This window comes from Acomys russatus, chromosome 6 (assembly GCF_903995435.1).
Source record: "Acomys russatus chromosome 6, mAcoRus1.1, whole genome shotgun sequence".
NCBI lineage: Eukaryota > Metazoa > Chordata > Mammalia > Rodentia > Muridae > Acomys > Acomys russatus.
The window spans coordinates 30,041,084-30,111,534 of NC_067142.1; the positions used below are offsets into that span (position 1 = coordinate 30,041,084).

At 44.5% G+C, this 70,451-nt stretch overlaps 4 protein-coding genes across 14 annotated transcripts in view; 2 read left to right on the forward strand and 2 right to left on the reverse strand.

Annotated features, from left to right (window-relative positions):
- Nucleotides 1-7,953: 7,953 nt before the first annotated feature.
- Nucleotides 7,954-19,130, reverse strand: C4bpb (complement component 4 binding protein beta). The gene is made up of 6 exons (XM_051147324.1): nt 18,836-19,130; nt 18,145-18,315; nt 14,952-15,128; nt 14,276-14,369; nt 8,687-8,813; nt 7,954-8,155 (listed from the first exon to the last, which is right to left on the reverse strand). Exons 1-6 carry the CDS (start codon nt 18,894-18,896, stop codon nt 7,970-7,972), a joined length of 816 nt encoding a protein of 271 aa, XP_051003281.1. The 5' UTR covers nt 18,897-19,130; the 3' UTR covers nt 7,954-7,969.
- Nucleotides 19,131-22,130: 3,000 nt separating this feature from the next.
- Pfkfb2 (6-phosphofructo-2-kinase/fructose-2,6-biphosphatase 2) lies at nt 22,131-47,439 on the reverse strand. Of its 9 annotated transcripts, XR_007830772.1 has the most exons (18): nt 47,189-47,251; nt 46,013-46,135; nt 39,554-39,679; nt 39,058-39,154; nt 38,590-38,656; nt 38,381-38,455; nt 37,960-38,016; nt 36,879-37,003; nt 33,636-33,843; nt 33,107-33,253; nt 32,165-32,269; nt 31,361-31,490; nt 30,602-30,664; nt 30,127-30,191; nt 29,412-29,603; nt 28,436-28,803; nt 27,640-27,715; nt 22,131-23,018 (listed from the first exon to the last, which is right to left on the reverse strand). XR_007830772.1 is itself a non-coding variant. In XM_051147331.1 (17 exons), exons 2-17 carry the CDS (start codon nt 46,113-46,115, stop codon nt 22,953-22,955), a joined length of 1,683 nt encoding a protein of 560 aa, XP_051003288.1. In that variant the 5' UTR covers nt 46,116-46,135; nt 47,189-47,251; the 3' UTR covers nt 22,131-22,952. The 9 variants fall into 9 exon arrangements, 7 of the variants coding, with proteins under 7 accessions (XP_051003288.1, XP_051003284.1, XP_051003285.1 ...); XR_007830773.1 differs by lacking the exon at nt 27,640-27,715; XM_051147331.1 differs by lacking the exon at nt 27,640-27,715 and having other exon boundaries at nt 28,731-28,799; nt 29,424-29,603.
- A 617-nt stretch (nt 47,440-48,056) lies between these two features.
- Yod1 (YOD1 deubiquitinase) lies at nt 48,057-51,565 on the forward strand. Its single transcript, XM_051147332.1, has 2 exons — nt 48,057-49,246; nt 50,126-51,565. Exons 1-2 carry the CDS (start codon nt 48,919-48,921, stop codon nt 50,827-50,829), a joined length of 1,032 nt encoding a protein of 343 aa, XP_051003289.1. The 5' UTR covers nt 48,057-48,918; the 3' UTR covers nt 50,830-51,565.
- Nucleotides 51,566-62,806: 11,241 nt separating this feature from the next.
- The window catches only part of C6H1orf116 (chromosome 6 C1orf116 homolog), a 12,522-nt gene continuing 4,877 nt past the window's right edge, over nt 62,807-70,451 (forward strand). The window contains exons 1-2 of one of the 3 annotated variants that reach the window (XM_051147333.1): nt 62,807-63,065; nt 68,383-68,568. In XM_051147333.1, the coding sequence (XP_051003290.1) occupies nt 68,464-68,568 (105 nt within the window). In that variant the 5' untranslated portion in view covers nt 62,807-63,065; nt 68,383-68,463. Of the gene's footprint in view, nt 63,066-67,550; nt 67,618-68,382; nt 68,569-70,451 lie in introns of those variants that run through there. The other 2 variants (XM_051147334.1, XM_051147335.1) reach the window with 2 other exon arrangements.

Below are 70,451 nucleotides of genomic sequence, written 5' to 3' on the forward strand. Positions count from 1 at the left end.
GTCACAGTTATTAGCAGACAATCTACAACCACTAACTCACTAAACCAGCATAACCTCTAAGAACAATCTAGAAACTTTTCTCCTTATGCCCACAGGTAAGTATAGGCTTCACTCTCACCCCCCCCCCATCAAAAACATCTTGTCTTCTCAACACAGACCACCAAAGAAAACCCACCACCAATCAAAATGCAGAGTTGTGGGGCCCAGTTCCAATGGATATATCTGAGAAAAGAAAAATGCTCCTGGACCTACAGGGAACATTGCAGAAGAGGGAGCAGAAAGAGTGTAAGAGCCAGGGGATCAAGGAGTTTACTGTGAGACTGTGTCTCCTAGTGACATCAGAAACTGTATCAGTAAACTCTCACCAACATGGCCTCCCAAACATGAGCTGAGCCTGGAGAACACCAACAAACATACAAAACTAGATGTGGAAAATCCCATGAGGCTTTCATTCTACACAAAGGACAGAGGGAAGCTGGGAACGAGAGATGTGGTCCTCCCCACAGCAATTGGTTTCCCAATGCTAAACAATCAGCCATGAAGCATACATACAAGTTACATTACATAGATTGAACAGGTTATATTTAGGAATACATGCCTGCAATAACAACTAAGGAAAAAAGAAGCCAGGCAGTGGTGGCGCACACCTTTAATCCCAGCACTCAGGAGGCAGAGGCAGGCAGATCTCCATGAGTTCAAGACCAGCCTGGTCTATGAAGTGAGTTCCAGGACAGCCAGAGCTGTTAAACAGAGAAACCCTGTCTCAAAAAATAAATAAATAAAAATAAAGGCCATAAATTTGAAAGAGAGCAAGAAGAGAGCATTTGGGAGCATTTGAAGGGAAAGAGAATGGGGAGAATGTGATTAAATTATAATCTCAAAAAAAAAAAAAATAGACCAGGAAGGTGCATACCCTAAAAAGCCTGATCAGCAGCTGTACCTACACCTCCCGCCTCCACCGCCCAAGTGCTCAGGAGCCAACTGACCTGCAATAGGAGAGGAGAGCGTAGTGGTGCCTTGATCTCTACTATACTAGTTTCTCCCAAGATGACTGCTGATCATAATATCGTAAGGCTGGCCAGTAATTGCTCCATCAGAAAGTCCCTGGATTCTACCCACGCAGGTGGTCCTTGCATTCTACCCACGCAAGGCATCTGGACAGGGAGCTGAATAAGATAGACAGGGGAAAACTCTCCTCTGCCCCAGTGAATGATTAACGAAGCGGCAGTGTTTACGTAATCTTCTTCAGCAGCCTTCACTCTTGACTATGTGGTGCAATTATTTATTTGCTTCTCTGCCAACCATTTCCCCTAAGTTAAAGTTAGAAGAGTGATTAAAGTTTGACGCCAGCATTTCCCTTTTCTTTTCATAATCATAAGAGTTATGAAACACAAAACCCACACCAGCCTAGAAACCCTGAGATGGAGGTTGGACTCACGCCAACCAACATGACTCCCTTCCCAGGACACCAGTCCCAGAGGTACCCAGGGGCCTCAGGTCTGAGGGTCTTTTCATTTGTCTCCACGCATCACAAGAAGGTACAACAGATACAGACTGAGCTTTATTTACAGAGTTCCCATTGCGGGCTGAGCTTAGCGCTCAACAAATGTTAACAACTACCACCAACAGGCACCCAATGTTCTCCAGAAGCCAGGAACTACTCAGAAAACTGCAATGAAGGTTCTAGCTGTCTGATATCACATTAATCTATGAATAAAATCCAGCCCTGACATGGCCCATTTAATAATTTGTTAGTCCTAAAGTTTCAGATCTGTGTGTCCAAAGATTGCTACTGAAAAGCATCTCAGCACCAGTGAGCTGGCTCAGTGGGTAAATGTGCCTGCTACCAAACTTAATGGTCTGAGTTTCATCCCCAGAATGAACCGGCTTTTACAAGTTGTCACCTGCCTATCTCATGCATACTATGCCATGAATGCCCCCTATATAAATAAATGTAACTCTGAAAATAATAAAAATTGGTTCTTACCGGATGTAGTGGTACAAGCTTGTAATTGTAGCACTTGGGAGACTAGGGCAGAAGGATTGCAGGTTCAAGATCAGCCTGGGCTACATAATAAGATCCTATCTCTGCAATCAAGGGCTGGAGCTATTGCTCAGTGCTAGAGCACTTGTCTGACATGGACAAGGTTCCTGGGTTTTGTCAGCATGGATGAAAATTTCTTCGTGGCATCAGAATTAATTTTCTGTAAGAAACACTAATGGCCTCACAAGTTGAGCTCGTCAGGGAAGTTCGCCAGGGATGTGAGATTCAGGGCAGGCCTTCAATGATAAGCAGAAATTACTCAGATGAAAATAAGGGTATCAGGGGTAAAGGAAGGACAGCCACTCCACAAAATTAAGAGACTGGTTTAACTTGATAAAAATCTTTAAAAAGGCAACTCTACAAAGCCCTGCAAGCTGAGTTGGAGGTATAACATCTTTAAATTCAGTCTTCAAAATATCATGTTCCCACGTGTTCTTTTCCTGCTTTCTACTTACCTTACGCTCATCATTTTGCCTTCTGTTTTATTAAAACATTCTATATTGGTTTCATCCATGTCATTTTTTCCCTGTCCTGTTCAAGCCTGACTTAAAGAGCTGATTTTTCTTTTCTACATTTCCCTTTGTCTCTTACCCAAAGTGTTCCTTCCTACAACCTTGCCAAAACGTGAGAGTCTGTAGGCTCAATTTTCTTAACCAATATATTTTATTAACAACTTAGTGACTGAGCATATGTCACTTATAACCCAACTAACCAAAACAATAGGAAATGAGGATTAATGGACACAATAACAAAACCTTAAGGATATCTGTTCTGAGGAACGATTCTCCAGGCGTGAGCCACAGGATTTCTTTTGCTGAAACCTGGGATAACTAGAACCCAGAACCTCAGCAGGAGCCGGAGCCCCGAAGCCTTCCCTCGAGCGGTTCTCTCTAGGACCGTCTTGAAGTGCAGTGATGAACAGCTAAATCTATCCCAAGTCTCCAAAAAGCCCCGCCTCCAGTTCTGGGCTCATTTATATATCTCCTCCCAGAGTCTGCTCACAGGATCTTTTCAGCTGGCAACAATTAAGCTCCTGCACGAGGTGGTTGCTCTTCTAGTGAATTAACCTCACCTGTTCTCTCATGAGACCATTCCGATCCCACACTTGGGATCCTAAGAAACAGGTTTATCTCTCCTTCAAGAGTCCTTTAGTATGATGTTGAATTTCTCAAGATGGCAGTGTTCATCTCTGCAAGTTCAAATGTCTTTGGCTTATTTCTTGTAATTTCTCTGAAGCCTTTAACATTGCCAAAACACTTTTGCTCTAAACCACTCTTCCTTTTTGACTCCTGTGATAGTGCTGTCAACTTGGAAAATGTTAGAGTGACCTGGGAGATGGGCCTCTGGGTATGGCTGTGGGAGGCTATCCTGATTGTTAACTGGGGTGGCGAGACCTGCAAACTACAGGCGACACCATTCCCCTGGCAGGGGATCCTGGACAGTGTAAGACTGTGTAGAGAGCGTGCTAGCACATACTCCTTGCTTGATTGAGACCATACTATGATCAACTACTTCAAGTTCCTGATGCCTTTAATTCCCTGCTGTGCTGGACTGTAAAAACAGGCAAAACACACAAACAAAAACTTTCTCCCTTGTTTCTGTAAGGGTATTTTTATCATCGCAACAAGAAGAGAAACTAAGATAGCTCCCATAGCTACCCCTAAACTCTCCTGATTCTTTTAATTTTTCTTAAATTTTGATAACTCCTTTCCCTTCCTCTTACTCACACAAATATATTTAATTCCCTTCTTTTTTTAATGCTTAGAAAGAACCTCACTATGTTGCTCTGGCTGACCTGAAAATCACTACATAGACCTCTCTGGCATGCCTAGCTCATTTTCTTATTTAAAAATAACAAAAAGAGAAAAGAAAAAAAAAGAAAAAAACCCCACTTTTCACTTTAATGAATCTATTTATTCTCATACTTTAAATATCCCCAGTCAGAGAACCACTCCATAGTATCTCATTGGCTTTAATTACTGTACTAAGTTCTGTTCACATTATTGTCTCTGAATACCTCACACAGCTAGCTCATCTAAAGAGAACTCAAGAATGGAATTTCAGGGCTGCTTTTGAATACTTCTTCCCTAATACAAAAAGTTCTCACGTTATTTTGACGTAACAATCACAACACTTCTCATTTCCACTGTTTTGATTTCTGCTGTCATGAAAACAGTCCAGACCATCAGTATCTTTTGTGAGGATGCCTCAGTCTATTTTCTGTTTCTACCACAGCATGCCTAAGACTGAGTACTTTATAAAGAACAGGGATTTCTTGTACCTCTGGAGACTGTTAAGTCTAAAACTAGAGGGCTTGCTTCTGGCAAGGGCTTTGCTGCTGTATTATCCCCTGGCAGGAAGCAAAGGGCAAGAGGACAGACATGAAACAAAGAAGACATGAGGTTGAACTCAATCACTGTATCAGCACTCCTGTGATAACTAAGCCATTTGGTACCCATCCATTCTGAGGACACTAATCCATAAAACCTAATTGCCTCCTGTGCTGCACAGTTTTATGTCTGCTTGACACATGCTAAAGCAGTGTTCTCAACCTTCCTAATGCTGTGACCCTTTAATACAGTCCCTCATGTTGTGGGACCTCCCAACCATAAAACCGTAAAATTATTTTCATTGCTACTTCATAACTGTCATTTTGCCACTGCTATGAGTCATAATGAAAATATCTGATATGTGACCCCTGTGAAAGGGTCATTAGGCCCCCAAAGAAGTTGTGACCCATAGGTTGAGAAACACTGAGTTAAAGTCATCCTAGAAGGGGAGCCTCAACTAAGAAAATGCTTCCATATGATGGAGCTGTAGACAAGTCCTGTAGAGCAATTTTTAAATTAGTGATTGATGGGGGAGGCCCCAGTCCCTTGTGGGTGGTAACATCCTTGGGCTGGTGGCCTGGGTACTGCCCAAAAGCAGGCTGAGCAAGCCATGCAAAGCAGCACCCTTCCATGGCCTCTGCATCAGCTGCTGTCTCCCAGTTCCTGCCCTGCTTGAGTTCCTGTCCCAGCTTCCTTCAATAGTAAACTACAAAGTGGAAAGGTAAGCCAAACAAACCCTTTTCTTCCTGATTGGCTTTCGGTCACGGTGTTTCATCGCAGCAATAAAACCTCACCTGGAGTAGTCTCCAACATGAATTTTGGGCAACATACTTGAATCACTGCAGTAACCTTTTCATAGGTTTCTCCTTCTCTGTCACTTGCCAGGTCAGCCCGTGCTATGGATGGTTTTCCTCACTGCTGTGAGAAATCACCCTGTGTTGTCCTCATCTCACTGCTTGAAAGCCATGTGTATTCACGGCCTAACAAAACTCTGTTACTTGGATTTAACTAGCCTTCCTGTCCTCCACTGGTCAGGTTTCAACCAAGCCAACCCAAGTTACGTGCTGTTGTCTAAACATGGCCCATGTTTCTTGCATCTCAGTAACCCTTCCTGAAGAAAAAAAAGTAAATCAAAAATTCACTTTAAAACATTAAAGTGCTTTAAGAGAGCAAACATACATAGTTTTGGCATTTGAAGACAGAAGTTGTCATCTGGCTTATTAATTTCTAGTCCTTTCCCTCAAAAGAAAAGGTTTATTTAGATAGAATCGTAAGTACTTATTGTTATGTAATTTTTCCTTAACATTATATTTCAAGATTTTCTGTTTGTTCCTAGTTATCATTGGGAAAATACTGCAAAACATTTGGTGTTTCATAAACTCTAGAAACATTCCTAAAGTTGGCCTGTGGTGCATGTCTACATGCCGAGGACTTGGGAAACAGAGATAGGAGGTCATTCTCAACAAGAAAGGGAGTTCATATAGCCAGCCATACCCACATAAGACTCTTGTGTCAAAAACAACAAAAATGTAAATACAAGACTAAAATAACGATGGCATTTTCTTTAATCATCTTCTCTCATCCTCCTTCCAAACAGAAGTGACCCTCTCCATCCGGGCTACCGTAGTCAGCTGTTCTCTGATCTATTTCATTCTAACCACCCTCAAATGATATATGTATGCAGGTGATGTGTCTGCCAGAAGACTCTTAGCTACTTAAGAGTTCATTTCTTATGATCCTCTCAAATATTGCCCAGAGCTTTTCTGATGTGTTGGATGGTCTTGTCTGTTCTGGGTGTGTTTCTCACCACATTTCCTCTATCTGTAGGTGGGTATTAGGGTAAAAGAAACCCTCATGTCAGTTAGGTATGCCATGGTGATGGAAAGCCTTAGGGCTCCTGTATCTTCTACTGTCTAAATAATAAGAAAATGCCACTCACTGTGGCACACCATCTCAGAGCCACGGTGATGTGGGGCTCAGCGTCATCCAAAAAACAACACTATTACCATATAAGACTTAAGAACCTGCCTTCATAAATGGTATAGGAAAGACTTTGGGCCTAATTCTATTTCAGTTTCAACAGGTCATTTTATTTTATTGTAAACATGTTTTTATTTTTTAGAATTTCACATAGCATATTTTTATAATATTTTCCCCTCCCCCAACTCCTCCTAAATCCCCCTAAGACTATTTTTTTTTAAGTGCTGGGCATGGTGACGTACATATTTAACCTCAGCACTCTGGAGGGGGAGGCAAGCAGATTTCTGTAAATTCAAGGCTGGCATGGTCTCCAGAGAGAATGGCAGGACAGCCAGGGCTATACCAGAGAAACCCTGTCTCTAAAAACAAAAAAGATCACTGAATCTGATCTGTGCTAACTCTCCTGAGCATGGGGCCTGCCCTAGTGTGGTTGATACTCCCTAATTCACTCCTTTAAAGAGAAGTGACTACCCCTTTCCCAGCAGTTATCAATCGAGAATTGCTTATTAACTAGGGGTGGGGCTTGTGCCCACTTCCCTTCCTCCATGCTGGGATTTTGTCCTGCTTGAGCTTGTGCAAGTCTTGGCATTCTGCCATAGCTTCCGTGAATTCATACTTGCATCTTCCCTGTTGTGTCTGGAAAATGCAATATCCTTAAAGTCATCTACCACTTCTAACTTTTACAAACTCTCTACCCTCTCTTCTGTATAGCTTCCTGAGTCTCAAGGGTAGAAGTGGGATAAAGATATCCCACTCAAGGCTGAGCATCCCAAAGTCTTTCTTTGTCCAGTTGTAGGTCTCTGTGTAAATTATCATCTTCTGTAAGAAGGCTCTCTGATGAGGGTTGGGTGATACATTGATCTACGGGTATAGCATTATGTTATTGGGAGTTATTTTATTGCTATGTTCCTTTAGCAGAATAATAGTACTACATTTCCCCCTAGGACCCTATCTGTCTCAGGGTCTTGGTCACTTTCACGTTATCAGGGATGGGCTCCCTCTCACAAAGCAAGTCTTGAACCAATCAAAAAGTGGCATTTGTGTCACTATCGTACCAATGGGCATATCTTATATGTAGATCATTATTGCAGGTTCACAGCTGAAAGTGATTATTTTTCTTTTCTGGTAGCATGTATAGCACCTCCTAACACTCAATACTATCCAGAAGGGATGAAGATATAACCAATAGCACTGGCAATAGCCTTTAGTGTTGGGTCGGAGTCGGGGGGGGGGGGGGGGGGGGGGGGGGCACTCAATAGGTTAATCTTAAAAGTGTAATTTTTGTGAGAATATTTTTCCAGAATGAAAGGTTAGTTCTTGTCTCAGACGTGTTAACCATTCTGACTTATCATTCACGCCCCATGTGAAGCACATCCAGATCAGATGCATGCTTTCTCATTCCGCATACGGCTGCAGAGTGAAGTTCTGCATTCCCCAGTAGTGTGCTGCCAAGCCTGGTGTGAAGCAGATAGCCATCATATCCGGCCCTCCTGCAGTCTAAGTAAAACTCCCACAGACGGCCCAACACACTTACACACAGTGCATCTCTGTACGGCCACATGACCCTGCACTTCAGCTCAGTAAGGAAGGACCCACACACACCTTCAGAAGCAGTTTATTCATAGGTGTATTTCTGAGACCACTCTGTTAAGCTATAGTTCAGTAAAATAGCTGCCTTCAGCTTAGCTTTCCTTGTCTCCAGGGAATATTTCAGTTCTTCCATTGTTAGTCCACTTTCCTTTAGGCTTCTCACGAAGTTCTCCATGGCACTGCAAAGGTCCACACTCTCCTGAAAGGCAAGCTAAGGAAAAGAGAGCTTTTAGAGCTACACCTGGGGCTACTGTGTAACCAATATGCTGCAAACCCAAGGAACTGCCACCCGGATCAGAATCCTCAACATCATCAGTCATTTAGACGTTCTGGCTTAAATATAATCATGGATATTTCTCAAGGGATAATAATACGGGCTAAAGCTGGCCTGAAGGAAAATAAGTGTGTTCAGATCTATTGGAACCGAGACCTGGAGCAGCTTCTCACAGCAGGCAGTGCTTACAGATCTCAGGCCCTGAGTATACCTTGCTGTAAATGTCAAGTGAGGCAATACACCCCATAACAATCTTCTCGAGGTGTTTGTGATGATGGTGATTAGTGGGAACATTCTTATCTGGAGTGGCTCGGCATCTTGTGAGGCCCCTTCTACAATGAGGTCAAGGTTAACCCATCTAAAAGTATTACCTAGCACTGAGCAGACAGCCACTGAGCACATGCTAAGAGTCATGTCAGGCTGAGACTACAGCTAAGAACCAAACGGACAACAACACCCCCAACTTACAATTGCTTTCTCCAGTGCCATCTGTTCAGCTGGTTTACAGGCTTCCTGGATGGGCTCACAGGTAGGATAGGAGCTGTCCCACTCCCCATCGGTGCATTGCAGCCTCTCGACGCCCACTAGGCGGTACCTGGAGATGTTAGAACAACCCTCAGTCTCTGGGTCTTCAAAGCTGGGCAATGGAGGCTGGTTCTGTGTAGCTGTATTTGAGCACTTCAAACCTGCCCCTTAGCGCATGCTTACATTGTGTCATTCTAACACAGCAGCCACGAAGTAGAGTAGCTCTCCTGAAATGGGGAACAGACCCAGGGAACGGGTCAACCTAGAATAACATGGAGGGTCGTGAGAACTTCAGAGGTGCTGTAGTGGGGTGGGGGAGGAAGAGCTTGATCACTCATAACTTGAACAGGCAGATGCAGGCGAATGTACTAATGGAGCGCAGCGGTGTGTGATCAGAAAAACATAAACACAAACAAACAACAAAAGGTGATATAAAACTGAGAGTGGGACTCAAAGGCTGGTATTGTCATATGACTCAGATTAAGGCAAGAGAAAGAAAGGGCAAGAGACCCTCAGGGAGGGAGACCAGACCATCTGAAGACAATGTTTTAAGGGTCTAAACGCTAAATCATTACTTCTTAATGTTTTAAGGCGTCTGCTCTTGGATTCTGTGGGAAATATTCTGCTGTCCATTTCGGAGGCAGCTGGATCAGCCCTGTTCTTACAGGGGTTCTGTAGAACGTAGGCCTATGTGCTGATGTGGGAGGGGAGCGTCTCTTTCCTCTGAAGACAGTAGCAGAGAAGGAAGATACAGCCAGGTACCATACCTATGAGACATTGTCCAACTTCCCTCTGTTCCCTCTGCACACAGATGCTACTCTGCCTGAGCATGGTGCAGAACCCTGTTTCTGCCCTGATGGTACCAAAGGGTTGCTTGGAAATAAAAGAAGTCTAAACTCCCATTGAGTCCTCCAAGCTCTTTTTTTTTTTTTTTTTTTGGCATCTTTTTAAAAAATTATTCATTTAATCAATTTACAGCCTGATCACAGCCCGCTCCCTCCTTTCCTCCCAGTCCCACCCTCACAGCCCCCTCCCCTCACACGGCTTCTCTCTCTCTTAGTACTGCAGCAGCAGCAGTCAGCCACGGCAATGTAATTGTGGAGCTACTGCCAATATGGCTAACTACTGCCATTAAGTATACTTGCCCTAACTCAAAAGACATCCCCATGTCAAGCCAAGGGAAATACAGTTGTCTATGGAGGAATTACAGTCATATTGTGTGTGTGTGTGTGTGTGTGTGTGTGTGTGTGTGTGTGTGTGTGTGTGTGTATGGGAAAAAATCCCCATGCCAAGGGACTTGTCATGAACACACTGTGTGTGCTCTGACTTTTTCTGCTGCTTACAATGACTTGCCCCGGGTACCTCCAGTCAGGAATGAGCTCTGATATTCATGTGGTTGGTTGCTACGCTATGCTGACAAATACAGAAAGGAGCTCAGATGTGACAGATTCAGTGGAGACAGAGGCAAAATACAGGCGTGTGCTACACTCAGAATATAAAAGAAGGCTGCCAAGGAAAGGTCTCCCAAATACAGACAGCCTTAACTAATCTTAGTGAGTGCACCCCCTCACCTCCCCCCACCCCCCTCCCCGCCGCCAAAACAACATAGGAATAGAAGAGAACCCTGTTGGAAATAAGGAGTTTGGTGGGAGCGGGAGAGATGAATGAGAGGTTATGGAGGGGGTGACTGAAGTACATTATTGTTAGACAATACAATTTTGAAAAGTAGACAAGCAGCCAAATGTGGGCAATACAACTTTGCAAATCATTCCCTTAGGAAGAGACTCCAACTCTTATTCCTGAAAGGCAGTGTGTACCTTTAGAACTCTGGGACAGGTGCCCATGTATGTGAGTGTGGGGGTGGGCAGAAAGGGGAAAACTGGGCCCATTCTCCAGTTGGAAATGCCATGAGAGAAGAGAGGCTTCCCCAAGCAATCTGCACTGCCTGCCTCACACAGTACAGTGAGGCTCTGGTTCTGGGGAAAACAATAACTAGGGACCTGGTTCAAGGTTCCACATCCCTGAAACAGACTCCTCATACAGCGTTGGCTACATATTGGTCCTCTGTAAGAGACTATGCCAATACCTATTGGGGCCAACTATACACTTATACATAGAAACCCAGCTGTGTTTAAGAACCATTTAAGAGAAACTTAGAGCTCTAGTGGACAGACAGCCCTGTGCTCACTTTGAGACTTGGACATATGCCCTCAAAGGTGCATGCCATAAGCCCTGAATATACTGTGGGAGTGGACATATTATAGGAAAAGTGCTTGCAAATCACCATGGGAAACTTTGGTTAAGGTGCATAGAAAACAAACATGTCTTGGCCAAAAAGCCAATCTTGAGAAGCTACACCAGTGGTACCACTAACTCCAGGGTCACATACCAGTACTTTCTAAGGATATGGGAGAGCACCAAGAGATCACAAAAACAATCTATTAGCTGATATGTAATCCCTTTACTTTGTTGTCATGCCCTAAGGAAAAGCCTGATGGGACATAGCTTAAGACAGCAGGTTGCTGGGAATTAAATAAGGTGTATTTGGCTATACTTAACATTGCTCTATTGTTAATTAGACCATCACCACTATGTTCTGTGTACTGGATTTGGGCAATTATTTCTTCATCTCTGATATAGTGCTTGAAAGGCAAGAATATTTTGCCTTTATCCCGGAAAGCATCAGTGGACTTTCACCATGTTGCCTCAGGGTTATTTACACAGACTCACACTATGCCATGGGATAACAATACATGACATAGCAGAATGGGCCAAACCAATGACTGTTCAAATATTGCATTACACTGATCAGACATTAATCCAGACAAGGTCCAAGGATTGTTTATGAAGTATTTGAGTGTTGTCTGTTAGAACAAAATGAAAGTACTGCCACAGACAGAACAGACAAGGTGCAGGCTTTCCTGCTTTCTACATGATTAAGCAAATATAGAAATTTGTGGGGCTGCTTGGCTACTAGAGGGCTTCCACCCCATACCTGGCCCTTCCCACCTAAGGCTACTCTACAATTCACATAGAAAGCAAGAGGTAAGGGCAGGATGGGAGCTCATTCCATGGCATTGGAGGAAGCAAAACAAGCTGTCAATCAAGTACAGGGTATACAGATAGTTAACACCCCCTAAGGAGCTAACCATGTATGCGTCTGTTGAAAAAAACAATGGTGTGCTACTTATGAAGTCTTAATAACCACAAAACCCATTCACCTAGAAGCTGTAGTCAAGATACTGACTCCTTACCCTCTGGAGGCCAAATGCTTTAGTTGTAGATTAAGCCACAGGTGGGGACAGTGCTGATGAGTACTTTGGTTAAGTGAGAATATCTTAGACAGAAAGGGTAGATACCACATCTCCCTCAGTAGAGAGCTCTGATAGTTTCGGTACCCCATTAACTATCAGGCAGAAGAAGGAGTGGTTGTGCCTAATAAAATGTTGGACCACCACTCATTGGTGAAGGGAGGCCAGGCAACTATAAATTGGTGGATCAGCAAAATGAAATCAACCCTAACAGAGGGCAGTACCTATGACTTAAACAGAAAGCGTTTGTGTTGATGAAGGTCTAGTTTACAGCAGTCAGTTGATCAAACTCTATTCATTTCTACTACTCTATTTTTAGTTTGTATATTATAGCATTTAGACTACAAATTAAATGGGCAAGTCTCTTTAGCCAGACAGAAATTGGCTCCTATCAGATCAAGCTGAAGAAACACAATACCTTATGGTACCCTAGAAGGTCCCAACCACTGTTATGTCTACCATGCTAGGAAAATGGTCTAACTATTAAACTGTGCCCTATAGCAGGGATTTCTTACAAAGAAACATATTAGATAAACAAACGGCAATTGCATCTCCCTGTAGTAGTATCATTTTCCTTTCTGTCCCCTGAGTCCCAGCCTGACCAAATGTTATCCTAGGTCCTAGCAGCTCTTCTGATACAAGGCCACACCATAGCATGTATCTCACCCCGTGGTACAAACATTCCTCTCTTATTATCTACTAAATATTCTTGTTTCTCCTAAGCAGGCAGCAGGGACCCCATTCCTCCATTTGGGCTAACACTGGTTTTCGCCATGCTAATAATGGTTGGTCCCCATAGACTCATGTGTTTGAATGCTTGGCTCATAAGCAGTGGCTCTATTAGATGTGGCCTTATTGGAGTAGGTGTGGCCTTGCTGGAGAAAGAGTGTCACTGTGAAGGCAGGCTTTGTGGTCTTACATATGCACAAGCTCTACTCAATGTGGAAGAATGGATGAAAAGATCATGGTGGTTCACCTGGCCAATGCAAATGGTGGGGGCTGGCTGTTCTGTAAGTGGATAGCCAATAGAATACTATCCTCCTGACCTGGAATCAATGCTACCAACAAGTGAGACTTCCAAACTGTAAGCCAACCTGTCATTCCAATGGTCACATGCTGTTCTCCCTGCCAGCAGACCTCTTAACCTTGTCTCTCTTGTGTTGGGAGGTTATACTGGCTCTGTCACATCTGGATGTGATGTGTGCCTAGGGCCTTGTCTCAGTGCATATGTGGAAGACACAGAGTGAAACATGAGCGAAAGGCATAACAAGAGCACCAACTCTGAAGGGAGGAAGAGGATCTGAGGCAGTCACACACAGCAGCTATGTTCTTGCAGGCGTTCCCACAGACTACTGGCCATTTCCCCGCTTTGCAGAGGATGAGACAGACAAGGAAGGTAAGGCCTAATAGACAAGCAGAGCGCAGCCATGAGAAGCTCCCATTTCCCTCTGTTCCCTCCATGTGTAGCTGCTGCTCCAGTGATGCAGACCTTGTGTGTCCTGGCCTGCTGCCGCTGGGGACTTGTTTGATGATAAAAGGCATTCAACTCCCACTGGGTCCTCTGGATTCTTTCTTTGGTATCTTGAAATAGTTCTCATTCTTGAGGCTTTAGGAGCTTTGGGTTTGCATAATGGTTGTTTAGAAATCAGGTATTTTGAATAACTGAGAAGAAATGAATACTTTCACTCTCGTGGTGGTTTGAATGAAATGTCCCCTATAGTCTCCAGCACTTAAATACTTCATCCCCAATTGGTGGTAGTGGGGGGGGGGGAAGGTTTAGGAGGTGTGGCCTTGTTGGAGGAGGTGTGTTGCTAGAGGGGACCTTTGAGAGTTTAAAGCCCATGCTCTTGGCTTAGTGCCTGCAGTTTAAGATGTGAGCTCTCTGTTTGCTGCTCCAGCCACCATACATCTGCTGTCATAACAGTAACGGACTTTTATCCCTCAGGGACCATAAACCCAGCTCACTGCTTCCTTCTATACATCGCTTTGGTCACGGTGTTTTATCACAGCAGCAGAAAAGTAACTACCACAACTACGGTGAAAAGGGGTAGTCTACAAGGTGTCTGCTTTCTGGATATTGGAGAGAGCTAGTGAGCTAAAGATTTCAAAAACTGAGTGAGCTAGAACCCGACAGCAGTAGGAAATGGGATTAGGTAGACACAGACAGCCATTATCCAAAGTCATACAGCCGGACAGCCCTGTTTGAAGGCCACGCACTTACCCGTCTTCACAGAAATAATTAACAACAGATCCCGAAGTGAAAGTCTCTTCTTCAAAATAGCCATGGGCAGGAATCACAGGAGGTTCACAGTCTGCTAAGGGAAAGACACACTGGCATGAGATCTGTGAGAGCTGGGTGCAATCAATGGACAGTGCTCCTTACACTGTGTGTGCACCAGAGTCTGCATCTTCACAACAGTAAGCGTGAGACCCGGGAGCATGTTCTTTCTCATGAAAAGCACAACTGCCCACAGAAAGGACTCTTACCTCAGTTCATCCCCCGAGTTACAAGGAACTGGGGAATCCCTGACTGGCAGAACTCAAGGAACAGATCTACCTGCCAACTGGTAGAGAGCAAGGAAAGGCAAACTAGGGTTGAAGGTGTAGCCCAGCTGATAGAGTGCCTGCCCAGCATGCAGGAAGCCCTGGGTCTGATCACCAGCATCAGATAACAGGAATGCACCTATAATCTCAGCACTCAGGCAGTGGAGGCAGGAAGATCAGAAGTTGGGAGAGGTGGCGAGGGGAAAGGAAGAGAGGTGAGAGGAAAAAGGGGGTCATAGGGGAAGGAGAATTAACTCAGCAAGACAGGAGGTAAAGGTTTTATTTTGGCTTGGACACTAATACGGCACCAAAAGCACTTTCACCCCAGAGTGGCAATACTAAACAGTACTTACTGCTTCGGCAGATGGGAAAGGGAGGTGCCCAGGTGTGGTCTTCTAAGCACTGGCTCCAGTTGCTTCCCTTGAGTATGTAACCATCATTGCACCTAAACATGATTTTGTCACTTGCATTCACAGGCCCAGAATAACTGATATTGCCATTTTCCAGTACAGGGTTGGGACAGTGGCCCACTGAAGAAGAGAACAGTCAGAGCTCTAAGAGGCGCGGAAGAAATATGCCACACTTCCCCAGGCTTCAGAAGACAATGGTAAACCAGAACTTAATGGTGCACACATATGTAACAGGACAGCTATGTACTACCAAGCCATACCAATGCAGGATGAGTAAAGACCAAGGTGCCATAACTGTGGATAAAAAGCTCCTTAGACTCAGGAAGTTCTAAAGAAAAAGCCTCAGCAAGTAAACCGCTAAGAAGCATCAGCAACTTCCTGAACCTCACCAGACATGCAAGGCTTCCTTCTCTACGATTATCTAAGCAGCAAGGACTTCTGGGAGCGGCTCAGACCAGCTGAGTGGCCCGGGAAAGATTTTTCAACCTACTGAGTTTGCCTGCACATTGTGCGGGGAGTTGTATAAATTGCCAGCTTTTAGGAGCCATCACAGATGCTGGGGTGGGCTTTTGGTGATACAGCTGTTTTGGGGTCATGTCTGCTCCTGTAACCCCTCACACATACTTCTGTAAACAACTCCAATAAACTTATCAACTCACCAGGTTGGACTTTGGTAATTTTCTTAACTTTGGTCTGTCATCAGTCCTTATCTGGGATGGGGAGACATTTTCCATGTGTCCCCAGGAATAGTGTCATACAACATGGTCCTACACAAGAACAACATGACTGCCAACTGTTCTACACATAATGAAGCACATAGTCAGTTATTACCAGTAACATGCTTATTGTACTGCCTATGTCTCTAGCAAGTCTGTCCTTTTCTTTCACCTAGACAAATCCGTATTTATTCACTTCTTACTTTCTTTTTAGCTACACATTTCTTTTTGTTGTTGTTTTGTTTTGTTTTTTTGTTTTTCAACTTTTTTTTTAAATTTTTTATTATTAATTTATTCTTGTTACATCTCAATGGTTATCCCATCCCTTGTGTCCTCCCATTCTTCCCTCCCTCCCCTTTTCCCCTTATTCATTTCATCTGTTTCTTTCTTGTAGAAAAAAAAAAACAGGAGTTAATGGAGAGGGCTGTAAGTTTTTTTTTAGGCAAAAGAGACTTTAAAATATTGTGTATGCATAAGATTAACACAGTTTTTAAAAAATACTACTAACAAAAAAAGACTTGGAAGAATTATGCTCTGCCGTTAGAGAAGATAACACAATGAGTTTTGTAACCTGGAGCAAGTCACTTGAATGTTACTTCTCACATGTGCAAATTGAGAATATATTTTTTTCCTAGTTTAGAAGCTACATGATGGCCAGGCAATGGTGGTGTACCTGAAAGCCCAGCAACTGGCAGGGGGTTGCAAGTTCCAGGTCACTAGGGGCTACATATCAAATTCTCTAGACCAACATGATGGGCCACTGTCACAAGATCCTGTCTCAGAGGCACCTGGGAGAATGTTTACAATTTTAATGTGCTCTACAGGAAGCAGGATATAAAAGAATACAGTGGATGACAATAAAAAAAATTTAACCTCACTGTCAATGAATCTTTAAAGTAATAAAAACATTTTAAATGCCATATTCTGTATGTCTCTGAGGTTTCTGAAGACTTTAACTTTTACCCTATCTTTCTATAGAATCATACCTATCTGTTGCACCTAAGACGTATGTATATTCCTGTGATAAAAATAGACTAGTAATTGATACACAATTAACTTGTATAACTTATTTATCCAAAATAGCCTGAAATAGCACTTTCAAAGTATTAGAAGTAAACCTCATGTTAGTTATTTGGGTACAATACCACATAGTAGTATATGAAGAAAAATCTTAAATTTGAATTCTGTATCACTGTACCTAAAATTAAACTTATTTTGCATCTATATACAAAATTCTATACCAGTGAATTAAAAATAAGCTTGTGAGTGACAATTAAGGCATTAAGTTGAGTAGATTCACTAATCTACTTTTTGTTCTATCTTCCATATATATATTTTTTTCTATGTTCCCCCTTCTATATTTTCAGCCCCTATCTCCAAACCTAAGATAAAGGAAAAACGAGATATCCCTGAGTCCAACCTTGTTTTCCCTCTTAATAAGACCAATAACTTATAACCAACTCCTATTGAATATAACCCTCTACTGCCCAAGAAAGCAACCAAAAACCTACCTGACACCCCCCCCCCCTTAAATGAAATGGGGTATTGTTCTCTTAAGGTTTCTTCTGGCTGATTTGGGACAGATAATAGCTTTGTAGGGGCCCAAATAAAATTGTGGAAATGGTTAAACAAGCTAGGAATAGCATTTGTGGTCCAGTTTTGAGACAGGTTAACTCCTGGCAACACCCAGCATACCTCAAAGAGGACGGTGAGCATCAAAGAACCTCCTAATGGAGATACCTTCAAATGTGGAAAACAAACCATTGGGCAAAATGACCTCATTCTACCACAGACAGAATTCTGCCTAAAAAAGGCCAAGCTTGGAAGCAGGCAGAGTTGACGGCCAGATTCTGCCAAGACAGGGTAAGCAAGTCCTCAATAGTTCCTGTCTCACAAATATGTCTGTCAGATATATTGGGCCAGAAGGCTGAAGATGATGCTCCAACATTATAGAGAGTTTTGAGTGACTGTTCAGGCAGCAAACTGTCTCTGTCATCATCTCATTCGGGAAGCTGCTAACCTGCACCGCCTGTATACTCAGGTTATTAATTTTATTCCTTTGAAGCCCAGATAGTTTAGTTTTACAATGAAGCTTAGTTGTTTAGGGGTTAAGATGTTTTTAGGTCCAGATAGATGTTTTAAGTTGATAGAGATGAGATATGATAGATATTGATTTACATTCAGAATTTTAGACAAACCAAGATAGGAAAGATGTTTTCTTCAAGGCTGCTAAATACAAATAGCCAAAACACTTAAGAATGTAACATTTATATAATTCCTGATTGTTTCATGGTTCTTCTTCCTATAGGTAGTTTATTGTATATATCTGTAATAATATAAATGTATATGTAAAAATTTTTAAATATTTAATAAAAAAATATTTTAATGAAAAACAAAACAAAACAACCAAACCAACTCACAGCGGCACTCAGGGACGGAGACATTCCATTCCTTTGAGGAATCGAAGACCAAAGACTGCTTTCCTACCAAGTGGTAGCCTTTGATACAAACGTAAACCCCCAGAATCTGTCCTTCTACTTCCTCTGCAACAAATACACTATTGTCCACTGGAGGAAGTTCCAAACAGCTCACTATTGGAAGGAAAACAAGAAGAGAATCACTTGGCATATGACTGGCTGCAAGGGCACCCCAATGGATTCCTCCTTCCGAGCCCTTGCTGGACTAGTCCTGTCTCCTTAGCCCCTCACTTCCATTGCATGTGTATCACCATCCCCCACTCCCCAGCAATTTCTGAAGTTGTGTTTCCAAACAGACACAAGACAATGTAGTTGAATTCAGCCACAAGTTGTCCATTCCTGAACAAACAAGCAATGCCTTCTCAATATCAGTCTTACAGTCTCTAATAGCTGAAGTCTCAGGATTTTGAAATTGCCACTTTTTGGGATCCCAGAATTAAAAGAAGTCAGCAACGCCCACCCATCTCAGAGAACAAGATCATCATCAATGATCATCACCATCAACTAAGCCCCCAATGAGTATGGAACATATACCTTAAGAACTTTCAATAAATATTATGTGAGTTTCATCAAAACCCTACACAGAATGCCTCATCAACCAGAGTGACATATCTTGTATGGAAATTCTACTTACCATCTAATGCAGAAACCAGCCAATGCAGCCATATCAGACAGCACAGAATCCGACTAAGCATTTGGTGAGTGGTTACTTTACCCAGGATGGAATTAAATCCTTATTTCAGCCAAAAGCATCCTCCCAGCCACTTAATATCAGAATGACTTCCTTCTAGAGAAGGAGTTATATTTCCCCCTGGAACAAATGTGAAAAAGAACAGTCTACCCTGTAACAGGGAAAAGCAGCAGAAATAAGATGGTATATCCAGTGGCTTTGTGACCACAAAAAGATGATTAAAAAGCTGCCAGATCTAAAATGTTTAAAAAAAAAAAAACTTCCCAGTTTCTGGAAATGCAACAGTTGACTAGTCACTTTAAACTGCGGGTTGATCCTTCCCCAACAGGCATTGGCCAAACGCTCCTGCCACGACCTTGACTTCTGTCAATATTTGCCAGTGTTTACAATCCACTGCCCTACAGCTCTCTCCAACTTTGGGGACAGAGACAGGGTGCCAATCAATGGTACTTTCCCTGTAAAGACCCAACTGAGTGTCACTTCCTCCTCACTTTTCTAAGTTCTCTTCTGTGCCAGGGATCGTACCGACAGGCCAGGGACACACAGGCTGTGAATGAATGCACCAAAGCCACACGAAGGCAAAAACTGAGTTCCTCAGACACACTTCAGTCCAGCCACAGTGAGCGAGACAGAGAGACCATGTCTACCAAGAGGTATCTGAAGGGGCTGCCATTAAGGACGCCGGGCCAGGAGTTTCTCATAGGCAGTCAGCTATTGTTTCAATGTTGCAGTGTCCTGGAATACCTGAAGGCTTGTTAGAAGGAACGATCATCTTCACCTTGAGTCAGAAATGGCTCAGTATAACCGCCTGTCCCGATCCGCCATCCACATGCTGGAGCTGGAGCTCCCTATGGATTCCTAACTCTGGGAACAGTCTTCCTTGGAGGCAGCAGTGGCCTCGCTTCGAGCCCAGCCTTCTTCTGTGTGCCGAAGCATTCTTGCTCTGAATGCCTCAGTATGTTCATCCATACCACACCAGCTTCTACATATCAGCTACCCCAGGCCTGTGCTCCGTACTGAAAAATGGAAGTTCAATCATTACAGGGGAACTGAGAATTTCTTTTTGGGTTCTTAGTCTAAGAGAATTTCAAAACCAAGTCAACAAAAGGAAACTGGAAAACAATTTTATTAGTCTGAAGGAAAAACAGCCTGCAAATCTTATTAGCTACCAAGAGGAGGGAGGTGGGGAAGAGGAAGAAATAAAGCCATGTAGCATGCAATGGAGGTTGTCAAGGGGTTCCATGGGGTAAGGGTGGGATACTCCAGAGAAAGAACGAGAAATCCCAAAGTGCCTGGGAAGGCATGCTTCTACTTTGGCCCACTGGAAAGAGAGAAGGAAAAGGTGTATGTTTCTGAAAGCAGAAGAGGCCTCTGCAGTGCCTGAGAGAAGCACTGTCTACCCCAAAGGAAGTGCTTCTGCCAGAACATTACATCATTAGCAGCTACAGCTACCCTGTCCTGTATGCTACCCTATTTCATTAATTATTCCTCCCTCTCCTCAAGCAAATCAGGTGACTGACAGGTCCAACTGGTTAACTCTTAACAGAAGACAATAGTGTATGTTTTAGGAGGCTCAGAATGCCAGATCTCTACCCAGAGACAGAGCTCAGATCCTGTTTTGTTTTTTGTTTTTTATCAAGAGGAAGTGGCTTTACCATTAATAGACCTCAACAATACCCAGGAGTTTCCACCTTCTCATATCATAATTTAAATCCTATAGGGCTTGCTTTTCCAGTGCTATCAAAGAAACAAGTGGTGGTCTCAAAAGTCAACCAGGAGGGAAGAGTGTACCCTCAATGGCTTCCAAGGCTATTAATATCCCTAGCCCTGACTTAAGGAAGTATGTTAAACTTGACTTGATGGTTGCTTCCTAGAAGTGGTTTGAGTCATTACGTGGCAATCATCAGGGCAGTCATTAAATATTTGTAAGTCAATGACTAAATGTTTAGATTAGTAATAATACATAGCTGTAACAGTCCTACCAACTTTAAAATGCTAGAAGAATTTCAATTGATAGTCACTGAAAACACTACAATAGCTGGAAACACAGATGCATTTAATAACTTCAGGTTCATTTCTTTAAAAACCTTTTAAGTACATTTTGGAAAATATTACTATTTTGTGTATATGTAATGTACCAAGTGATGTCTTTTTGTATGTGAACTGAAATTTTCATTGTACCTTTTAATTAAAAATAACTTTATTTTCTTATTACAAAAGCCATATATGTTACTCAGATACTTCAGCATGGTTTTACTTAATCAAGAGAGAACTTTTCTCCAGTGAAATACACATAATAAAATCAATGAGAAAAAAATTAAAAATCTACGGTCATAACATAGCTATCATTCTTTTACATACACAGAAATTTATGCTCTACAAATTTAACTTATGGTTAACAAATTTAACTGTGGACATCAGGCTCAGGATTGGAACTACCTACACTACTAGCAGAACACCAAGAACATACATTACATTCTGATTAAATACATGCAGACTCCTCACACAAAATAAATAAATAGCTTCATAAAAATACCATCTGATCATCAGAAAGGAGTGTACTTCAATGCAGAAAGCAGCCTGAACCTCATGAACAAAACCCTTGTAGCACAGCATGCTGCAAGCAGCCCAGGGAATATTGCCTGCACTAAGCCAGGCAAGGAGCCTCTCTCAAAGAGATGGGCGTACATATACAGTAAGCTGCAAGTTGGGAGACACTGAACTGCCTGCAGTTCATTGCACCCTACTTAGGTAACAGTCTCCAGTATTGTCTATAATATAAAAGAACCATTTAGAAAAAGCACATTTCATGACTTTTCTGGCTACATATCTTCCTGCCCAATAAGTAAGTGTTTCAAGTGAAAAGGAAAACAAACAAAAATAAAACGAGGGGGGAAAAAACCCCACTAGATTCTATTTGTAAGGTACAATACTCTTTGTGGCTTCTGCATTCGTCTTCAGGAATAACACCACACTAGGAGTGCATGCGTAGTGACAGTGTGTACACATCTGACACTCAGTGATCTAGAAGGGGCATCTACTCACTAATGCCCTGAGGCCATGCCGCATCTGCCAAGTGTCATGGGAGATAGACTGATTATAGGAGTGACAGCTAGGACAGAGGCACCCATCATAGGACCACTGCTCCTGTAGTCACAGCCACAGCTTTCCCAGAGACCTTATCAATGAGACAGATGCAAAGGGCATGTTTGCCTCCCTATTTTGATTTTCTTTTTTAATTCCTGTGTAATTTATTCTCCAGAAGCCATCGTTATTTCGAAATGGGATAGAGATGTGCCGCCTAGCCTTCATCTCAACCCCTCTGGAGGCACTCAATCAGTCCTCTCCAGCTATGTGAGGTACATGTCTCAGAGAGAGAAATCATAGTAGCTATGAGAGAATGTAAAGACCGGTCTCCTTTGGGGAAGTCTGACAGCCAGACCCTGCACCAAAGGGCAAGGAACAAGAAAAACTTCTCAAAATGAAAAGGAGCCATGGATACTACTCTTCTGTCACCGGAGAAGAGGACTGTCAGAGCCGAGATCCTGACACCCTCCATTTACCTGGCGAGCTGGCTCAGTTCCCGCATTGCAAGAGGTAACCGTGGGCACTCATGTTGCACTTCAGCCTGCTCACCTCCAAGAGATGCAAAGAGTGGCTCTCACTGAGCAGAAAGGGCTTGCTGAGGTTCATCCTCACCCAGAGACTGAGTCCAAAGCAGTAAGTACATTCGCATGCTAGGCAAGGGTCCAGCTAAGGATGCGGTTACTCGGCCACAGCAGAATACCAAATGTCTAAGTAGAATGGTATTTGCAAACTTGAGGCAAAAGAGATAAGACCTGACTTGTTCAGGCTGTTAAAGACTTTTTGAGGCACAGTATAGTGATGTTCCTGTTAGGCATGAGGGGAAGAAGTGCAGTGAAGGTTTTTCCAGGCCTCGCTTTTGGTAGCCTCAAATGAGAAGTTCCCATTTAACTTCCTGTTCTAGCCTCAATGATGCTGACATCCCAAGATTTTTAGTAGATCCAGTTCCTCGGAGAGGTCTGGCCTCAGTCTCACATCAGGAGAGCAATGTGAGAGATGCCATTGAGGGGTGTCTGTGCTCAGTCAGTACCTTCTCCACTTCCTAGGAGTCAGAAAGAGAAGCAAAGCTGTTATACCACAGCCAAGTGACAGAGAAAAGTAAAAAGAATCCATCCCCAACCTGCCGCTGTTACCTCATGCCCACATCCAAATGTGTGTGAGGACACACTGGTGTGCCTGCACACAGCTTGACTCTGGGGACCCAGGCAAATTGTAATGGCTTCTTTCCCCGAGAAGCTGACACTATGACAATAACAGGGCACATTGTCTGCTTCAGAACTGGACTGTAGGCCGCGTGTCTAAGATACACGGCAGAGATGGGCTGGATCTCTGTGGTAACGCAAGCTGTATCAGCCAAGTGACGACACACACACAGTAGCAATGAAGTCGTGGGCTACATGGCTTCTGAGGAGGGTCCCAGTGACACGGTTACCCTAGTCTACCCTGACACCAGCAGTCAGAGTAGATCAACTTTGGTTGATCAATCATAAACTAGTATCTAATGTTCACCTTGTAAGAAGTTCTTTCCCTTAAAAAGCTTGTTTCTAAAGTATTAAATGTACATATGGATCCAACCACCTAGTGATCTTGTGGGTTTAGGAGGGACCTTTGATTCCGCATCCCTGCTAGTATACTATGGCATGAGGCAAGAGAATATCGGACACCAGTCTGTACCTCCGAGGAGGCAGCAACAACCGCTCAGTAAATCCTGAAAGATCTCCCAAATTTTTCTTTACAAAAGATAACAAAGGTTATGTGTTGTGTGGTCTACTATAATTCTTACTTCTTGAGCAGGTACCAGAAAGTGCATGTGACCACAACAGTGGATGGACTATCAATAATGTCCTTCCCATCTTCCCCCAGAAGGTGGCGAAAGAGAGCCATGCCCGTGACCCTAGACTGCAAACGTTCTGAGAACTCTCTTGGTTTGCTAAGTCAGCTTGTCCAGTATGAGGCAGTTTTAGAACACAGTAAGGAGGAAGTACAACTCAAAACACAAACCACAAAAATAAAACCAGAAGCATTCTGACGAGTTCAAGTTACTCAACAACTTTATTAAGCTGTTCTATACAGACATTCACATAAAATACATTTCAAATACAGTTATATACACTTTAAATGGACCTGATGCAATATTTCATTATCAACATCACAAAAATAAATCAGAACTACTAGGATTGGCAATTCCACTATCAGCAGAGCTGTGTCTCAGAAATCTGCAATCAAACTCTGTTACTGGGCTTCTCATATCTGTCCATTTCCATCCAAACAAGGAGCGGTTGGCCCTCTCTATATTACAGGCCCATTTGTGATCAGCGCTTTGCTTTTGCCACAGGAAAACCACTGCATCTGAGTAATCTGACCTTGTTGCTTCAACAACAAAAAGCTACACACAATTCTGAAAAATTTACAAACAGAGTCACATGCATATTAGTCACATATCCAGGGAAAGGATCCTGGAAGATATACTCTGACCCACTCTGAAGATGGATTCTTGGATGCACATTCCCTCTAAGATAGAGAGTAATGGGCCATCCCACAGCAGACTGAAGGCAGCAGCACACTCACTCAGTGACGATGCTACAGGCCGGGGCAGGGCGGGTCAATACAGAAGGTTCAGGAATGGGTGGTGAAAACGACTTCAAGTCATAATTTAACTGTTACTGTGATTTCAGTAAGTCACAACTCTTATGGCATTACCCTAGGTAGGATCACAAAATGCCATACAAGTAACCGGAAGCATCGTATTTTAAAAAATAGTAAGAAGTTGGTCACTATTATACAATAATTGTCTGTGAAGAATCATAGTGTACAGAGCTTCTCCATAAAGGAGACGTAAAATATTCACTCCCTTTCTTGTAGAACATGTGTAATAGGCAAGGAATCGTAATAATATGTATATCCTACCAATCAGTACAATGATAAATGACAGACTGTTGGCAAATAGACCACTAGTCTTCTGGACACTACCTAGCTAAATCCTTAGCCACACTTCTGATGTGTGTCCATTATCTCTAGGGAAAAGCTAAGATCTTGTGCACTAGCCCTGCTTCCTGGCTCAACTCTTAAGGTACTTTTAAAATCAAAATACCTTAAAACACCAACAAGTCAAAGTGAATACAAGGAAAACTAGGTGATTTGCTGAAACTTCTGACACAAGGACAACATCCTTCTGAGACAGCAAGGGCAGTGGGATGTGCATGAAGCCTCGTCACTCAGAGCTGCCTGCACTACCTGGCACTAACGAGCATCTCTGGCGCTTAGCTCACACCTGCCCCCAGTCATCAGGCAGATGTATCCCTGACATTCTCACTGTTTGTTTCTGAGGATGACCTGTCTGGAGATCAACTGTTGGTTTCAGCAAGGATTATTCAGATCCTTGCCTGAAATGCTCAACCACTTGGTCTAGGAACACAAGCATGCTTCAGTCCTGACTGACTTCTCAGGAACCACAAAGAGCAGCAAGCACATAGCATAATGCATGTCTAGAAATGATAAAATGATTCCTTGCCAGGAGAAAAGGTCCTACATCAGCGATCAGCAAGTGCTAAGTTCTAGTTTGGAAACAAGACAGGACAGTAGAGCGTCTACAAATCTTTAGATTGCGCTTTCAAATCCATTTCCCATCTTTCTCATTCAGTATTGTTTTGTCTTGTTTGTGGCTTTCCCAGCTCTGGGGATTGAACCCAGGGCCTCCTGCATACCAGGCAAGTACTCTACCACTGAGCTGTATCGCTAGTACCTCTCCCATCACTCTTCAGGGTTTCACCTCCCATTCAGCTGGGAGGTTACAAATAAATTAAATAAATAAATAAATGTTATTTTCTCTTCCCTGCTTTATAAAGGCGGATTCAAGTCTTCATCTATTTTTCCCATGAGACACCTGGAAGCCTCAATACAGGGTATTCTAGAAGTCATCTTCTGTTTGTAGGGCTTGTGATACATAGACACAAGCACAGCAAGGCAACTCTCCCACCAGTAAGTAATGAGGGGAAAGGGAAAAACAGATGAGAAGTGCCACTTGCCAAACTCTGGAAGAAGAGCCCCTTCCACTCTGTGCTCCCGCTCCTCCGCTCAGCTCCTCTGAAGGACTGTGCTCTAAGAGCTGAAGGATGCTGAAACTCCTGCTGCTTTTCAGGCCCGGCTCTGCTATCCGGGATGACAAGAAGACTTCCCCAGCTCGTGCTGCAGGGGAAGTGAACTAGCACAGAGCCCACCAGACGGGAAAGCAGCAGACTGAGTCAGAATGGCCGTCCAGTGAGGTGCTCCTAAAGATGGCACTTACAACAGGCCAGCCCAAGGTCACGTGCTCAGAAAAGTCTCCTCTTCCAACCTAGCTCCTTAGTAGTAGGGCCAGTGTCCTTCCTCCCTGCACTCAGGAGCTCTGAATCACTCTTGCCTTGCAGCAGAAGGAAGGGCGGAATGCCAGTTTGTACTAGGTTGCCAATAACTAGGCAGCACACAAGGCAAGTGTGAGAAAGTGCCAGACAGAGCAAGCAGACCTCACATCGTCACACTGTGAGGAAAGGACATGCCAAGGCCTGGGGTCTCACAACCACAGAACGAGAAAGCGGTCAGAAGATGAGCTATACTCTACTCCAGCGTCTACTCCAAACTCTTCTGGACAGTTTGATTCTTTTGCAAATATTCATTTATCAACTACACCTCCTGTCTTTTTAAATTGTATTTTTAGTATTTTATACATGAGTACTGTATAGCCCTCCTGCTCCCCTCTAGCCCCTCCAAAGTTTCCCACACTCTCTCAAGGCCATAATCCCTTCTAGCTGCTGTGGCATGCAAATACATATATACACATGTATGTATAAAGACCTCTACTCCAGATGGCTGCTGAGAGAGGGAGACTCAGGCTTCTCCAAGAGTAAGCCCTCCGATAGGCTTTCCAATCTCAGTGGTCAGCCCTAAACACATTACATGCCTGGCCTCTTAAAGGTTGACTTCTTGTTATTGTTTTGGTTTTGTTTGTAATCTCCAGGCAAGGAAACTGAATTTTTGTTTTTGTTTTTTGTCTTTTTGCATGTGTTTTCCATACCAGAGCCCACAAACAAAGGCAAACAGGGCAGTGCGCACTGCCTGACAGGAATCCCCAGGTACTTTGTCTTGGATGAGTCTCAGGAAGCCAGGCAGCTGCTACATGGACTGGAGAGGTAATGGGTTCAAGACCAGATGTCAGGAGCCTGTGATGATGAACCAGCCCTCAGGTTCTATCTCAGGGCACCTTCACCTTCTTTACCTTTCCCACGTGGGTACCAGGATATGTGTTTAAGTCGGTACTTAGTTACATACCTCCCTTGCAGTGCCTAGGGTAAAAGACAGGACTAGAACCTAGAACACTATTCTAATGAAAGGCCTGCCTTTGAAGAGGATACTTCAGTCAAAACAGTGCTCTGCCCCAGCATCTAACTCCAAAGAATTGTCTTTTCAGAACCAAGAACTCAGAATTTCCAGTCGGATACATACTTTGCCTAAGATGCCAATAGACTGATATTTTTCTATCCAGCTTCATAAAGTGGGATTTTGAAAAAAGATTTAATATATTAATTATATATTATACATAATATTAATATATTATATATGTATATACGTATACACACACACACACACACATATGTATATATGTATTTGAGCTACATATGTCAAAGTACCTGGGGAGTCCAGAAGAGGGCATCAGATCTCCTGGAGTTGGCGTTACAGGCTCTAACAGCTTATAGAAGTAAGCCACTCAGCAGGACTGCCAGGGAACAAGCTCTGGGCCTCTGGAAGAGCAGCATGTGCTCTTAAGGGCTGGGACCTCTCTGCCGCTCCTCAACTGAGCTTCTTAACCCAAGACTGACTCTTAGTGGACTGACCACTAAGGATGTCATCTAAACACCCAAGTATCTAGACCCAGATCCCAAAGATTTTGAAGCAGTCCTCAGCCTGACTCAAGGGCACCGAGGAATGTTTGTATTTCAAAAGGGCTACAGCACAATGGAATGTTTCTTGAGAACAGTGAAAACGCTTTCTATCACAAGACACAGCCTCACAGAAAGTTGCTAACTCTCACTCAGCAGTTGGACCACATGACAAACTGAGAGACAACCTGTCTCTTCTGAAAACCTCATTAGGCCTTTATAATTGTCCCTTAGAAAAGTGTATGTGAGTGGACTGGTACTGTGCTCAGCAGCGGAGTGCTCTCTCCGCAAGCATGAGGCCCTGGGCCAGCACAAAGAATCCCTTTAAGCAAGCAAGAGACATATAAACTTCCAAGAGCCAAACTCTCAGAACTTCTTAGAATAATAATACAGCTTCTAATATAGATAAGATGTCCCAATAAGAGAGGTTAAATTGATCATCAAAACTTTTTTCATGATCAAAAAATAATTTTCCATGTGAAAACTTAGCTTTAGGAACTTATTCCAAGCAGTACTGGCAAACGATGAGGAGCTTTACTGGACTTACTGCCTGCAGAAATTCAGGGCTCAATGGAGGATCCTGGTGTGTTTAAACAGCCCAAAGGTCATGGGCTTCAGGAAAGTTCCTGGAATGGCAGAGACACTGAGAGCCACAGAACAAAGCGTCTGAACTGTGGGTTTTTAAGAACTAGACTTCACCCACCCCCAGCCCCACTCTGTGGCCAGCATAGGACTGTCTGGCTCCTCAGGTTAGGAACACAAACCAAAACGTGCCACATTCTCAGAGCCAGCACAACAAAAACTTAGGGTTGTTTCTCATAAAAACAGGCAAGAGCTCTCACCCTATGTCCGTTTGCAAACTCCAGGGCTTTCTGTGGAGGTTCTGTGGCCTGGGCTGACCCTTGAAGGACCTGGCTGGAGAGGAAAGGGAGAAGGGAAGGGACAAGCCTCTCCCAGTGCAGATGCAGACCCGCTCGCAGACAGCACCAACGGTGCATAGACTCCTATCCACAGTCCCTTACTTTAAGACATTGCAATGCCATGCGTCACACCAGACAACGAAAGAGAAGCTATACACTATAAGTAAGGACTGTAAAGACAGATTAAAAGAACACAGGTGAACGGCAAATGGATTTGTGTTTCTCCCTCTATTCAGCACTCCCTCCCAACACACACACACACACACACACACACACACACACACATACACACACAACTTCACAGAGACATTAGTGGGTTCAGATATGAGGAAGCAGAAGACCAAGTCTCTGACTCATGCTTGGCTCCTCTTCCTTCAGACCATCCCACCCGGGGACCTGTCCTAAAAGACCCAACTTGCCGTCTTGCCCCTGGGTGAGGTGTTCACACTAGAGAATGGCTAACGCTCTCTGCACATGCAGGAGCGCACATTCCGTGTTCAGATTAGCGTTGGAACAGGAGTGGGGTAAAGTTAAACGACTTCTTGGTTCATTAGTGACAAGGGCAAGAGGCCAAAGCTGGAGGGAAACACACAGTTACAGCACCGGAATGCTGACTTGGGTCTTCGGCTGGTCCGCCCCTTCTTGCATGTCCAGGGCGCGGAGAGGGCTGAGGGGCTTGAGGGGCCGGCTCCCAACACTGTAATTTCTTGGACGCCTTATTGTGTTCGAACTGGACAGAGGCGTAAAGCTGTTCCTTCTCATCCTTACAGGGGTTTGGCTCTTGGGGAAGTTGTGCTGATTGGAAATGGAGGGACACCACATACATGAAAGCCATACCAAAACCTTACCCAGAGGGGTCAAACAACGCTCCTGAGGGTAACTGCTCTCCCTCCTGTTCCTCTGCACACAGGACTACACATGGCACAGTCTGGGCTCCTAGCCCCAGAGGAATAAAAGGGTATCACAGGGGAAGATCTCTGGGCATCACGTTGACCATACAGGTTGCCAAGAACAGACCATGGAGTGACCTGCATCTGCTGGCAGGGCCCCCTGACCCTCTCTGTAAATGAAGGCTTCCCCAGGGATGCAGCCAAACCCTTTCTACATTGAACTCCGTTCCCAGCTGCTAACTTTCAAGGTTAGGGTCATGGAAGAGGTCCTCATGTAAAGGACTAAAAAGTCCCTCATCTCTGCTTCTTGGAAGTAAGGAGCCTGTGCAGGCCATGAACTCTGCATTTGTTTTTCTTTGTGCATAAAAGAAACCCAAGTCTCTTGATGCCACAGACTCAAAGATTCAGGGTGACCAGAAAATACTTACAGTTGGCTTGTCACGATGAGTGTCCACAGCCTCCACATTCAGTTTAATTGTTTCCACTTTGCAACCTGACAAAAACCGGAAAGTAAAGTCGTCAGACCCAGGCATGGTACTCACCCCTGTAATCCCAGAACTTGGAGGCTGAGGCTGGTGAACTGTCATGAGTTCCACACTAGCTGGAGTTCCAGGCTAGACCAAGCTACTATGAGACCCTCATCTCAAAAACAAAACAAAATAAAATCAACCAACAAAGTGGGGTGGGTTAGAAGGAGACAGGAGGAAGAGAGAAAAGTCACCAAGAGGAAGCTCAAAAGAACAGTCTTCAGTCTCGGCCTGGCCAAGCACACGCTGAGCAGATGTGTACCCCCAGACACACATGCATATGCCCTTCTCAAGCAGAAGCAACCAATGCAGCATCGCTGAGTCACCAGCAACTGTCCTCAGTCCCCACCTCTCACCAGCTCATGCTCATAGTTACCGTAGGCCACAGGGGTAAGTTTGAAGATGGTGTGCAGGGGACACCTCAAGTATGGCAACTCATCTGAAAGAAGAAAGATCCGGAAAGAAAAGTCTTAGTGTTACAGAATAAGGTCATCGGAGGAAAAGAGAATTCACGGGGCCCCGACTAGAGTTGTACAGCTTCTTCTCTAAACCCGGGAAACTGTTGAGCACACACATACTGCGTGGCAAGGGAGGAAATAAGGACAATCTAGATCTGAAGTGCAAGCCAAAAAGGAAGAGGCTCCAAAGCCAAGGCCTCCTGGAAAGGAGACTACGGCCTACCTGAGCACCCAAAAGCCAATCAAAGCCTACCAGTCCCCGAAGACTGGGGAAAGAATGGGGCCAGAGTAGCACTTACTACTGCTTTGCTAAAACAACTGCTCTATTCCCAACCCAAAGGGTAAAGATTGTTCTAATAAACTGTCCTCAACAGCTAGACAGACAAACTGACTATTTAACAGCCCGCCTGCAGTAACGTCAGCTTGACGCTGGCCTTTCAGGCAGGTCAGGCAGCATTGAGTCAGCTATCCTCCACTGCCAGCCTTTGTGGCAGCAGGCTGGAGTGAGCAGTGCTTGACCGACAGCTGCTGGGAGCTCCACACTGCTGCCTGAAGAATGTACTCTAATATGAGTGGAAGAAAGGGAGAGGCAGTGGCCAGGCATCCTGGTACCACCAAGTCCAGCTGACCCTCTGGATGTGCTTATCCCCTCCCCCACTCCTTCCCTCAAAGGGCACCTGCGCCTTTATCCAAGAAGTAGGCCAGGAGGCAGCGCATGACAGCCTGGTGGGAGATGACGAGGATGTTGCCCTGGCGCTCCAGCTCCATGATGACAGGCTCCAGTCGCTGCACCAGGTCCTGGTATGACTTTGGGGGGAAGTGAGGAGAGCTGGTCAGAGGCCAGGTACACGCTGGCGGCCAAGATGGTGGCAGAGCGCCAGAGTCAGGAGACTACTCATAGAGGCGAGTGCCTCTCCATTGCCTAACTGCTCCAACCCTGGTTTCTTAACAATGCCAGATCTTTCTAAAGCAATGTTTAGACCAAAAACCACAGCTCAAGAAATCCAAGAGTGAATTCAATTTATTTCTCTCCCTCACTGTCATTGATAGGCAGTGTTCCGAACACCAAACAAAAAGAGTTGTGCAGGTCTCCGGAACCTCTGACACTGCACTTATTTCCTTTAGTCACACACACTTCCCTAGGAAGCCATATCAATAGGACAGTGCCCAAAACCCAGTAAGAAAGTAACTCCTGCCCCTACTTACTTCCTGACTCTGCTTATAGGAATGAAGTACAGGGAATCGAATGACAAAAGGAAGGATGTTCATTCTTCAACACTCTCAACATAGAAGACACTTTGTCACTGCTCCCAAGAGATCTTAGCCAATTAATAAAATGTACAGCATGGACCATCTAAGCTGAAGCCAGCAGCGTGACTACAGGCAGGGTAGATGAGTCCTAAGTCATCCCTTCTCCTCCCTCAAGGTCAGTGCCAGCAAAGTGCCAGGCAGCTAGCTACTCCAGGCGAATGAAGCCTCACCTCCCCACCAGGATATCGGTACAGATACTTCTCTTGATCTCGAAGAGCAAATTCCTCTGGGTACCGCTTCTCAATCTCCGAATATGTCATCTCCTCGCACACGCCCTGCAAGGAGCCATGCAGCATCAGGATGTAGGCTGGCCTAGACTCTCCCCATGCCAGATGAAGGAGAGGACACTGCAGAAGACCAGCGCCTCATTATGCACTGAGGCCACGTGCTGAGTCCTCCAGTGGACTGCACCCTTCTGTGCCAGGACGTCAGGGCCTTACAAGATGCCTGGGATGGGACGCACTGTGGAGAGAGGTGGCTTCTCTAGCTTAAGCTGCCACTCTACCCTACTACTACAAGGGAGGGCACAGGTCAGGAAGAGCCTGCAGGATAACAGGAACAGGAATCAGAGGAGGGAAGGGAACTGAGGGGAAGAGAAACCTTGTGGGATGGACAAAAGGGCAGAGAGGGATGGAAAGAGAAACATCTAAGCTGAGCACGGTGACTCATGGCTGTCATCTCAACATCTGGGACACTGAGGCAGGAAGATCATGAGTTCCAGGGCCAAGCCGGCCTACAGTGAGCCTCAGTATCAATGAAACAATAAGGAATGTACATCTGGGCTAAGCGATAAAGAACGCCAAGAGAAATGTGGAGGGGGACTTTCCCAGAACTGCTGGCCAACTGATCAGAGCACATATCACAGATCTGACTGCTCAGGAGGAAGACGCTAAAAAGAGCCCTTGCTAGCCTTACTCTCTGCAGGTGCCGGAGTGGCTCAGTTAAAGTCTGGCTTGGGTCTCACAGCAGGTTCAGGTACTAGAGCAGCCAGGAGGCCCCGATGAATGGTAAGCCCTGAAACGGCAGGTTTCAGAGTCCTCGGTGTCTAGTTGATGATGCTGGCTTTCTAAGCGACCTAGGTGATAACACCTCAATCAGAAACGCCCACTCACAGCATCGATCTCATTTAGGATCTTCCACTGCTCATAGGTCACCCCGAGGGACTCGGCGGTCTGAATTGTTCTCTTCAACTGGCTCGTCCACACTTTGAGGTCTTGGATCTCCTGTTCCTCCAGAAACTTCTTCAGATGCTGAGCAAACTGCGGTTTGGAAATAAAAGCTAAACAAAGAAAACAAACCACCCCACACCCACAGTACACACAGAGACTACTAGCCAGGGCCAAGCTATAAACCCAAGAGGAAATGAAATTCAAATTAGAGCACTCTGTGCTCACATCACAAATGGTGCCCAATAACTTCCTGATGGCTGAATGATCTCAGCAGAAAGGGTCTCAGGTGACCCGTACTTTAATCCAGAGCTAGGAACGGTAAGCCGAGAACATCTTTAGCATTTGCCTGGCTACGTGAAACCACTGCCTAAGCCCACACGGGATTTAAGCAGGAGGGATAAAACAGATGACCTCTACCACGCCCTTCTAACTCTTAGGCTTAGGAAACCCCGCCTGCTGACCAACTACTCACCTCCTTCCCTCGAACTGAAAGGCCAGAGTCACCACCAATCTTCCCCAAAAGATTGAAGTCGCTCTCTCCATGCCGGCAAAGGTAGATGGTGCGAGGCTGGACGTGGATATTCATAAGGTAGTAGACGATCTTACTCTGGATATAGTCCTGAACTTTGTTGACCAGAAATCTCTGGCCTACATTTATCACCTTGATGAAAGAAAGATCCCTGGGATAGATAGGGTAGAAAGAAGTTCCATGGTAAGAAAGTCTGAAGCCAGGAGTGAGGCGGGCTGGAGAGCAAGGCTACAGTACCAGTACTTAGGAGGCTAAGTGGGAGGCTCTGGAGTCTGACCCTGTCACAAGACAAATGAACAAACAAGTCTAGGGAAAATGAATTGTATATTGACTTGTAGGGCCCCATCAGCTCTTCTTCCTCTTTTCTGTCACTGCCACATTTATGGAACCAAGTGCTAAGAGATAGAGTGCATCTCCAAACCAAGATGGCATACAATTTCTTGAGCTTTCAGCACATATGTACTGTCTCTTCAATGTCCAGCCTGTGTCGTGCAGCATATTTATACATGAAAAACAGAATTCAAGCTTCACAAGAACTAGTCTAAGGGACCTAAATATTCTGCTAACTCCAAAACTTTGTGAAACAAATGGGCCTCTCATGACGGGGTCAAAATCTGGACAGAACACGGCAGCTTAGGGGAAGGAGAGGAAGGGACAAATGACAAGCTGGAAGATTGACTGCTGAGCGCTTGGCCACCTAACCAACCTCTCTCAGAGACACTGCTACAAACGATGTGCTTTGTACCCATATGGCTTTTCTTACATTTAAATAAACGCTTAAGTCAAATTAATGATAAAGAAAAACTGGTACAATATGGTAACTCACCCATGAAGCTCCCACCAAAGACAAAAATCTACAAACACGCACACTTACAAACATAATATCCTATAGATGCTTTTCTACGCAGGACTTAGAGCAAACTGAAGATATGTCCTTATGCCATATCTAGGGCAGTGCTTCTCAGCTACTTATTAAGCAAAGGAAATGCTTCTAAATACTTGTGTTTTCGGAACACATTTGAAGAAATGAAAGGTTCAGAACATTAATGAGGTAACTACAATGATTTAACACTATACTTTGCATAGTCTTGATGATGTTTCCATTTTCTGGTCTATAATGCCTTGTCTTAATGACTGTAACAGTTAAATGCCAAAATGACAGGTGGCTGGTTTTGATTACCAGCTTGATTGGATTAAGAAGTACCTAGGGCATCAGTGAGGCTCCCCTCTGAGCATGTCTGTGAGAGTGTTTCCACAGAAGACTATGAGGGAGGAACCTCACCCTGACTGTGGACAGCATCATCCTACAGCCTAGAAGGTAGTGGGGCGACTAAAAAGAGAAAATGGAGCCAGGAATGGTGCCTGTAAGGTCAGCACTTAGGAGGCTGAGGCAGGACTGCCCTGAGCTCAAGGCTATCCAGGGAGACACAGTGAGAATAAGGAGAGGGGAGAGAGGCCAGGTGAGCACAACTTATGTGCTTCGTGAGCATCTGAGCTGTGAGCAAGCAGCAGCCTCCCACCACTAAGGAAGAAGCTAGCCCTGCTCATGCTCTCCCTGGCAGGGCCGCCCTAGCGGCTGCACACTAGGCCACAACAAGCTCCTCCTCCATGAGTACCCGAAGTAGGGACTATAACACTGTCTCATCAAGATACAGCTGCGCGCCCAGTACTCCCAGCACGACGGAGACGGAAGCAGGAGGATGAGGAGTTCGAGGTCATCCTCTGTCACATGGCAAGTTAAAAGTCAGCATGGATTCCTTGAAACTCTGTCTCAAAAACTCAAAAGACAAAAACAAAAGCAAAAAAAAAAAAAAAATAACAAAAAACCCACACTATTTCATAAGGCAATGCTCCCACAGGTTTCCATGAATATATCCTCTCTTCAGCATGGACTTAACAGTTAACTATGCCCCACACCAGGAAATCAATCTGTATGCTATGCCGCAATGCCAGGAGACATTACCAGTCATGCTGGCTGACACTCGGCAGGCATTTCTCTTTGAGTCAGGGTCCCTGAGTTTATGTGATATATATGTATTGAAATACATATTATATGCAATCTTTTAAAATTGATGAAAACTGATGACACATCTCCAAGGGATATCCTACAGCACTCAAGTTCTGATTTGCTAAAGCCGGACAGCGGTTCTTAACTAGAGATGATTTGGGTCCCTAAGAGACATTTGGCACTGTCTGAAAACATTTCAGTTATCACGGCTTGGAAGTGTTTCTGGCACCTAGTAGACAGGGACCAGGAGGCTGCAAAACAAAAGTAGAATACACAGAGCAGCCCCTACAACGAAAGATTCCACAGTTAAACTGTCAGTAATGCTTAGATGGAAAGCCTTGCTCCAGAGCAGTGGGCCTCAACCTCCCTAATGCTGCAGCCCCTTAATACAGGTCCTCGTATGGCTGGGTGACCCCCAACCATAAAACTATTTTCACTGCTACTTCATAACTATAAATTTGGCTGCTGTTATGATTTATAATCTAATATGCAGGATATCTGATATGCAATCCCTGTGAAAGGGTCATTCAACTCCCAAAGGGTATGTGACCCAGAGATTGAGACTGGCTGGCTGCTCTAGAGTGTAGAGAAGAAAAGCTGATAGTAGGGTTCAGTAACACTTACAACCCACATAAATATCTGCGCCGGCTAGTGTCGTGTCAACTTAACATGAGCTAAAGTCATCTGAGAGGAGGAACCTCAATTGAGAAAATGTCTCCATAAAATCAAGCTGAAAGGAAGCATGTAGCACATTTTCTTAACTAATGATTGATTGGGTAGGATCCAGCCCATTGTGGGTGGTGCCATCCCTGGGCTGGTGGCCCCTAGCTCTCTAAGAAAGCAGGATAAGCCATGAGAAGAAAGCCAGTAAGTAGCACCCCTCAGTGACCTCTGTACTAGCTCCTGCCTCCAAGTTCCTGCCCTGTTTGAGTTCCTGTCCTGACTTCCTTCAGTGATGGAAGTAAGCCAAATCATCCCTTTCCTCCCCAACTTGCTTTTGGTCATGGTGTTTCATCAAAGCAATAGTGACCCTGACTAAGACAGAATCACAGTAACAACCTTGTTCCATGAAATGACATAAATATCATAGGTTTAGATTACCAGAAAGAATTCAAGGCCAACAGAGAGAAGACACTTTCCCTCCTGCCTCCGCCCTCAGACCATAGTGTTAACCTTACTTATCATAGCTGTCTGGGTCAAGGGGCTGGTAAGTGACTTTGTAGCACTCAATTCTCTTCAGGAAGTCCTCCATCACATTCTCCCTATTCCTTTCGGGGTAGTCAGGGCTTGACACTTTTACCTCCTGAAATCACAGAACATAAGGGCCTGGTCAGAGTTCTGTTCTAAGCAGCCCTCTTACAAATAGCCACTTCTAAAAGACAGAAAAAGAAGTCTATAAAGACAGCTTTTCACCAGAGCACTGGCATTCTCCGTTCACTCAACACTCCCATCCTGTCCTGTGACCCTGGCAGCCAAGAAAGGGAAGACAACTGGGGAGTCATGTGCCTGCCTTTGGCCAAAGGACAGAGGGAGCTACGCAGCTGATGCTTCTTCTGAGCCCTGAGTCCTTTAAGTATTTGCCCCTGGACACAGAATGGGTTCTAACTCCCCCCCCCCCCCTCCGGCTGCTACTTAGAATAGCATAAGTGACCCAGTATCTGACTCAGGAATCACTTCCTCTTCCTCAAGATAAGTACAGTTCCTATGATGTGAAAGCACCTGCTTGGCACACAACACACCACCTATCCAATGAGTACTGTCTGCTGCTGAGCCCCCATAGGGCATTGAAGAGCAATACTCAATGCTGATCACAACATTAGACAACTACTGACTAAATGGCCTTCTTATGAGGTGATGAACAGAAAAAGATCTAATCTGGCATAATATTTAAGTCTCAGTGTCAGGTAATATCAGAACACAAGACCAGGACTCCCCCAGTCTAAACTGTTCTGCAGCCAGCAACTCATTTTTAGTGTATTCCTCAGAGGCGCAGGCTCTTTCCCCAAGGGAAGAGGATAAAGGTACAAAATGCTCTCAGATCAAGAAGACGTCTATGATGCTAAGCACATCTGTTTCCTTCCTTCACTGCCCAGAGTCAAGACACACACACACACACACACACACACACACACACACACACACACAGAGAGAGAGAGAGAGAGAGAGAGACAGAGACAGAGACAGACAGAGACAGAGACAGAGACAGAGACAGAGACAGGCAGGCAGACACTGACTAAAGGTGATAGGGATGACACTCACCAGAATATTGGCAGCAATGACATCAGGATCATCACAGACAGACTCCACAAAGAATACCTGGCCATGGAGAGAAGGCATGACAAGCACGGCAGAAATGCCAGGCTGTTACCTGCACATGCTCACCCACTCCACCCAGCTTCCGCATCTTCAGGGTTTTCTTCCTAAAGTGGCCTTCAGGGCCTCTCCATTTAAAAACAGATCTTCCCAGAGGCCCTAGTCTTCAAACATACAGGCTAAATAAAGGTCAGAGAAAGGATCTGAAAGAAGGCACTCATGGATTAGGCGTACGCCCCAAGGACAAGATCTGATATCCAAATCGTGTGCTCACCAGAGCCAACCATTCTCCATTCCCATCTCTGCAGCCTGGCTCCCCACCTCCACTCATCCCTCTTCCTCCAGCAGAGAGAGAGCCAGGGCCCACCTTGAAGGCATTCTGCTGGGCAAAGTTCAAAATCATGTCCCTCCTCTCCCGAGTAGTGTTGGTGGCGTCAAACACCTAGGCAGAAAGCACACAAAGCAAATGAGTCAGAAGAGATAAATGAGATGCCCCCGCAAGGGCGACTCCTGGTGGGGCTGAGTGGCCACGATGCTGGAAGACAGAGACAAGAAGGGGAAGCAGGCAAGGCTTACCGCAATCTGCCCACTCTCTTCAGTCAAATAGGACTTGACATCTTCCAGGGCCACCAGAGCACACTGTCTGCCATGAGAACAGAGGAACTCAGTGAGAAGAGCTAAGATCAAATGAGGCCAGAGACAAACATGGTGGCAGGAGTCACTTCCCACTGATTTCTTTCTGGGTCTAGTGTTTCCTCTAACAAAACCTTTCAACTTTCCCACCGACGTTCGCACACCATCCTACAGCTTCCTCCCTGACCAATTCACAGGCCTTCTGCTTCTTGAGGCATCACAGAACAGCATCTTCTAGAGTTCTGTCTGCTACCCACTGATCTCTTCATCTAATAACTGCCTTTAAAATCCCCCTATGACACTTTCTGAGAAAAACAGGACCCTAACACATTCAGTCTCACAACTGCCTAAAAATAGTTGACTTAGGTCAGGCCTTTAAAAAAAAAAAAAAAAAAAAAAAAAAAGACTCACTTGCGGATCTTCATAGCCTCTTCATTGTCATGTCGGAAGAAGTCATAAGACATGTAGGACTTGACTGCTTCACGCCGATATACCCCAAGATTAAACACTGCAGCAAAAACAATACGATGGCCCCACTAAAGGAGATTTCTTGGCCTAAGAGAGTGGCCAATAGGGTGGAAAAAGCACCATGTATGTTGGAAGCAATATCAAATTAAGAAGAGTTGGGTTTAAGTCCCGACTTACAAGCAGAACTTTGGCAAGTTTGCAACAGAGTTTCTACTACCACAACTGCTGTTTCACCAGAGCACCATCAAGGCCCAATAATATGACTCATGTCCCAAGGCTTTTCAAATACCATATTCCAATTTAATTCTGAATGCTCCCATCAAAGGCATTCCATCAAAACTAGGATGATCTGCCAGGGCCTGGAGGAGAGAAGCCTAGGGACCTTGATGCTAGGAAGACTAAGAACTAATCAACTCCACTCCCAAGGATATGTGCCTACCTTTGGTGGGTACTCCAATCCAGTTGAGGTAACGAGTTAGTTTCTTGGACACATAAGTTTTACCCCGGGCTGGCAAACCAATCATTACAATGAGAGTTGGAGAGTTGGTCATGTAGGAAGCCCATGCTAAAAGAAAATGAAAGAGGTAAAGAAAGCTAAATGACTACACGTCTCATGAGGGTCATGTCCTAGATGAGGAACTTCATAGTCATCAACGCACACAGTCCTCATAAACCCGTAGGGCGAAAGTCCAGGGAGGGCAAGAAGGCACACCAAGGCTTTATTTGGCATATCCTCTTGAAACAGTTAAAGGTCATGCAGACTTCCATAAAGTACGCACACCAAGGCACTCCTTTCTCAAGTCTTCAGAGAGGTTCCCACAATGGGAAGGAGTAGTCATAAAGATTAGGAAAAGAGAGAGAAAGCCTGCTAACATTGTAGCTATGATTCTGTCCACCCCGAACTGGCTGACTTTAAAGTAGATCCCACGTTGTTTCTTCCCTGGTCCCACCCATGCCTCCAGAGCTTCAGACAAGACTTTGATGGCCTCTGAAAAAGAATCCTGCCTCAAGGTATCCTGGCCCTGACACGCAACTCCTCCTTTACTTTAATTTCTAAACGACGGTGATGTGAGCAAAGCCTGCAGGATAAAGGTTTGAATAGACTCTACAAAGGCTCGGGATCAAGCACAAGGGCATGAAGGCCTGCCTGCCTCAACAGCTCATCTAAAACAAGATGACTGATGCTTACCTTTCCATAACTAATTTCAGGAACGTTCATTTACAAGTTTAAGTTTCACTGGGTTGGCGGGCTTAGAGGGCTAGTGACTTGTGTAACACAAATTAGGTCCAGTGGAGGCCTAACATTGGAATCCAGACCCGTGCTGCCCAGATAGTCGTTCTCCACAACAAGAGGCCTCACAGAACTGGGTCCTTCCTGCCTGCTGCCACAGAGCAGAGGTAGAGAAAAGACCTGCATTTGTGTCTGACCAACCCCTTTCTTTTTTTTTTTTTTAAAGATTTATTTATTTATTATGTATACAATGCACATCAGATCACATTATAGATGGTTGTGAGCCACCATGTGGTTGCTGGGAATTGAACTCATGACCTCTGGAAGAGCAGTCAGTGCTCTTAACCGCTGAGCCATCTCTCCAGCCCCCAACCCCTTTCTTGAAGCCAAGATCGAAGCTGAGGCTATCAGGGAGAACTCAGGCTGCAGGCTCTCTCCATGGAGAAAGACTACACAGAGACAGGAAAAGGAAGAAAGAAAAAGAAAAACAAAACATTTTGACCAGCATCCTTTTCCAAAAGGGACCCTGAAAACATGTGTCACCTCATGGTGAAGATGCCGCTCTGAGGTTAAGCATCTCTGCAGCTGCAGTGAGGTTGCTCTCACTATGCCAGAAACTAAGGCGCCAGGGCTCTTGCGTACTAGTAAGGATCTGCAGTCTTAAAACACAGGAAATCATTACAATGTCATGTACTGCTGCTGCGATACCTTCCTCTTTGCAGGGATCATGGGAAGAACTATCCTAAAAGGGAGATGTGGCCCACCACAATTTGGGAGGAGAAAGGGTCCCACCTAAAAGAAACTGATTAAAAACTTCTTTAAAGGTTATAGCTCATAATCTACAGGCCTGCTCCTAGCTTTGAAGAAGCACACTTCGGTCTCTTGAGGGTGTTGGTTTCACTTTGCTAAATAAACATGTTTGAGCACTCTACTAAATGTTTCTTGGTTGAATTATTTCCTTCAAAAAGAACTAAGAGACTGCATACCAAGAGTCCAACCCCTGTTGCATGGGGGAAATTGCTGACTCTGGACAGGAGCTCCCTCAAGACAGGCATGGAGCAGCATAAGCGGCTTTCCTCACTCTCCAAACAAGGAGCTCAGAGATGAGTAAACAGCACCACACAGCCTCTGTGGCATCAGACCCTTAGCACTGACCCCGAGCAGGCAAGCAGCCCTGCTTGGTATCAGGCTGGAGCAGTGAACCCCAAGGCATTACGTCCTCCTCCAGCCCAATGCACACTGCTCAGGATGAGTGATGAGTTAGCTCGTTAGCTGCACTTAGGAGCCTCTCTGTCCACATGTTCCAGCTCATTAGGCACTTTCACCAAAGGTGCTGTTTCCCTCCTGGAAGTTTAGAAAGGAAGCCTGCTTAGGAGCTGCTCTGAGAGAAACCAGGGAGTGTGTGCTCTGTGTTCATTACTGGCCACAGAAAGCTAAGAACAAAAGAAAACACAAGGTTGTGCACAGGGACACACATACACACACACACCTATTATAGCCAAAGCTTCTCATTTTCTGGGGAAAAAAAAAAGAAAACAAAACAAAACTAAATAACTCCTCCTCTCTTAAACTGCCACACTGGTAAAACCAGGAAGAGCATTTCCTATCTGTTAAAGAGTGAAAGCACCACCTAAGTTTGATTGGAAAACAGTTCACACTGACCTAGGACACAGTGACAAGCATCTCTTTAGCAATGGAAAACTGTTTCAATCCTGAAATTCTTTCGTCTTCTTTATGCAAAGTTAAACTTGCTTTACCCAGCTTCGACTCAAGTTTTCTCTTTATAAGCATCCTTAGACACAATGAGAGCTTGACAGTTTCTTTCATATAAACGCAAAAACTAAATCCCAGAGAAAGTAAGAGCTTGGCCCACAGGACCACACAATAAAGTCAAGGTCAGGCTTGTTGACCACGCTACTAATCTCATGACTGCCTATTCAGCCTTATCTGCTGGTCCTTGGCCGTCACATTAACACCTGACAGAGGGTTCTCCATGCTCATCTGGGAGGACAGCAAAGAGTAATGGTCCTCTCCTGGCCAAGGACTTTTTCCATTTCCACACTGAATAGGCTCAGTATTTTGAATTATACAACTCATAATGAATATATCATTAATGTTGTCTAAATTTTATTCATTAAAAGTGGCAAAGATTGTCTCCTGCGGTTTGACTGGTAAGCATGAAATAGGCAAGCTCCTAGAACTAGTCCCACTCACTGGGAAACGTATGGCTTTATTAAGCAGAGCAGCTACAGTCAGATACCTGACCTCTACCAAATAACTATCTTCAGGCACTGAACAGTCAAAGACCACATTTATAGCATGACTCTATCATGCTCCTTTTCCTTCTATAAGAGAAGCCATTGATAGGAGCATGCAAAGAATAAATGTGTCCACTGAGGCATTCTTTATGACAGTGAAGTTACAAACAACTATTGGTTGAGAGTCACACAGTATACAAAGGTAAATCTGGATTTACCAATAAATAAATATACATATATACATATATAGAAAATAAATAAATAAAGAGTCCAAATAGAGTAAATTCTTAAAAAGCAAATGGTTACAGAACAGAGTGTGTGTATCACGTGTGTACCTATGTTTGTTAGTGGGATATACCAGAATTAAACACCTGAGAGAAGGGGATCTAGCACAGACAGGAGAGACTGGAAGGGGATTTACTTTCCATGTTTTCTTTTTACATTATTAGTTTTTCTAAACATGGACTGCTTTTGTATTTAGGGAAAAATACATTTGTCTTCTCCAGATCTACTCAAAATATATTAAAAATAAATAAAACAAAAGGCAATAAAGGGAAAAAAGGGTTTAATAAGGAAAGCATATAGAACCCTTCCTTCCTGCTCTCAGAGACCCCTGAAGCCAGTCACCTGGGCACCTTAAAAGTACCCGAGCCAGCACTTCTACAAACCCGGCCCTGGAACAATTCAAGTACCAGAAAGGTTCCTTTCAAGGTTTTTGACTCCCTATAGTCATCTTATCACCTGAAGTAAAGCCCAGTCACTTCCCAGACGCAGACTTAGCAAGCAGGTATAATGAGCAGCAAGGCGACAGCAGCTGAGCTATAAATAAAGCAACCCCAGGCAAGCCAGGGAGGCTATGACAAGGTACCTTCCCCACACAATGCAAAGCGGGTGAGCCTGGGTTATCAACTTAAAAAAGATACCTGACCTATAGTGAGAGTCTTTAAAAAGGACACGGCAGCGAAACAGAATAGGTACATCTACCCTCATTAGTAGGGTGGGCCAGAAGTAGACATCTACAAGAACCAAACTGCCAGGTCTCCGCACGCAGCAGAGAAAAAAATAAACTAGTACTCTCCTAAGGATCTCACAATCTCGGTCCAGCCAGGAGGTAAGAAAGGCTGGGGACATAAAAAACAACTCAGGAGCCCTTCAGTTGGATAGAAAAAGCAGTTTTAAAAGAGTAGAGATTAGACGAGGGAAAAAAAAAAAAAATCCGAGAGCCTGAAGCAGGGAACATAAAGAGATCTAGGATAACGCTATTATCAAAAGCCCTGGAGGCAGAAGAGCTGTAAAGGGCTTTGGAAGGCAGGCAGGAGGGGCTAGTTAAGAGCAAGGCAGAGATAGAAGGGCTGGCGATATGAACTAGCTCTTTCTACAGTCCACTCCCATCCCTCTCTGCGGTCTTTTGGACAACATATCTTAGTAACAGCACATTCCCTTTAAGAGAGGCACGCTGGATCAGAACACCTGGGCCATGATACTCTCAAACAGTCTTCACTGAAAAAAAATAATTCTTTACAGTGCTCTTAAGTTAGGCGCTGGCAGCAGAACGTAATTCTACTTATATGGAATGTTTCCAAAGTAAATATAAAAAGTAGTCACTTATGAAAAAAAAATTAAAAAAAAAAAAAAAAAGTAGTCACTTATGAAAAATGACGCACAGAAGCTATGCCCAACAGTCATCTGAGAACTTGTCTGTATGTACTTATCCTTGCATCTTCCCTGGGAGAATGATTTTCTCCCGTTATGAAGTCTAGAGAGTCTCCACCTTACAACGGAGCAGACTAAGTTAAGAGCGGCGGTGTTTAACTGTAATCCAAGCACGCTGGATCTAAGGCAAGAAAACCACAAGTTTAATGCGGATCTGGGCTACCGAGTGGGACGCCATCAGAGGAAAGGAGGAGGGAAGGAGAGAAGTGGGGAGAAGGGCACAGAGAGGGGAGGCTCGCCTCTTTAGAGAGTAAACTGAGGAAGACGGAGGTTAAGCAAATTGCTCCCGGGTGCATAGCTAGAAAACAGCGAAGCCACTGTCCAAACCCAGGTAGTCTGACTGAAGGGACTATAATTAAGCACCATGCTGCACGGTTTGCTCACAAGACAGTTCGCCCTGGGGACCAGCTTCCAGGCCTGGCAAGGAAAGGAAAGCCTAAGCACAGATGTGTGCCAAGCTCAGCATTGTAAGTGCACTTATGCAGCATATGCCTCCTGCATGCCAGGTAAGCGTGTGAAAGCAAGAAGAGCATGACACCGTGAGGGAGCCTCTGCACACGGGGGCAGTGCCCGGCCTCCGGCTAACTACCTCCTTCCACCCACTGCTAGGCAGAAGCACTTCTTGCTAAAGTGAGAACTGACTGGAAGGGTGCCAAAAGAGGTGAACTCCACAAGGAAGACCTTAAAGAAGAGTGCTAAAACACTCCAGAGGCTTCCAGAAACATCTGACGACCAATGCCCCAGACTCTGAGGTACCTCTACAGCCTTGCTTAGGAATGTAAAGTTAAGGGGACAGGAAATGACGCTTCACTCTCTTGCCACCATTTCTGCTATCTCCGTACATTAAAATGCTTGTGTGAACAAATGGGCCCAACACAAGGCTAACCCTGTAAGAACTTAAGTTGCCCAAGACACTGTGAGTCACATGTCAGAGCTCATCCCCCTCAGGGACTGGAGGAACAGGACAAGGCCTGGCTCCCACCTGCAACTTCTGTGGGTTTTTTTTTTGGGGGGGGGTGGTTGTTTTTGAGACAAGATCTCAAATAGCCCAGGCTTACTCTGAACTGAGTATGTGCAGCTGAGCACAACCTTGAACTCCTCATCCTCCCGTCTCTAGCTCACCGAGGCTTGGATTATGGGTGTGTACCCACCATACCTGGCTTCTGCCTTCATGTATGGCTTCTATACACAATTAATGTCACCTTTCTAGGATGTAGTCCAAGAGATAAAGGGAAACTGAGAGAGTGACAGCCCCCAGGTAACCCTGTACCTTGGCAATCTGTCACAGGCATAAGCTGCTCCAGCTCCCACCGTCAGGCAAGTGCTCCCATATCCTCAAAGAAAGCAACAAGAAACCCCGGGCCGCGCAGACACATTTTCCCTAAGCCTACTTGTTTGAGACAGGCAGCTGCTGCCTACGGTAGACTGTGTTTTAAATCCTATGTAATGTGAGGCACAGTGGAACACATCTGTACTGGGGAGGTTAAAACAGGAGAATTGTGTGAGACAGGTGGCAGGCAGTCTGGGTTACCTAGCAAGTACCCAGCAAGCCCTGGGGCTCTGTAGTAAGACCCAGGCAGGTAAGTTGCCATGCCCAAGAATTAGTACTCACTGAAGCAAAGAGTCTAGGATACAAACACATTCCCAGGGCAAGCATCCCAGGAGGAAGCAGCACTCACTCTTGACCAGAACTCACAGCAGTTCTTTCCTGCCTTGCGAGGGTTTGATGTGTGGGGTTTAGAGCTGCTGCCACCGCTGCTGCTTCTGGGCTCTGTGGAAGATTCATTATTGCCAGACATGGTAGTTCTTCAGGAGGTACCTGGGAAAAGAGAGAGACTAAAACACCAGGAAGGGAAGGAAGATGTCCCTAAAAACAATCCAGAGGATCTGAACCCCTACCCAAACTCAGCTCCAGCCTCTTCCTCCTATTTCACAGACACTTGCTCTTGGCTAAGTCACAAACCCTCTCTCTGTAGGTTCCTCGCCTACAGAGCTGCACTCCAGCTTTGCATGTATTTGGTGACCTGGCTTGCAGCCATGTATCTCAAATCCAGCAAGCCCTCCAAAAAGCTCAATAAAGCAAACTTTCCTATCATGGTTACTTCATCTTATTTTCCAGAATTGACCAAGATAACAGACCAAAGTGGGCTTGTTCAAGTGCCCTGCCCTCCCATTCTAGGTTTTTTGGTTTTGTTTTTGTTTTTTTGTTTGTTTGGTTGGTTGGTTTTGGTTTTTTGAGACAAGGTTTTCCCATTCTAGTTTTAAGACTATGGACAGAAAAGTGGGGTGGCAGTCAGAAGAGAGACAGAGGTGGGAACAGAGCAAGTGCACCATCAGGAAAGCAATTTCAATACAAAGGTAAAACTCAGTCTTGAAAAGAAAAAGAAATATGAGACTGGGAATGGTGAGAGGGACAGGGGCAGAAGCAGGTTCTCTGAAGGACAAACTGTAACGGGGCTGGGATATCCTTACTTAGCTTGCTCTCCTCCTCCCTCTCCTATCCATCCCCTGGGGCTCAGCGGAAGTAAATGACTTACTCAATGTTACCTGAAAAATAAGCCTTGGGTCCTAGTATCAACTAAGCTGGGAGGGACCGGGGCTCACTTCTCAAACCCAGATATCAAAGACAAAAGGTTCTATTAAAAAAAAAAAAAAAAACTTGCACTGCTCCTCGCCTGACAGAACAAATCCCTCAGTCCTCAGACACCAGCTGCGGCTCAGAGTCCTTGAAGATCTATCTGAACGCCCCGGAGTGCCACGGGAGCTACACTTCCCGAATGGACGAAGCACCAACGCTCGGCACCTTAACCGCGCCCACGCAGCACCCCAGTCCCCCGTCCAGACGCTTCGAGAAGGCTCAGCAATCGCTCACCCTATGACCTGTCCTATTCGTCCTCCCTGCTGTGGACCCGGTGTCGCCACCGGAGCGCCAGACTGACTGAAGAAGTCCCGGCTCCCCGGGTTGGGGCAAGTCACGTGGCCCGTTTGACTCCGCCCACCCGCGCGTCAACCCTCACCTGGAGGCACGGTGGACCAATGAAGGTCCTGCAGGGCATGGGGCGGGCTCCTGGGGAGGCTGACCTGCCTCGGGGAGGACCTGTGAGCTCCCAAAACAGCCGACCCACAGGAGCTTGGTGGCATTGTTGCTTGGGAACAAATCGAGCTGGAGGCGGGGTTTATGAAAAGCCTTACTTTTTTTTTTTCTTATTCTCGCGAGACCTAGGAATGGGAGTGGCTGGTGAAAAGGAAGATTAACGCCTTCACTCCTGAATCTCCAGCTTGACTTGGTTGGTCCCAAAATCTCAAGGAGGTAGGCGTTGGCTTTTAAAGATACCTTGCTGGCTACCGGAGTGCAAGAGCTAACTACAACTTACGGTCAGATCCTGGAACCTAAGCCGGATCCGGGAGCTTCCCTGGACCCATTCACCTTCTCCAGGGGACTCCAAACCACGTTCCTTTATTTCTTCCTACAACCCAGACCCAGGCTATATTATCTGTGGTCATCTTGAAAACCCGAGGAGGAAAACCGTACCCCGTTCCTGGTTTAGGGGTGGAGAGGAAAAGATTTGCTGTAATTGATTCCCAGGTAGAGGCTGATCCCGTGGGGTCTGCATATTCCAGAACTACTTTCCAAAATTACCCCCCAGCACACCGTTGGTGTGTGAGTCTGTAGACAGTCGACTGTTGGGAGGGGACTTGCTGTTTTAGCTAAATGATGGGGAAAAGAAAAAAAAAAAAACTAGAGCTGCTTTTACTCATTCTTTCTTTACCTGGGAGTCAGCTCAACCTTTCCACAATCCACGTATGCGCTTTACAGCCCCCAGCGTGTTATGGCATGCTGTAGAGACTCTGTCATTATTCGGCGTTTACTGCATTCTTTATTATGATTATTATGTTCAAGGCAGTCTCGGGCTCTCTGCGTACTAAACTGGAAGTCGCCTAGCGTTGTCTGCTTATGTCTCTTCTTCCCTGTCTGTCTTCTGCCTCTCAGCCACAAGGAATACTGGTTATATACCCCATGAGGGAATGAAGTGTCTTCCTACTTAGATACTAGGAATCCGGATGACAATAGTTAGTCCTCTTTGGCCCTGTCACCACCTGAGCGAGGCAGTCGCCCAAGGCACAGCCGCTGACCTCACAGTCTTTCTGAGGTGGCAGATGGACGCTTTCAAGTTCGTCTCATGGGAGTCCAGTCCACTTAGCCTCAATGAGTCAGTTCCTTGCAGCCGCGAACCCCGTCAGCCATCTCTGACTGTTTAGCAGGTCCTTCGACCTTTCTTGGCATTTGTTTACCTTCTCGACTATGAGTCTGCTTTTCCTCGTGTGTGTAGGCTGCTTTCATCATTTCCTACCTTCCTGCAAGGTGACATTCTGCTCGGCTAGACGCGAGGACTCCTTCCCCGCCCTCCCCCTCCTCCTCCCTGGAGCATAAATGCTGCGGGCGCGAAGGGCGCCTCACTGCAGCGCTCGGGAAAGCCTGGCCAACCTCCAGCCTTCGACTTCAGCCTCCCTTAGCACTTTAAGAGCCCGCGCTTTTGGAAGGACCGAGGCCGGGTCCTTATCGAGGTGTCGCGAGAAGCGCCTCACCGGATACCTCTCGCGATGTTTGGCGGGGCGAAAGGCGGCCATTTTGGGGTACCCCCCGCTGGTTACTCTGGCAGCATCTCCCAGGCTGCGGCAGGGACCAAAGCTGGCTCCGCAGGAGGCCGGCCGGCCGACGCTATGTGGCGGCTCCGCTGCAAGGCCAAGGGTGGCACCCACGTTTTGCAGGGTCTGTCCAGCAGGACCCGCTTATGGGAACTGCAGGGCCAAATAGCCGCTATCACTGGCATCGCTCCGGGCTGTCAGCGAATCCTCGTCGGCTACCCACCCGAGTGCCTGGATCTCAGAGACCCGGACATCACTCTTGGGGACCTGCCCATCCAGTCAGGTACGAGCACCGGCTAGGGCCGGGGACGTCCTGGAGGACGTTGAGGGGAGAAGAGTGAAGCCAATAGGGCAAGGTGCAGGTGGGCCAGTCTTTTAGGAGTGCCCATTCTTTTAAGCTGGTTTAGAGAAAAGCTTGGGCCAGTCTTTTAGGAGTGCCCATTCTTTTAAGCTGGTTTAGAGAAAAGCTCTGAGTCTTGAAGTTACCGCTTCCCCAAGCCTGCTTCCAGGTCAGCCTTGGGACCATCTTATTCATTTTCTCTATTTTCCCAAAGGGCAGCGGGACCATTTCTCCTGTCACAGTGGTTCTTTTTCCCTATTCTGATCCAGCATTGAGATACCGATTTTTGTCTTAATTATTTTCCCCTTTGTTGATTTTTAGTTTGTTTCCTGTACACTTAACTGGGACGTATGTAGAGTTAACCAATAACCAGCAGTTATTTGTCCCCGGTATTACAACTTAAACGTCAGTGTTGATCATTAAAAGCTTTGCATTTTGGATCAAGGCTCATCGAAACATCAATTGGTTTAGTCATGTAAAGTGCAGGGAGAACACACCTTGGTGACCTACATAGTCTGTGGTCAATATCTGAACAGTCCCCGTTTTTACATGAACATTTAAGGAGTTTTCAGTACCCCCAGGTTTTGTCACTAAGTGGAGATTCAACTTGGAGCGTTTTGTTCTGTTTTCCTCTTTCTGAAGACACAGTGCACTAGAAACAAACACACTTAAGTGTTCCTGGGCTCTTGTTTACAAAGTTGTGTTCTCCTTGGTAATACACTTTACACCTTAACTCTGTTTGGTTTATAGTTTGCCAAGTTATCTAATAAACATACCATGTCTAATTTCCCTGGAGTTCTGGATTTGTTTTGTTTTTAACAGGTGACATGCTGATTGCTGAGGAAGACCAAACCAGACCCAAAGCTTCACCTGCGTTTTCAAAACATGGTGCTCCTAGTTATGTCAGGGAAACGTTGCCTGTGCTTACCAGAACCTCGGTCCCAGCAGACAACTCTTGCCTCTTTACCAGTGTGTACTATGTCGTGGAAGGAGGCGTCTTGAATCCTGCTTGTGCCCCTGAGATGAGACGCCTCATAGCACAGATTGTAGCAAGCGACCCAGACTTCTATAGTGAGGCAATCCTGGGAAAAACAAACGAAGAGTATTGTGAGTGGATCAAAAGGGATGATACTTGGGGGGGAGCAATTGAGATATCGATCCTGTCTAAGTTTTATCAATGTGAAATATGCGTGGTAGATACACAGACTGTCAGAATCGATCGTTTTGGGGAGGATGCAGGCTATACCAAAAGGGTTCTGCTTATCTACGATGGCATCCACTACGACCCACTTCAGCGTAACTTCCCTGATCCAGATACCCCTCCTCTGACCATTTTCTCCTCAAATGATGACATTGTTCTTGTACAAGCACTGGAATTAGCTGACGAAGCCAGAAGAAAGAGACAGTTTACTGATGTAAACCGCTTCACCCTGCGATGCATGGTGTGTCAGAAGGGGTTAACTGGACAAGCAGAAGCAAGGGACCATGCCAAGGAGACAGGCCACACCAACTTTGGAGAGGTGTGATCTGTCCATGGTAAGAGTTGGAGCCTACTACCTCACAGATCCAGAAGGCTCTGGGTTTCCCAATAAGCTAATCGTGACCCTACAGAATAGAAGAACACAATGCTTGGACCATTCTTCTAACTTAAGCCAGTATGACTGACACTGAAATTCCTTGTTAAGATTAAAATTAGTGTGCAAGTTTACAGATGTGTGTCTACACTAGTGGCATGCCCTCTTTCTACTGGGGTGTCAGAATAGGTGGCTCTGGCCACTTCTGATGCTAACCTAAAGACTGGATTGTGTTATAAATCAGCATCCTGTGGCTTTAACATAGAGAAGAAAACGTCATATTTTAGGTAATGTGGAAAGCCTTGTAGAGGGCCACTGGACATACACCACAGTGTCTCCAGTAGTTGATTCCTTTTAATAACTTTGAATGAGTTAGTCACTTCTAAATTCTGAATTGATTCATCAAATGAAGATACTCAGAATTGTCAAAACTTTTTATATTGCAATTTGGTAGACTTTATAAGTGTATCTAACTACTAATAAGTGCATAAAAAGCAATTCTAACAGGGATGAGACTATCCCTTGAGAATGTTATCTATAACAGGAATTAATATGATCCTGTTGGAGATTTCTAGTATATAAAAGTAGAATGTATTAGGGGGAAAGGTGCCTGAAACAGCTCACTGAAGCTTTCAAAGCCTGTTGGCCTCCTGTTTTAATGCAATTCATGTGTTGGTGTTTGTCACATTCGATATTTTTTTTTTTTTATTTAAGCAGGGTATGCCTTTATAATTGCTAATTTAAAATTCAAGGAGTATCTTGAAATTTGAGTTTGATTCTTTTGCTTTTTTACATACACATTTTTTCCAGATGGATTTTACTGCCTTGGCTGTTCTGCTCAAAGCACTTGTTACAAGTCTTCCTCTAAGGTGTCAGTGCTGTGCTTTCATTGGTCTCCTAACCATAGATACGCGCCTTCATAGCTCCACCCTGATCTTTCAGGTATTCCACATTTCTGCAAGTTAGTACTTTGTTGATCTGTGTGATCTTTGACTTTCAGTTTTTAAGTAGTGATTGGGTTTGTTTCACTTCCAAAATATAAAAAGTTTCAAAAATCCTTGCCTTACACAGCTCTGGCAGAATCCTGCTACCTAGTGTCAGATATGTAGCCATTGGCTTGATGGAGTGATCCTCAAGGCACACCCTCTCAAAACTTAGCTTCACTGTAGGATCTTCCAGGTAAAATTTTCTACCTCTTAATTCTTGTAAAGATCAGGGATGCTAAGTTACCATTTGTTGTGTATTCTGACATTCAGCGTGAAGAGGCATGCTGTTGTGAAGTTTTGTTATCTTTGTCTCATTGTTCTAAGTATCTCAGCCAACCACTGGTGCATTTTAAAGCACTTACATCCTTTCCCATGTGTCTTCCTCGCAAATGTTTTAAAATTAAGGTCAACCTTTAGCCTTTTCCTTGGTAATGGTGACCCTGTAAAATTAAGGAAGGTTAAAGTGAACAGTTTAGAAAGTTCCTTTAAGGAACAGTTTTGAACAATTCACAAAGTATGCGTCCGTCACATGACATTCTTTCTTGGTTTGAGACTAGGTCTCCCTATGTGTTTCTGGCTGACCTGGAATATGCTGTTGAGACCAGGCCCCTCAAACCTAAAGTAATCCTTCTGCCTCTGCTTTCTCAGGTTCTGGTCACAAGCAAGGGTCACCATACCTAGCCAGATGACTTTTCTTGAATACCCTTTGTGCACATAGCCAGTCAGGCAATGGCAGTTATTATAGTCACATAAATTGAAAATATTTAATTTTCTTTTTTCTTTTTCTTTTTTCTTTTTTTTTAACCAAGCCTTAAAGATAGCACCAGTGAGCTTGGGACACTGAGTATTTGCCATTCATGACGTATAAATGACTGTCACAAAAGTCACTTTGTACCTGTCATCTGATCCAGATGATTTTTTAAGATCTTTTATTTCCTCTATAAAATATTTGATTTAAAACTGTACACTAAAAATGTAACACTGGGTTATGCATCATATTTATAAAGCTTGCCTTCCTTTACCACTTGCATCCAAATTCAATTCTAAAATTTTGGATCCAGAAGTTTGTTCATACAACAAGTATTTATTGAATGACTTACAATGTGTCAGGCATGTTCTATTTTTTGAAAATAAATTCCTGTCACTTTAAAATTGTGTCTATGTAATCTACAGAGGATTAGTTTAGTAAATGTAAAGAAATAGAATGAGTGCTGGTAACTTAAAATTCAAACCTTCGTTCTAAGTGGGTTTTGTACATCTTATATAGTATTTATTTAGGGGATTATTTATTATTCTAATTTTTCATTTACTTGGTTTGCCCAGTTGCCAGGTAGACACTTGATAGTCAAATGGCTTTCAAAAGTGCTGACATGAGAACTGGTTTTAGAGTAGTGTTCTTGTTGTGGAACACTCACGGTGAAGCATTATATGCAAATTATTTAATTATTAATTTCTGTTCATTCTAAACATAAGATGTTAAGCCCCATAGAATTTAAGGTTTTGTTCTATATTTTTCCTGTATTTATTGAGCTCTTGAAATTATTAATGTGAAGAAACTCATTTTAAGAATTTTTTAAAAATCTGTGAACTTATGTTGCAGCAAAGCTAAAAGAAACTTTGTCATGATGAAACCCTTCCTGTTCAGTTTTTGCCTGCCCTATAAGAATTTCTTTTTCAATTAAAATGACACAATTTACATCAGTGGTAGAATATTAGTGGTAGAATAAAATGTATGCTTTTGCCTTCCCCCCCCCCCGACCCCCGTTCTCCTTTCACTCTTCTTTGTATTAAAGATTTGGTGAGTTTGTATGAAGATACCGTCCCTAGTCACTGCATTAATCCAAATTAACATCCCTGGGAATTTTGTGGTGTGACAGCCATAAGAAGACATCCGACTGTTACCACATCTTTTGCTAGTGATTCAGGGTTGATGTCTTTCTTAATTGTTCTCCATGAATGAGGAATGGTCATAGTCAAGTGGTTACTGGCCAGTCTAACCCTGTTGTTAGGAACTAATACCATTATGCCATTTGAGGTTTCTATTGACTTCAAGTCCCAGAAAAATCAGAATTCCAAATTAACATTATTTCCCTACCTATCTATGCCCTAACTGCTTATGCCTAACTTGTCTGTCTAGCGTCCTCCCCCTTCAAGGTGCCCCAGTTGAGTTTTCTGTCTTTGTGGGAAAATTCCAGTAGGATGCATGTGAAATTAAGCAACAATGATGCACACACATACGTTATATATTACAAATCAGGCGGCCTTCTTAAATGTTACATTATTAAGAATTACATTTTTCATGTGTCGAAACATCATTTGCAGCACTTTAAAAATTAGAGAATAAAAGTTTACATAGCCCTCTAGAAATCTTGAGGACTGTAAAGGTACAACCCTGAGCTGCTAGCCGTTGGCTCTCCTAAGCTATTGCTGTCAGTATTTGCTGTATCTTATGCTACAGCCTAATTTCAGTCACTGTTAGGAGCACGGTCTGTTTCCTAACATGAAGAATGTTACTTCTGTAATGTGATCATCACTTGTTATACAGTGTTCAAATTTTGTTGTTACATCACCAGGTTTTTAAAAGAGTAGATTCATCAAGCCTTTCATTTATTTTAAGCAAACTTCGTGTAGAGAAATTGATTTTTGAGTAAGATAAGCAAGCAGTATTGTAAACCTAAAGGAACAAGCTAGTTTGTTTCTCCTAGTCTAGGAACCAAACCAGGGTTTTTTTGCTGCTAGGGTAAGAGGTCACTGACCAGCATCCCTGCCCGGATGTGTCGCTGGGATGTGTGGGCACATCAATTTCATGAGTATAAGACTGCCTTGATTGTGGGAAAGGTTTGGGTTTTCTTCAGAAATTAGCTAGTGTTTTGTTTACAGTGCTTTGAATATTTTATTTGGAAAACAAAGTATTATGTTAATACTGAATTGTGGGATGTTCATGTCTTAATTCATTTGATTTGAGGGAGGTTGCTAGCCTTCCCGTGGCATTTTAAAGCGAAAAGGATGGGTAAAATAAAGTACTACTAAAAAGGAAAATGTATAAGGCCATGAATGTAAGCATTTTGCATGGTACGCCTTTTTACTTTGGTTTTGAAACAATAACCTGTGTGTAGGAATTTAAGTATAGTGAATGTATGTGATTTGCTTCAGTTATAGCTTGAGAACGTCTTCTGAGACGGTGAGGCTCGGCTCCAGGACTTGTGGTACAGAATGTCTTATTTGAGTGTAACCCGTAGGTTACTTAAAGGACAAGGGTTGCCAGTTCACGTTTGTGCCATTCAGGACTCAAGGTGCCACAGGAAATAAATATATTTGTACCAAATTTGTTTTCTTTAAGAATGCCTAATAAGTACATAGAGCTTGTCAAAAGGATAAGAATGAAAAATAGTCCTATCGTGGCTGTAGTAACACAGTAGAGGCAAAGTCCTTTAAATAAGAAACCACCAGTAAAGCCTGAAACACAGAGCTTAGAAGATAACTGCAAAGGTATGAAAAGGGACCAAACAGAAAAAAAGTTGGGTTGTTTTGTTTTGTTTTGTTTTGCATAATAAAATGTATTCTTAGTGAGGATGGACAGTGTTGCTTTCAAATGTTCCCTATTTGCCAGCAAGTTTTCAAAGTTAATGCGCTACTGCTGCCTGGAAGATATGTAGCTTCATTTTATACAACTCATGATTTTGCTTTTGTTATTAAGATGCATTAATTTTATTAATGATCTGTGATTTTTCAATATCTAAATGTATGAAGTGACTTGTCTTAAAGGAATAAATGAAGTGAAAACATTGTTGTGTGAGCATGTTTGGGGATCAGGGCAAAAGGCCACTGAAGACTACTACACTCAGGTCACACATTACCAGCCCAGACCACAGCATGGCTTTGTGTACCTGTTCCCACCCCCTTTGAGTAGTTTCGCTCTCCTGGTTCCAGAAGGCATTCAGAATTTCCTTCATTGACTAAATTTATTTCTAAGTCTCCTGAAGTTTAAATTTAGTAACCTTTACAGATGGATCATTTAAATGGAAAAGTCGGTTGTTCCTGTTTGTGGTAGAATAGATTCTAGATGGACTTAGATCTGTTTGAAAAAAAGCCACTTCGCTGATAGTGCATAACTTTTCAGTGTTGGCAGTTAAACACTAGAAACTCTGGAATTGTTGGAATTTGCCAGAACTTAGGTTTTCTAACTTGACTTAAGTCCACAAACACACAGAGCACACAAGAAACTAACTAGAAAGAAATGGATTCTTTAATTTTTTTAAACTCAAATACTGTGTTAAATGTCCTGCGTTATGAGAGTAGTATTCAAAGTCAGTTGGTCTCTGCCATCTTGAAAAATATTTTAATATTAGTTATACTTATAAAAGAACCTCTTCCTCCTTTCAAATGGTACTATGGTTCCCCCCACCCCCACCTCAGACACACACAGTCAGGGCCTTTCTTCCCTTTATGCTCTTACAGTTTGGAAAAGCGAATCTTAGCTATGAGACAGGCTGCAAAGCAGGCCATCCATTTATGGCAAATGCATACTTTTTGAGTTAATGAGGATCTTACATCTCCAAACCTGAAATGAGGCAGTCAAGAACAGGAGGGGCCACAAATACACTTTGTTAGAGGATTTCATTCTGGTCTGGATGGCTTTGTCTCCATTATGATGGCACCAACTTCCATAGTACACAGAGTAACTAAGTGATAAGAACTCTATAAAGCAAACGAGAGTCCCACTCAGTTCTGGGCAGAGTGCACAGAGTTTCAGGCTGCACTGGTATAGTCCTTGTTCAGCTGGCACAAGGACCATTCAGGCTTTCAGCATCTCTGCTACCCAGTCTGAAAGAGACAAGTATCTCCCGAAAAAAAAAAAAAGTGTCACAAATGTTGGGGCATGCCACACCATACCTACTTTTTCCCTGTTCCAGGACTAGTAATTTACCAAATTCTTTATTGGCTCTGTTCTTCATTACTACAATGGGAGGCAGTTCAATAGTTCTAAAAATGGATGCCTGTAACATTACCTTTCTTAAGGTTATCAACAGATTACCACCATGAAACTTACAAAAGGGTGGGGGTGGCGGGAGGGGTCTCACTACTTGGAAATGGCAGATGGAGGAGAAAAGACTAGAAGCAAGTAACATGAACATGTTTACCATCGTTCCCTTCGTTGTTGTGGCTATTGTACGGAAGTATCCATCTGAACTGCAGACAACACTTCACAACTACTGGAGTTCCTTACTTTGTTTTATCACTAAAACTGCTTTCTGCTGGGGCTAGAAAGTCAATGTCCTCTCCGGTCTTTATTGAATTGCTTCCCCCAGAGCATGAGTATTACAGGAGAACCCGGGCAAGTTCCTAAGGCTCCAAAATATGGGGCAGACTGAATCATGACCTTTTTGCAAAGATGACCCCTCTCACTGTGTCACGGAATATTCAAACTTCCAATTTGGGGATTTGTTTGTTTCTTTGGAGGTTCTGTTTTTCCTTGAGAGTCTCACTGTAATCTAGGTGGGCACCAGCCTGAGAGCCTGGTTGAGACCCTCCTTATGTTTTCTAAGTGCCAGGATAATAGCCATACACTGGTAGGCCTACATCCAGTTTTATCTTTCTTATTCTAAGATGAAAACTGCGAAACTAAGAAGCTAAACTATTTCAGGTAAGCTGTTAAGTCCTTCCTGAGATCTGCTCGTGGGGTGTGGTGTCACATATCTCAGGGTTGCTGAAATACAGATAGATCCCTTCAGTGATCATTTTAATGGTGCTGTCATGTCAGGAACTGCCTTGGTACTCCATGCACTGGAAGGAAAAATACCTACAATGCTGTGAAGAAATTAGAATGTTGTAGGTCTCAGGAAGAGAAAATGGGGGGATGGGTAGGAGCTGGCAACTTAAAATGAGAAAGTCTGGGGGAGCCTTTTAGAATAACCACTAAGGATAAAAGCTAAAATGTAGGAATTAGTCCTTTAAAGAGCATCCCAACTAGGTGCACTGTAAACCAGTACTATGGGAGAGACAGAAGGATTTCCCAACCAGTGTAGTCATAGTATATAATAAAGGAAGAGGAAGATGAAATGCTTTCAGAAGTGGGCAAGGACCCAGATTTGTGCTATCTTTGGCTACCTCATGCCTTATTCCATGTACACATGTATGTGCAGATATGTGTGTGTATGCATTTGTCTTCGGTTTACTCCATGTGGGCAGAACCAGTTCTACTATTATTGTGTTCTTAGCGCCTAGTAAAATACTGGGTATGTAACAAACATATATGAACAAATGAAAGAATGAATATGAATCAATGAAATCAAGGTATAAGAAAATAGACATTGACCTTGATGTTTGTTGTAGTGTCTCTGAAAGGACATAAAAACATCCCAATGAGTCATCAGATCTTTGTCTCAAAGGAATTTTAATAGGTTTTACTGGGAAGTTCAAGAGCTTTTGATGTGACTAGAACCAGAGCTTCAAATAAAGTCTTTGACTTTTTTTTTTTTTTTCCCTGAGACATGGTTACTCTGTGTAGCCTTGGCTGCTCTGACCTCCCCAAATGCTGGGATTATAGGTGTACACCACCATGCCCAGCAAGTCTTTGACTCTTAAAAACATGATCATTGTGTAAATTTCTAAATACTAGAAACAAAGAAGTCCCTAAAATTTAGAATTGGAAATACTTTGGAGGCTTTTTGATAGCAATATGAGAAGTAACAGATGGTAACTTAAAATTCTATATACAGCCACTTTCAACTACAGGGATAAAAATATATTTTCAGACATACAGGATTTTAAGCATTTGTCCTTAGGAAATTAATAGAGATTGCTTTGCCAAAAGAAAAGGACTAACACAAAAAGGTCTGCACTCCAGATAATCCAACAGGAATGGGATTTCTCCCCAATTATTGATGAGAATACCAAAACGAGAGCCATTGACCAGCTTACAGAACAGTCTGCCCCAACTGCTGCAGCTCCAAAGTCTGGAGGAAATTTTTCTTTAGGATGAAATTGATAGAAAACAATGTATATCTGAGTGTACCAAGAGGAAATGTACATGGTGGATGGGAGTGAAGGGAACAAAGATAAATAGAAAAAGGAAGAGAGTGGCTACAGTATATCTAGTAACCCAGCTGTCAACATTTTGTGTAATAGGAACGGTGCTGTGTGTTGTGTGTGTGTGTGTGTGTGTGTGTGTGTGTGTGAGAGAGAGAGAGAGAGAGAGAGAGAGAGAGAGAGAGAGAGAGAGAGAGAGAGAGAGAGAGAGAGAATGAATACGGGAGTAAGAATGTGGGCACTGATGTGATAGGAGAAGTGTCTGAAAGCAAAGCTCGGGAGAAATATGTCCATACCCAGTTTATAAACAGAAACTCCAAATTTCCACAGCAGGTGGGCTAGAGAAACTTCCAAAAAGGTAGAAAAGAACTTACCCCCTGGAAACTGCTTAGCAAATAAATAATGTCAGAAACTAAAATCTACTTTAGTATATGGCTTGGTTTCCATTTATACTCAGCTGAAGACTCATCATTTGATGAAAGCTTCATGGTTTGTTAGCTATGGCCCAATCTAGACTTTATGGCCAAATTATACTTACTCTCTGAATCTATTCCTAGCTATGCTTTATTTTAAACAAGCTCTTCATCCCCTGGCCTCTACTTGAACTGCTAAACTTTCCTGTCTGCCAGTATCTTAGGGGGTCACACTTAGAGCCCCATCACATATCACCATGTTGCGAGGGGGCACCAAGTGTTCCCTGAGGATAAAGAGAACATTTTTCCTTTATGAGAAAAGGAAAGACGTTGATCAGTGTGATGTGCATTGAGTGTGAAGAGGTTGGATGCAGACCCACAGCTGTTTTGCAGTCTGAACTCTCTGAGGTCCCCCAAGGAGCCAAAGTTTCTTGTTTTGACGTAAAGGAGTGTATGGATGTGTGTGGCTGCCCACCTGCCCATTCTTGGGTCCCTTAAGTGACTGCTTCACTCACTGAGGTCAGGCTGACTGAGGAAGGAAATGGCAAATTAGACTTTAACTGGAAGGGATGAACCACAGCAGTTTACAAGCAGGGCCAAGGGCTGTGTAATAGAGGAGTCATGAAAGCTAATCTGCGTGGGGCATCAGAATCAAATCACCAAACAATTCACTTCCAACTAACAACAATACCTCTCCCCACACAAGTGATCTGCATTGGCCACCAAGCTTTATTTCAGATGTCCCTGGCTTGGGAAGTCTTCCCTTGACTGTAATCCAGGTCCCCTTCTATAATTCACTTGGAACCTTAGAGGTTCATATTTTTCCAAACAAAAATTAAGGATGTGGAAAGCAGGAAACACCAAAGTTAAGATAGAGGTTTCTTTCAACCAGGACATATGTGTGCTATGAGGGATGAGGAGGGGAGCCAAGGCTTATATGTAACTTCAGCTACGCTGCTAATGTTTTATTTTATAACTGCGTGGCAGGCAGCAGGGTGCTGTGCCCAGGTAGCTGAAACATATATTTCCCAAGGCACATGTCTAGGGTGAAAGAGAAAGATCAAAGACTTATTTAATGTAAGTCACTTACCTGGAAACAGATAAAGGACCCTTCTGATTATTCTAATTTTATTCTAAGTTGAAAAATTGTTCAATCTTTTCTAGAGATTCGTTGAATTTTTGCTTACATTTTAAGTAAATCACTCACCTATATAAACCTGGATCAAAGGCAGTGACCTCAGCCATGGCTTTAGCTCCAGATGCTTGAGTTGATGTGGAGATCCCCTTCCTGGTTTCTGAGTATTATGACATCACATATATTTGGATGATGTATTAGAAACAGAGGCCGTAGTCCTGAAGAAGACTTCAGCCATCTGTGATCCGTGTGATGCTGAGAAGGCGCTGGGTTATCCCAAGCTTTCTCAGATTGCCTCCCGCATACAATCACAGAGAAACGATGGAAAACATGTCATTCTATAAAACAGATGAACAGTTGCAAGCCAGAAGTGAAATAGGGAATGAAATGACTTGTTAGACTTGAGTGTGCAAATTGTTTGCATACTTTATGTTTCCCACTGGGGAATTTTTTCCAAATATAGGCAGACTGGTGCGTGGCAACTGTGACGGTTGACCTGACTGTCACTTTGACAGGAAAAATAGTTAGGGTCCATCCTCGGCACGAAGTGAGCCCAGACCCAACCACAGTCACAAAGGAGCAGGAGCCACTAGACCCTCTCTCTAGTGGCCACTGGTGCCTGCTTGTCTCTGAGTACTGAAAAGCGGCAGACAGCTATGTGGCCATGGCTGAGTCCACCAACAGAAAGGGCGAGACATGCTCAAGCGCCAGGACATTCATTAGATAAGGCTTTGCCTCCGGAACCAGTAGAACTGGGGATTTGGGAGGAAATGCTGGGAGAAAGCAAAGGCAGTAACCCTGGGATACCTGTCTATGGGAAAGAGATGGCCAGAACGTCTCAAAATCAGCGACTTAAAAAAACCGTGCTTCCTGCCAAGATGCCATTGCCAGCTATTCTTGCTGTCTCTACACTAGTGTATTAAAAACCTTCACTAGTCTCATGAACTTGTTATTACAGCATGCCAGTCTTGCTTCTTGACTAGGGATCTAAATTCACCTAGAAAACTTGCCTCTGGGCATGCCTGTGAGGCTTTATCTAGATTGTGTTAATTGAGTCGGGACCCTCACCCCCACCCATCCAAATACTAAATGTTAGTAGGACAGTTCTTTGGACTGGGGTCCTGGACGACTGGATCAAAAGGAGGAAGTGAGGTGACCACTAGCCATCTGTTTCCTGATTGGGCATACAATGTGAGCTCCTACCACCAGGACCTTCCAAACAAGCCCTTTCTCCTTTAGTGTTGCTTTCACCGGGGCATCCAATCACAGGCTCAGAAGCAGTACCTAAGAAGCAGCCTGAGAGGGACCACCTGAATGAACATGTCCACTCTGCTACCTACTAACCATGTAATATCCGGCGTGTCCCGTAACCTCCCTGTGAAGTGCGGATAGAGGCCATGCCAAAGCTTTTAAGCTGAAGCAAAAATTAAATAAGACATGAAAATGCTTAATACCCAACACACAGCGAGGGCTTAAATTGAGCAATTCGTGCATGATTTTTCTTTCTAATTTTTCTATTTACTGCTAGCAAGTGAAATACCTTTAAAGTCGGTAGTTACTGCAGCAGCATTCAGGGAAATAAGCAGAAGTCCCGCCGGCATGAGTGGCCTCTGCCCTCTTGGCCTCTGTACCTGGAGGGAGCTTTTTTCCTGGAAGCCAGGGATTCCTTGACCTACTACTCTCTTCTCCATACACAAAGAAGTACTTGCCAGACTGGTTGGTAGCTGACTTTATTTTTACTTAATATCCATGGCCACCTTCTCTAAGAAGCCAAAGGAGACTAGCGAGCCAAATAACTCTGTTCCTTCTGGCTATCCTAGCATCTAAAAACAAACAAAAAACCTGGAAAAGGACCTCCTAAACGAGGAGAGAAGTTGGTTTTATTTCCCTCAGAAAGCAAAAGACCAGGACAGCTGTCAATAAGCTCTGAAGAGTGGGTGACTTCACCACACCCCTATCCTTTAGATTCCCGAATCCCCTCTGGATATGTTGTCTATCTCTGAGCAGTTAGAAAAGCCGGGAACAAAACCAGCCCCCGACCCCCAGAATATTCACCTGGAGAATACTTTCAGCTTGGTGGGAAAGAAGGCTAGTCTTCACAGGAAATCCGGATCCTAGCGGGCCCATAGAGCTGCATAGCGCCCAGCCAGACCGTTGTGATCCCTTCAAGGAGAAGCAAGTTCCATTGGCAGGCTTCCGCCCTGGCAAACTCCTTTTTCTCCTTCCATTTTCAGCTCACACCAACTCCAACTTACTACTTTTACCCTTTCTTCTTAGTTCTCTATTGGCTTTAAGCAAAAAAGGGGGTGGGATGAGGGCCGGGGGTCAGGAGGTGATTGGCTAGGACAGAGAAGCACCTCCCTGCCCATTCCTCTGCCTGAACAGCTGGACCGAGGAGTAGGGAGGGAAGCTAGGATTGGCTTAGAGTCAGCAGCAGGGTGTGTCCAGGCAGCAGCGGTGAAGCGTTTACCTGTCTAGGTAAGTCAGGAGGAGGTCAAAAGAAGAAACCTGTGGGAGCCGCCGGTGCCGCCGCCACCACCACGGGAGAGGCAAGCCGCCTCCATCTCGGCCCTGTACAATAGAAGGACGTCACTTTCTTCTCATCAGACCCCCAACCCAGAGAAGGTGAGTTAATCACTAGCCAAGTATTGCTTATTCTGCAGCAAGGGCAAGAATTTTAAGGGAAAGGCTAAAAAAGCTACAGGGTTGTGCTGGGAAGTGCTGCAAGAGTGTTTTCCTTTACACCCAACCCGAGGTTTTCATCTCTGCTGCTTAAGCCTCTCAGTCAGCCTAAATTTAAGGCATAAGAGGGGATGTCTAGAATTGGAGTATTTTTATGGAGGGCTAGGGAACATCGCTTCTATTTGCTTATTGAACTTACATAAGCGTATTGTGCCAGAGTCATGCCAGGGCCAGGCATGGTGATGCACACTTTTAATCATCGTACTCAGAAGGCTGAGGCTGGAGAATGGAAAGTTTGAAGCCTGCTGCTGGGCTACAAAGCAAGTTCCAGGCTAGGCTAGCCTACCTAGCAAGACCTGTCTTTAAAAAAAAAAAAAAAAAGCTTCGCTTAGAATTTGGAAATTTCCACTTTCAAGCAACTAAGATCAAGTAGTGATTTTGAAAGTGAGTAACTGGAGAATTGGAGCACAGGGAGTCAAAATGGTGGGGAGGGTCTCGCAGGGGAGCCAGGTACCTTAGTTTTCCATTACATTTGTAAAAGGAAATTCTCCGTGACTCAGTGTCTATCTTTATTTAAATAAAGGGTGCAGTGTGTGTTGTGTGTGCGTGTGTTAGTCGATAATGGCGCACTCTGTGCAGATATGTAAAGTCTGAACTGAGCTAGATTGTTTGCGAGGGGAATTGAAGTTTGGATATGTCGACAAAACTCCAGCTCAGGGTAGCATTTCAGCTTTGGAAACCCCGCAGATACTCCAGCTCCTTTACTTCGGGTCTGCTAGTTAAATCTCTGGCTTTACCTGTTCATAGGTGTAGACCCTGGAAAATGGAAAGTGACTTAGCCGTGCTTGACCTCACCCACATTTTATTTCATCTCAGCATACCAGAGCCCGGCCAGAGTGCCAAGTGTGGGGCTCAGGCTAAGGCGAAGCAGCAGAGTCCTTAGAGAGGAGAACCAGACTCAGGTGGAGGAGGTTCTTCTGCCCTGAGCTTCTTCAGGTGGCCCAGCTGACCAAATAGTGCAGCTGCCGGACTTGCCTAAGGAAGCTGCATATAGAAGTCTGATGAAAGGAATAGGTAAGCTCTCCATCATTAGGACGGGATCAGCACCCAGTCCATAACTTTACCTCTGCCCTTCCGATAGCCCTATGTGAGAATATATTTAGTTTCTGGTCCCGAATGCCCGAGCTTTAAATAATATCTTTTCCTCGCTCCAAAGAGTCTGCCCACTTCACTCGCCATCACAGATAACAAACTTGTCAGTAGTAAGAGTCTAGAGGCTCTACTGTACAGGGGCTATTTCTACCAAGTCCCTCCCACAAAAGCTCCAGGAATAGAGAGACTAGCATTGTACCAGTGGTACACATTTCAGTCTTTCCGGAGCTTTAGTTAGGTTTTCTGGGTATTTCAAGGCACATTCCGAGTCAACAGAAAGCGGAGTCCCTTGCCTAAGAGCAGTATTCCTCTGTGACTCCGAGTTCTTAGAAGATAGAAGGGCATTCTCATAGGACAGAATGGTGAGGAGGCCTGAGTCTGTTCAGAAGGTCTGATTCAGAAAGCCCAGAATGGCAATCAAGCCCTCTCCCTACCCACTACCTCAGATACCAGCTCTGCCTGCCATTTATTTACTTTGTGGCAAGGCTTGGTTAGTTTTAGAAAAGTAGTTAATATTTAATGTGTCTTTGGATAGGCGGCCCTGACTATAGGCTGTGCACATTTCTTAGCTTGCTTCCTTTTACCCTTGAGTCTCCAAAAGAGGTCAAGGGTGAAACGATACCAAACTCTCACCTTGACTGTTTTGCCTGTTTCTCAGGTTTCTTATCAGGCAGAAATGCCTAGGGTTTCGATTGCTCCCCTGATACCGCACGCATGTTTCAAGGTTATAAATTTGGTAGAAGGAAGCAACGCATCTAGGTCGGGCCAAGCAGGGTCAAAGAGTGGAAAGGTGATGGGAGAAAGATGTTTTCTGCTCAGACTCTTTGAGTCAGAAAACTAGGTGTGGAAATAGGGTCCTAGCAGCTGAGCATTCATCCAGTGATTCTGTGGTACCCACAGCACCACCTGCAACTGCGTGTGTGCTGTTTCCTTACTTGTGTGTCTGTTGCCAGGGTAACTAACTGGCCTGGAGATACAAAGCTGAATCAGTGCACAGCATCTAAGGCATGACATAGAAGACGAGGGGATCTTTGGACGTTTAGTAGGAGTGTGGCCAATGATTCTTCCTTAAGTATGCTGGCACAGAGTCAGTCTTGAGATGTCCTTTGTAGGTGTGAGGCATTCCTACTTAGGAATTTGGGAAGATCCCCAGTTTACTCAGCTGTGAAGTGAAGACAATGCCACCAGATTCTCTTAGAGATCTGGTTAGCTTATCAGAGGAACACTCTGTAGTGATAGCATGCAGATGGCCTGAGGCAGAGCTGTGCCCATTGTGTGGATCTCTTCAGATTGCTTCTGGCTTAGCAATGAGAGTACAGTGGGCTTCCTGGGAGAAGCACGAAGCCAGCAACCCATAGTACAGCCCGAAGCACACATGAAGGAACAGAGATAATTTTCTCTGAAAGTAAGAGACAGCACCTTACCTGCTGGAGAAAATATTAAATTGTAGCGAGTCACTTTAGAGATTTATCACTCCTGATTTACAAGAAAAACTGGACCCCAAAAACAGCCCCTTGAATCTATACTGACTCCTTGAAAATAATGGTTTTCATCTTATACAGTGTTCTGCCCCTAGTGCCTATGAAGTGTGCACAAATGCTAAGCAAACATTCGCCAAATTCTTCTAAGTCACTGACTCTATGGGAAGTGAAGTGTCATGAAAAAGCTTAGAGTGGAAAGTTGAAGCCAGGAAGAAGCCTCCGTGTAGCTCACCCAACAGGCAGATGGTAGGCTTTTTCAAGACAGCATTCTTTTTGTTTTTTTTAAATTGTTAGCTCTTTGACTACCTCGTGCATCTGTGCAATTCATCCTGGTTTCTCTCTCCCACATCCTTCCTTTTTTCCTCCTACCACTTCACCTGCACCCTTCCCTCCTCCCTACCTGTCCTTTTCCAAGGTTCATGACTTGAGACCTTGTTGTGTGACCCATTTAGTTTATCTATAGCCATCTTTGTGACCAGTGGTGAGGTCACCATCCAGGTACAATGAAGTCACACTCCCCCTTTCCCTAAATCTATCCCTAGAAAAGAGTTCAGCAGCTGGAAATAGGGCTCCCTGAGTCCCTCCTCCATCTCTGCTTGGCTATTGCTGGACCATTCTTGTACAGACCCAGTTCAGTCTTGAGAAGCTGTTGAGAGTTCATGATGACAATGGCTCTACCAATGCCTAGACTGTGACATTTCACATCTACACACACACACACACACACACACACACACACACACACACACACTTCTGGCTCTTTCAGTCTTTCTACCTGCTCTTCTGCCATGTTCCCTGAGCCCTAGGAACATGTCCAAGCACTCACTCACTGCCCATCCTCAGCACCGTGTACAGATGTGTCTCTCCAAACAGCACTTTTGAGTGGCCCTAACCTTGCAGAATGTTAGAAATCGATTGGTACACTCTGAACCTGTACTATCACCAAGATGTATGGCTGGGATGGCTGAATTTAGACTTAGCGGCTTCCTGGGTTTCTTTTTCTTTGGTTTTGGGACATTGAGGAACTGACTGCTTGCAGAAATCCCAGAGCTGTCCCAAGCAATGTCCCAAGCTTCATTGCTGTGCCTTCTCCTCTGGGCCCCTCCTCGTCTCCTCAGAGGCTCTGAACTCTGTGTGTCTGGCTTGGGACTCTGCCTTTTCTTTCTCCAGTGCCTTGCACATACTTCCCTGCCCCACTTATTGGCCTCTCCTAGGCAGAAGAGGAGCCATGTGAGGCCTTACCCTTGCCAGCATGGCCAGGCTGGAAGACTGATTCACCTAACCTAGCCCAAACCTGACATTGGCACTGGAGCAACTATTAGCAGAGGAATAATGGCATCTAAGTCCCAAGTCCCCAGATCTCAAATAAGACATATTGTCCCAGGACAATTTACATTCTATTAGGGGAGTAGCAGAAATGATTAAAGTGTAATGTAGTGTTACAGGCAAAACATGGACTTGAATCATACAAAATCTAGCCGTCTCCTAACTTTCTATTTGCCCTTGCAACCAAATTTTGTTCACAATTCCTTTAAATTTTCATTTCCCATAAAAAGAGCTGCTCTCAACCTGCCCAGCTCCAGTGGACTATTTCCCACAAACAGATGTGAAAATCCTGGGGAAGTTCAGTAGCAGCGACGAGGGGGCTCATTTCGTTTTGTTTTGCTTTGCTTTATTGCTATTCCTGTTACCACAATAAGCTTGAAATATTTTCTCCCAAAGAAGCTGGGATTGAGAGGAGCTAAGCTGGACGTGTGTCTTGTTCACCTGCCGTAGTCTAGGGACTACGTCACTGTGAATGTAAGCCATGGCAGAATGCAAGTGTTACACAGGGGAAGCTGTACTGCTCTCAACCACTGCAGGTGCCCAGAGCAGAAAGATGCCCTTTGCCTTCTTGGCAGCATGTCATGTTTATGATATTATTAACAATGACTGCAGCTGGCATTATAGGGCATATACTGCACACAGTGTTCTGCATAAGCCACCTTGAGAAGTACCTTCTTAAGAGCTTGTAACTCCCTATTTAGACAGATCCCTTTTCTTCAAAACCTTTCTCTCTTGCTCCCTGTGCTTGGGATTGATTTGGTCTGAGATGAATCTTGTCTGATTTTCATAAGAACAATATCAGTTACCCAGTTAATTTACTTGGTGATTATCGGCCACTAAGAGAGCTGTGTGTGCTAACTGGCCTCTCATTTAATCCTTACACTAACCATATTTAACAAGTAATTTGCCCCAAATCAAATACCTAAATGGCTCAACTGGAATTTGAACCCAGAACGGAAGCTCTCGACCTTGTAATATGTATTGAGTAGGGTGATGAAAATACAAGCTAAACTCCTTGCCTCATAGGTTGGGGGAAAAGCAACTAAGAGAAAGAATAGAACCTCTCGTCTGACTAGCCTGCCCCTTGGGTCCCTACATTCATCCTTCTGCGCGCATGTGGACTAGCTTCTGTGTCGCTCCACGCAGGCTAGGTCGGGGTGGAATTCAGACATGACCAGTCCATGGCCCCCTTCCAGCTCTCTGCTTGCTTAGTTTCCTACCGCCACAAAACCCCCGGGGCCTGAGCAGAGCTTTGCCGAAGCCCCTCCGCTCACACTCGGCTTTGATTGTTCTCTTTTCAGGCCCAGCTTGGGACATTCTTCACTTCCATTCCCTTCCCCTCTGGGAGCCCCTTTCACCACCCCTGCGCCTTGCTTCAGGCGATGCCCAAGAGGGAGCTTTGGCCAGCAGGGCCTTGCTCAGAACCCGTGACCCGCGTTGGCAGCTGTGACAGCATGATGAGCGCCGCCTCCACCCACTCTGGATCTGTATGTACTCTCTGCCTCTCCCTCTCCTCCCTCTCGCAACCCTGGCCTGCTCTGCATACCTGCCCCACCCCGCCCTGCCCTGCTGTGCCACCCACCCTCATGCACCCTCTCTTTCATCTCCTTCACCAATGAGTGAATCACTCACTGGATTCTTCCCTCTGAGTCAACCCTGGTTCTGTAGAGAATTGGGTGGGACAAACCCAGACAGCAATAAGGATCAATACCCACTCCCCACCCCTCCTCCCCCTCACCACCCCCCACCCCCATCATTAGATTAAAGAAAGAGCTTAAGTGGAGAAAAGGAGCGAGCGGGGCACTTAGGTCATGGCAGAAACTGGAAGGTAAATTCTTGTGACACTCTTTAAAATTCTCTGCAATGCCTGGGCATGGTAGCAAACGCCTTTCATCCCAACATTAGGGAGGAAGACACAGGTACAGAGCTCTATGAGTTTGAGGCCAACGTAGTCTACATATTGAGTTCCAGGACAGCCAGAGCTATGTACTCCTGTGTCAGGGATGAGAGAGAGAGAGAGAGAGAGAGAGAGAGAGAGAGAGAGAGAGAGAGAGAGAGATCACTGCAATGAATAGCATGGCTTCAGTTCTCCACAAAAATTAAAGAGATCAGCATGATTGGGAACCCTTATGGGGCTGAACACACCTAGATGCCCTTCTTAGAAGCCTCAGTATCTTGGACATATCCCCAGGTTCTCTAAGCTTCAGTCTCTTCGGTTTGGGTTTGTTTGTTTGTAGTTTGAGACAGGATCTTATGGGTTGCTCTGACTAGCCTGGCACTCACTATATCAACCAGGCTGGCCTGAACTCCCAGAGTTCACCTGCCTCTGCCTCTGCCTCTGCCTCTGCCTCTGCCTCTGCCTCTGCCTCTGCCTCTGCCTCTGCCTCTGCCTCTGCCTCTGCCTCTGCCTCTGCCTCTGCCTCCCAAGTGCTGAAATTAAAGGCATGCACCACCACATTGGGCTAGTCTCCTCAGTTTTAAAATGGAAAATATTCACACCTAATCACAATGGTTCTCAGAGGGAGCAAAACATGTGTGTGATGTATGGCTTTTCCTGGGAAAGTGTGAGAGGGCACAGGCAGACCAAGGAGATGATGCCTAAGGTGGAGGTTACTTACAGGAACATGGATGACTCTGAGGCATCACCAAAAAGACACCAGCAAGGGTGACAGCTGGCTCAAAATTTGTGTCCCTGTAGTTCCCTAACCAACTTGCAGGTAGTCCCACAAACACTCCACCGCCCCCTCCTCTCGCGTTCTCTCTCTCCCCTCCCTCTCTCTCTTCCTCCCTCCCTCCTTCCATTTATCTACTGCCTACATAACCTCTGGCAGAGCCATGTGAATCTTGTGACTTTCTGGGCTCCATGAGCAGCCTAAGGTTTGTCAGATGAGTTGTATAAACTTCCCCAAAAAGGGAGTGTCTGGGATTAGAAGACAGCAGCTAAGCAACATTAAAGAGCATCTAAGAGGCTAGGTTGCTGCCCAGTGATTACCTAGTGTGTCTATCCCCAGGACTTATAAAATAATAAGAAAAACAAGCTATTCGTGCTGAGTATATTGGCACACTTAGTCTCAGCACATGGGAAGTAAGGAGACCCTGGGCTATATAGTGAAACCTTCTAAATAAAGAGCTTGTGAGATGGCTCAGAAGATAAAGGTGGAGTTCTATTCTCAGAATCCACATGGCACAAGAAGGAAACTGACTCCTGCACATCTCTTTCTGACATCTACACATGCAGTAGCACGCACATGCCCACAAACACACATGTACAAAATAATAAAAATTTTAAAATAATAAAATAAATAAATAAATAAAGCCTCTATGTAGGAAAGAAACAGCCCTCTATGAACAGAGACAGCAATGTCCAAAA

Bases quoted from the DNA above. Each gene is read 5' to 3' on its own strand.
- Pfkfb2 (XM_051147331.1), bottom strand. From the start codon at position 46,115: ATGTCTGGCAATAATGAATCTTCCACAGAGCCCAGAAGCAGCAGCGGT. The intron at 39,680-46,012 runs GTGAGTTCTGGT...ATTTTCTTTTAG, and splicing joins CAAGGCAGGAAAGAACTGCT to CATGGGCTTCCTACATGACC. The intron at 32,270-33,106 runs GTGAGTGGGCGT...GGCTCCTTGCAG, and splicing joins TCCTAAATGAGATCGATGCT to GGCGTGTGCGAGGAGATGAC.
- Yod1 (XM_051147332.1), top strand. From the start codon at position 48,919: ATGTTTGGCGGGGCGAAAGGCGGCCATTTTGGGGTACCCCCCGCTGGT. The intron at 49,247-50,125 runs GTACGAGCACCG...TGTTTTTAACAG, and splicing joins GGACCTGCCCATCCAGTCAG to GTGACATGCTGATTGCTGAG.
- C4bpb (XM_051147324.1), bottom strand. From the start codon at position 18,896: ATGCTTAGTCGGATTCTGTGCTGTCTGATATGGCTGCATTGGCTGGTT. The intron at 18,316-18,835 runs GTAAGTAGAATT...TCCTTCCAATAG, and splicing joins GCTGGTTTCTGCATTAGATG to TGAGCTGTTTGGAACTTCCT. The intron at 8,814-14,275 runs GTAAGTGCGTGG...TAACATCTCCAG, and splicing joins AATTATTTCTGTGAAGACGG to GTACCGCCTAGTGGGCGTCG.